The sequence below is a fragment of the Pleurodeles waltl genome, chromosome 4_2, assembly GCF_031143425.1.
Source record: "Pleurodeles waltl isolate 20211129_DDA chromosome 4_2, aPleWal1.hap1.20221129, whole genome shotgun sequence".
Taxonomy (NCBI): Eukaryota; Metazoa; Chordata; class Amphibia; order Caudata; family Salamandridae; genus Pleurodeles; species Pleurodeles waltl.
In genome coordinates, this window is record NC_090443.1 from 772866676 (window position 1) to 772938764 (window position 72089).

A 72089-nucleotide genomic window follows, 5' to 3' on the forward strand; every position below is an offset into this window, starting at 1 on the left:
GACCCCCAGGGTCCACACGTCCTTGGCGATGGCACGCCATATACCCTTCTTTTGAGGGGTGCTGACCTGCAGAGAAAATACAGACAGGGAAAGGTATTAGTCAGACCGTCCTGTCTGTTACACTCATGGCCCACCATGCCCCTTTCCATCCCCATTAGCACAGACATGGCCCAGTAAACATGCTGCATGCTGCCCAGGGCCCATCCACCAACCCCCCCACACGAGGCCTTCACACACAGCACTCCATGCATTCATGCCCATGCATCGTACTCACAGTGTACTCACCTGTTGGTCTGGAGGCCCATACAGCAGTCGGTACTGGGGTAGGACCCCATCCAGTAATCACTCAGACTCCGCCGAGGTGAAGGCAGGGGCCCTTTCCCCAGTCACACACGCCATGGTAGGTTCCAGACACAGGTCACAGCAGCACATACAGTGTAGGTCCTCTCCTGTTGAAGGTCAGATAGCAAGTGAGTGAACAGATAGAAAATGGCGGTCACGTCCACAGCGGTGTGTACCATCATCGCCGGCGTACATCACCATTGGCCACTGTACCCCATAGGGCCCATGATAACCAATGAGGAGTTGCACTGCAGTTCCCAACTGCCTCCCACAATTGTGCACAATGTCAGCGGAATTACCTCATTTCCACCTGTCCCTCCATACTGAACAGGTGGACGCCATTTAAGGGGGGCGGTGGTCATGGATCCTAACTGCGCCACAGTTCACAATTTCACATTCTGGACATATGTCACCAAAATATTGTAACAATCACAATATGCATTGAACTGAAGTGGTTACAATGTATAGATAATGACCAGCTGCTCACTATTTTACCCCACAGATTGCAACCGCTGCAGATGAATAGGATATGGAGACATTCCCCCATGTACAGACACCTGGTGGACTTGGCAACAATGGAGTACAGACACATTATCGTCACCTGCAGTTTTAACAGGGCCACAATCACAGAGCTGTGTGCCCAATTGGAGCCTGACCTAATATCTGCTATCCGTCACCCCACTGGGATCCTCCCTCTTGTGCAAGTTCTAGCAGTGCTCCATTTTTTGGCAACAGGTTCTTTCCAAGTGACAGTGGGCTTGGCAGCAGGAATGTCACAGCCAATGTGGTCAGTAGTGCTGACCAGAGTGTTGTCTGCCCTGATTAAACACATGTGCTGCTACATTGTTTTCCCCCGAGTGGAGGATTTGGCCACAGGGAAGGCTGACTTCTATGCAATGGGACATATCCCCAACATCATTGGTGCGATTGATGGGACACATATTGCATTTCTCTCCCCCCACCCCCCCGGCACGGCAAAATGAACAGGTCTTCAGAAATCATAAAAGTTTTCACTCTATGAATGTGCACATGATGTGTTTGGGGGACCAGTACATCTCCCATGTCAATGCTAAGTATCCTGGGTCGGTCGGTGCATGATGCTTTTATCCTGAAGAATAGCAGCATCCCAAATGTGATGGCCTAACTCCAGAGGCACGGGTGTGGCTAATAGGTGAGCCCTGGTTCCCACCCAGAGGATGTTGGTGTGTGCGTATGGTGTGGGCCAAATGGCATAGTGTGTGGCTAACAGTTGTCCCTCGATAATTGCAGGTGACTCTGATTCCCCCAACCTATCATGGCTACTGACCCCAGTGAGGAATCCCAGGACAAGGGCAGAGGAACATTTCAATGAGGCACATGGGCAAACAAGAAGGATTATTGAATGTACATTCGGCCTTCTGAAGGCCAGGTTTCGGTGCCTCCATCTAACAGGTGGATCCCTGTGCTACTCACCCAAGAAGGTCTGCCAGATCATCGTGGCATGCTGTATGTTGCACAACCTTGCCTTGAGACGCCATGTGCCTTTTCTGCAGGAGGAGGAGGCTGGAGATGGCCGTGTGGCAGCAGTGGACCCTGTGGACAGTGAAGATGAAGAGGCAGAGGATGAGGATGAGGACAACAGAAGTGCAGTCATTCGTCAATACTTCCAATTACACAGGTAAGACAGTGTTATTTCACATTTTATTGACAGTTTGATGTGTGACATTGTACTGGCAGGCTGTGAATTCCTACTACTATGCCCATTCACTGTACCCATTGGAATCTCTTTTTGCAGATGTTGGTGCCCCACTATTGCTCCAGGTGTGTTCACTGCAGGCAACTACAGGTCTTTCCTATGTATACATTACTGTACAATTGAATTGCAATGTTTAAACCTTGTTAAACAAATACATACTTAAAACATTTGACATACTCTATACTTTTTCTAAGTGTGTTTATTGCAGTGCTCTGATGAAAAGGGGGAAGTGCAATGGGCTGGGGTGATGAGGGAGGAAAGTCCAGGGTAGAGTCCAATCTATTTGCAGCACAGGTGCATTGCTCAAGGGGGCATAGAAAGGGGAGCAATGGCAGTTCAAGGTGGACAGGGTGATAGAGTGGGACACAAGGGTGACATTCAGGAGAGTCTCATTTCCTGGCTGGGGTCTTGGCAATAGTCTCTGGCTTCTGCCTGGATTGCAGGGAACGTTTGTGGGGTGGTTCTCCTTCTGCAGGGGGAGGAGTGCTGATGGCCTGCTGGCCCTGTGGCGGGACCTCCTGTCCAATCGCGGCAGTGGAGGTGGAGGGCTGTTTAGTAGTATGGCTAGTGTCAGGGGACCGCTGGTGTGACACTGCCTCCCTCATAATGTTGGCCGTGTCTGCCAGCACCCTTACAATGGAGACCAGTGTGGTGTTAATGGACTTCAAGTCCTCCCTGATCCCCCGGTACTGTCCCTCCGCAGCCGCATGTTCTCCTGCATCTTGTCCAGGATCTGGCCCACCGTCTCCTGGGAATGTTGGTATGCTCCCAGGATCGCAGTGAGTGCCTCCTGGAGAGTGAGTTCCCTGGGCCTGTCTTCCTCCTGGCGCACAGCAGCCCTCCCAGCTTCCCTGTTGTCCTGTGCCTCTGTCCCCTGAACCATGTGCCCACTGCCACTGACCCCAGGTCCCTGTTTGTCCTGTGTTTTTGGTGTGCCCTGGGGTCCCTCTAGTGGTGGACACACTGCTGATTGACGTGTCCTAGGGACAGAGGTATGGGCCCGCTGGGTGGGTGCAGTGGTGGTGTTTCCTGAGGGGGAGGCTCTGTGGTGGTGTGAGACTGTGCCTGGATAACCGAATGTCCAGAGGTCCCAGATGGGCCAGGTTGGTCATCCAGATCCAGGCGACCAGAGCTGCTGTCATCACTGTGGGCCTCTTCTGTGGGGGGACTGGATGTTGCTGGCACCTCTTCTCCGGTGACATTGGCTGGGGTACCTGTGGGCATGTAAATGCAGTGTTATTTCTTCTGTGTGTGACATATTGTGCATTGGTGGGTTGCCCTATGTGGTTGTTGTTACCCTGGCAGCTTTGCCTTGTGTGAGTTGTTATTTGGTGGTCTAGGTGATTGTCTCTAGTGTGCATGCTGTAGTGATGGGTGTCCATGCAGGTCTTTTGAGTGGTGTCCATCCCTTGGTATGGCATGCGGGGCTTGGCATTGGGATGAGTGGCTTGTGATGGTGGGGAGTATGGGAGGTGGTGGAGTGATGGGAGTGATGGTAAGGGAGGGGGTATGTGATGTCATGCAGGTAGGGGGGATAGTAGTATAGAGTTGACTTACGAGAGTCCAGTCCTCCTTCTACTGCTGCCAGGCCCTCAGGATGCATGATTGCCAAGACTTGCTCCTCCCATGTTGTTAGTTGTAGGGGAGGAGGTGGGGGTCCACCGCCAGTCCTCTGTACAGCGAGCTGGTGTCTTGCTGCAACGGAACGTACCTTCCCCCGTAGGTCGTTCCACCTCTTCCTGGTGTCATCCCTTGTTCTTGGGTGCTGTCCCACGGCGTTGACCCTGTCCACGAATCCCCGCCATAGCTCCATCTTCAGGGCTAACCTGACTGCCAACCGAAGACCCATTTCTAACATTGGTGATCAGTGGTTGGGATTGGATTTGTATTTGTACTTGACATACAGTGATTAAGTGTACACTACTAATTTCAGTGCAGACCACTACGTGACCACATACTACTTGTCTTGTGATTTTTGTTTTTTCTCTGTGGGACTCTTTTTTGTTCTACTTCCATATTTTTGCTGAACCCTTGATTGACTTTTCTTGAACTGCATTGGGAACTTGTTTTTCTGCCTTTGGAACTTTGCACTTTGTTGACTTTTCAATATTGTCCCAATCTGGAGATGCATCAGCTGGAGCTGCTTTTGACCTAGGGAAACTAGAGAGTTATACTGTGGCTCAGTTGCAGCAGTTCTGCAAAGATTTTGCCTGTCCCATTAAGGGCTCAGCCAAGAAGGAAGACCTGCAAAAGGCACTGAGAGCCCGGGTGACAGCCAAAGAAGCTGAGGGCCAAACAGAAGAGAAGAAAGAGGATGAGGAGGAGGAGGTGCAATCCATTCTTAATGGTATGGTGGGTGGGCCTGTTATGTCCAGGGAGAGAGTCTCCATGGCAGGTAGCAGTGTGTTATCCAAGGGTCTGACTCCCGAAGAGTTACAGGACAGACAGGCAGAGAGAGAGTACCAATTGGAGATGGAGAAGCTCAAGCTCAAGATGGAGAAGGAGAGGGAGGACAGAAAGATGGCCATTGAGGAAAATAAGATACTGCTGGCTCATGACCTTGGCTTGAGGGAGCTAGATCAGAGGAGCCAGTCCAGTAGAGATGGTGGCAGCAACAGCACGGTGCAGCCTGAGAGAAGGGTACACATTCCAAAAGACCTAGTGAAGGATTACAAGAGGGAGGATGACATATACTTGTGGTTCAAGTGGTATCAATCATTTAGGAATTAGTAAAGTGCACTACTCACCTGTGAGGGTCTCAAGGTGCTGACCAAGAGTCTGCTCTCCACATGAATCTGGTCCCTAAAGCTCAGTGGGGGGGGGCGGTCTGTGGAAGCACTTTGAGGTAGAGGGGAGGGACACATCCTTAGGTGATTCTCAGGGGCTCACTTACTCTATCATGAAGTATGCCCTACTCACAAGATATGGGCTCACCCCTGAGCAGTATAAGGACAAGTTTAGATTCTTTAAGAAGAAGGAAATCCAAACATTGTAGGAGTGTGTTGATCCATTCTGCAGGTCACTGGATGGTTGGGTGAAGGGACGTAAGGTAGCAATGTATGAGGGGCTTTACAATTTGATTGCTTGGGTACATTTGTACAGTTTATGTTTTCCAGAGCTGCACCAGCACCTAATTGAGAGCAAGCTGACTGATCCCAGGAAGCTTGCACAGGAAGCGGACCGCTGGGAGAGCACCAGGGTCCACAAGAGGTATCGGGGAGACCACGCCAAGGGTGGGCAGGGTCCCTCTCAGAAGAAAGGTGGGGGTAAAGGTAAACAGGGGGAATTCTCCAAAGGGCCCCAAACTTATTCCCAGGGTAAAGATTCCTAGCCCCCCAGTGAGAAGAAGCTATGGGTCTCCAAAGGGAAGCCCGTGGCAGGGGGTCCCCCAAGTAAGTCTTATACATGTGACCAAGTGGGTCATGTGAGGGGGGACCCCAAATCCCCCAAGAGTACACTGGCACCCACTGGTGCGCAGTCCCAGGGTTTGGCTAGTGTAGCGCTTGGAGAAGAGTTGGTTCCAGGTGGCTGGGAGCCAGCTGAGATGACACTTGCCTCACTAGGGGACAGTGAGATGGTCCAGAGAACCCTCGTGCCTGAGAACACTAAGAAATACAGGCAGTGGGTGACCATCAATGGACAGAGGGTGGAGGCTCTGAGAGACACAGGAGCCTGTGTGACTACAGTGAGGAGTCACCTGGTGTCTTAAGAGCAGATAGAACCCCATGTTCTTCACCAAGTAGTTGCAGTGGACAACTCAGAGCACCTGTGTGGAGTGGCACAGGTTCCCTTTGAATGGGGGGTCTCAGGTTCCTTGAAGGTAGCTGTGAGTCCAACCATGCCTATAGATTATTTGCTTGGCAATGACCTGAAGGATTCCCCTTGGAAGGATGTGGAGCACAGGTCACACTTGGAGATGTTGGGTCTGCCTGGGTGGGTATGCGTATCCACCAGGTCAATGGCAGCCTGTCAGGGTGGTCAAGAGCCCCTGGAGCCTGAAACAGTGGCCCAGGGGACCACCAAAAAGCAGAACAGCAGGGGGCATGGGAAACCGCCCCCAGAAGTTCCCACTTTCCGGGAGGAGGGGGAGCCTGAGGGTGATGCCCCGGAGCCTACAGGGGAACAGGTGGCTGAACTGGGGGAGGTCCCTGAGCTGTTGCAGTGGCAGCAGGAAGGGGGGTCCACCAGGGAGGCATTCTGTGCAGCACAGAAGACATGCCCTAACCTGGAGGGTTTGCAGCAGCAGTTTGCAGACCAGACATCTGGCAAGGAGTCTAGTTCACACTTGATTTATTGGGATGATGGGCTCCTATATAGCAAGCTTAAGGTTGCTGAGCCTGGGTCAGCCTATGTGCTGGTGGTACCCCAGTGCCTCAGAGCCTTCCTACTGGGTCTGGCTCATGATGTTCCTTTAGCTGGACATTTGGGGCAGAACAACAACTTTGAACAGCTTGTCACCCACTTTTATTGGCACCAAATGCTCAGGCACTCAGATGTGCATTGTAGGTCTTGCCAAACCTGTCAGGCAAGCGACAAGAGTGGGGGAAATGTAATGCACCCCTCCAACCTTTTCCTGTTGTCAGAAACCCCTTTGAAAGGGTTGGTATTGACATTTTGGGGCCTCTGGATTCTAAGACAGCCATGGGCAACAGGTTTATCCTGGTCTTGGTGGGCCATGGCTCCAGGTACCCAGAAGCCATTCCTTTGAGATCAATCACTGCCCCTGTACTGGGACGTGCATTGATGGTGGTTTTTATCTAAATGCGCTTCCCCAAGGAGGTGGTATCTGATAAGGGGAACCAACTTCATATCTACATATTTGAACTCTCTGTGGGAGGAATGTGGGGTAACCTACAAGGTTACCACTCCTTACCACCCTCAAGGAAAGGGTCTGGTTGAGAGATTCAAATGCACCTTGAAGGGCATGATTATGGCCTGTCAGAGCCCTTGAGGCGTAAGTGAAACATCCTCTTGCCATGCCTTCTGTTTGCCTACAGGGAGGTGCCACAAAAGGACTTTGGGTTTAGCCCTTTTGAGTTGTTGTATGACCTCCCTATGAGGGGACCTTTCAGTCTGGTTAGGGAAGGTTTGGAGAACACCTCCAGTAAGCCCCCCCCCCAGTATGTATTCAGTTACATGCTGACGTTTAGGAACCAGACTTCTCGCTTCAGGGAGCTTGCTCAAGAAAGCCTGGAAGCAAGACAGGAAGATATGAAATGGTGGAATGACCAGAATGCCACTCTGGTTGAGTTTCATCCTGGACACAAAGTGTGGGTGATAACCCCAGTGGAGCACCATGCTCCAAGATAAGTAGACTGGGCCTTTTGAGGTGGTGGAGTGGAAGAGTGATGTCACCTATCTGGTTAACTTGCGGACTCCTAGGAATCCTTTGAGGGTCCTACATGTAAACTGCCTCAAGCCTTACTTTGAGAGGACAGAAGTGACTATGCTCTTGGCAACAGATGATGGGGTGGAGGAAGAGAGTGAGCCTCTTCCTGACCTCCTGTCTGCCAAAGAGAATGATAGTTTAGTGGAGGGTGTGAACCTCTCCTCCTCACTGACTCTGGAACAACAGAGGGACTGTCTCCAAGTGTTAGGACAGTTTGCTTCTCTCTTTTCCTTGATCCCAGGGGTCACGCACTTGTGTTTAAATGATGTGGACACTGGTGACAGTCCACCTGTGAAACATGAAATTTACAGGGTGACTAACAAGGTTAGAGCCAGCATTAAGAATGAGATATCCAAAATGTTAGCTCTTGAGGTTATTGAGTTTTCCAGTAGCCCTTGGGCCAGTCCTTGGTCCCAAAAGCTGCTGCTTCTGGTGCCATTCCAGAACTTGGGTTCTGTGTGGATTACCGGGGACTCAATGTGGTCATGAAGACTGACGCTCACCCCATCCCTGAGCTGATGAGCTCATTGATCGGTTAAGAGCTGCCAAATATCTAAGTATTTGTGCTCTGACCTCTGGATATTGGCAGATTGCTTTGACTGAGGGGGCTAAGGAGAGTTCTGCATTTTCTACCACAGATGGGCAGACCAGTTTAGGGTGATACTCTTTGGGATTAAAAATACCCCTGCCACCTTTCAGAGGCTGGTTAACCAGGTTTTGGCTGGACTGGAGGATTTCAGTGCGGCCTACCTGGATGACATTGCTGTGTTCAGCTCAACTTGGGAGGGACACTTGCAGCGCCTCTGTAAAGTGTAAGAGGCCCTGCAGAAAGTAGGCCTCAGTATTAAGGCTAGCAAGTGGCAAATAGTGCAAGGCTCTGTAGTATACTCGGGGCACCAAAACTATTCCTCGAAACAGAAAATCAAAGATCTTTTCCCTTCTCTAGGGCAATTTGGAGAAAAGTTAAAAGAACATCCTTAGAAGGTGACTGTCTGTCTGCTTGCAAATTACATTTTGAAATAAAAACAAATGAAGCACATTCGCTTTTGCGCCTCTGTGAGATGAGGATTAGCAATTGATTGTCTAGACCAGGTTTCTTGAATAAGAGCAGCCGTTCACTCCACATGTTTGTTTTAGTTTTCAGGTGATTTTCATCTCTTTGTGTGATTCCTCTACTTTTTCTATTTTTACAGCTTATTTTTTATGCAGGTCAGAGGTTTTGTGACTTGCTATTTTCCTTGATTATCATTTAAAAAATGGATATAATTCCCCCAATTTTCTTGAGGATTACCACATACGGGCAACATTTTCTTCCTAGGATGTGGGCCTGGCATTCTTCATAGGCCTAGCCTCCCTCACTTCTAGATGCCTCATGCACCCCCTGCCAGTAACTTTAAAGTACTAAGGGAACCGGCCAAAGTAAAAAAAGAAACTTGAGGTGAACCAAAACCTGCTTCTGTTTGTTCAGAGCTTTGTATGGAGTTCTCTGGAGTGTTTAATAATAGTCTGTCTCTCCTCTAGAGAGCATTGTGCTGCCGCAAGGAAACACTCACTCAGTAAGCCACAATCCCATGGAGCCAAGGCAGTTCTAGTACAGTGGATCCGTCTGACCGACCCCCTTGCCTCAGTCAGACATCACTGGCAGCATGGGTTGCAGCTTGTGGTGTCTGCTTCCTCACCCTTAGATGTCTAGCATCCGTCTACTGTCCTCTCTGTGGCATGGGGCAGTGACTTGTGCTACTCTACTCTATGCTTCCTTATGGCAACCACAACTGGGACCTGAATTTTAAAACAAGACACTTTTATCAGAAGGCTTCCTCCTGCCTCCATCGCACATGCGTTCCTCAGGTCATCTTTCTGCCTAGTTTAATTTTGGTAATGATCATCTTTGTTTTTCTTTCCCTCGCATGTGATGTCAGTGGAGTGGAATCAGGTGAGTGGTGAGGTCACGGGGGAGTCCCAACAGGAAAGTCTTGTTCACAGACTCCTACACACATAGATGATTTCTATACAGCTATAATTCAAATAGAACATTCTGCACAAAATAAAGAATGATTGGCACCATTAATAAATTACTTCGAAGAAACAATGATTACCCATCAAAACAGGTCAGGTTGCAGAAGGATTAAAGAAATTCCCAATTGAATGGTAGAACTGCTATCTGAGTGCTTAGTGAGATGTACAAAAAAACTAAAAATCCTGAAGAGGGCTGGCAAAGCTCATTTCCCAGTTCTAATGGCAAAACCAGATCCCAATGACTAGAGTTTCTCTGGAATTTTAAAAAAGGAGCACAGTTTCCAAGAAATGAGAGCAGGACAATCTTTTGCATGTATTGAGCAAAACACAAAATAAATGAATGAGAAACTCCTTTCAAGGGTTCAACAATTTAGTATGTTTGGTGATACAGGCTTTTTAGACAATATTGCCTACATTTTGCTCTACTAAAACCACTAACAACAAACACACAGGAAACAGCAAAACAAATGATTACTTTCCGGCTTGAAACAGGCATAATTTTAATTGAATAATTGTAAAGAATTTTCAAAATTCATCCCCGGGGCAGTCTTTTTACCCAAGCATCAGAAGTATTTTAAAATGATACTATTGTCCACATTAAAAGAACAATCCATTCCACGAACCATAAAAAGAATAAAAAATACATTTAAAAAAATGCAAAATAAAATGTTCTAGGAAAGCAGCAATCCATAATCTAACAAAATACCTTTAGAACCAGAAGAAGATTAAAAATTAAAAATCGCTCCAAATATAAGGGGGTTGGAACATAAGGTGTGCCAAAACACTAGCAAACAGGAAGATAATCACAGGACCTGAGCGCTCACAGTAAATCCACACAGTAACATTTGAATCATAATCTTTGGCACGGTGCTCCTGGCAAGAGGATCTTCCTAGCTCCTCTAATGTTTCCAAGGAAACTAAAAAGTGATAAACCAGATGTCAGGGCACTCATGAATCAATAAAATTGTTTCAGGTCCAAAGTGTAGTATATAGTGCTATTAACAACACAATAAAATTCGCTGTAGGACCGGGATTCATGAAAGAAACAGAACTCCATTTATTCTTGGGATGTAAAGTTCATCACAGCGATAAGAAGCCGTCCTTGAAATCAGTATTCATGTAGCAACAACAGCCGAAACAAATATTCATGTAGCAACAACAGCCAACACGTGTTTCGTCCTATGAGACATCAATCTCAAAGACTTCATCAGGGCTGAAATAAACGAAAAGCAGTGACTACAGTTGTATTACACACTCATCCAACTTTTTAAAGCCAAGAACATGTCATTTTCACCGTGAAGTTTATGTGAACGAAAACCATTTTTTTTTACCATACTAACGTTCATTTTGTTTCACTTACATTTAGGATGCTCTAGATAATATTTCGAGATACTACTTGCTAATAACTTATTTCAGACGCAATAAGGTTAGTCTGGGCCGCCGTATGGCCATACGCTATTATAGTCACTTAGTGGCAATATCTCCTTAGGATATATATTTTCAGTAGTAATTACATTGGGTGCATATTATTATTTTTCCAGAAACTTGAATTGTTTGGAGGACTGAATTGATTAGCTTTAAATTTGTTTCAGGTTTAGGTTGTTATTGCAGGTGCAATATATGGGAATTAAGGTCTTTATATGGTCACTAAGGGTATGTTTATGACTTTTTGGTATTTGTTCACTTTTTGGTTTTATATTTCTTGGATCACTTAGGATGATTTTTAATTGATTGTAAAATGAGGACTTGCACTTTTGTGTTGTGACAACCTTTTGAGCATGAATATGAGTTACATAAGGTTTTTGTTGATGTCTTAATTTTTATAATTAATTATATTTTCTCAATGGTGACCTTCTGTTATGCTCTATAAACTATTTATTACTCTCTTTCTTTCTCATGTCAAATAAGTCACGAATTGCATAGTTTTCGTTCACATAAACTTCACGGTGAAAATGACATGTTCTTGGCTTTAAAAAGTTGGATGAGTGTGTACTACAACTGTAGTCACTGCTTTTCGTTTATTTCAGCCCTGATGAAGTCTTTGAGATTGATGTCTCATAGGACGAAACACGTGTTGGCTGTTGTTGCTACATGAATACTGATTTCAAGGACGGCTTCTTATCGCTGTGATGAACTTTATAACCCAAGAATAAATGGAGTTCTGTTTCTTTCATGAATCCCGGTCCTACAGCGAATTCTATTGTGTTGTTAATAGCACTATATACTACACTTTGGACCCGAAACAATTTTATTTATTCATGAGTGCCCTGACATCTGGTTTATGTAAGTTGTTGTTAAGTATAAATTGTCAGCCAAACATCTCCATACACTCCAAGACAAACTACATAAATGTACAACCATTTCGTGGTGGGAATAGAATATGGTATGGCAAACATGAAAAAACAACAGGCCATTCAGAATTTGGCTTTTCAGGCAAAGTGTAATCTACTGAAGAGGGGGCACACATTTACTTTATAAAGGGAACTACAAATTACTCTGTTTTTACGCATGCATCCATTTTGAGACAGTGACCCTTTCTCACAAAACCTTGTTTAGCTATGCCCCGAAGTAACAAAAGCGATGTTGCACCACACTTTGCCGCACTTGGTGCTCTTGCGTTTCCAGGCAAACACCTGCTGGCTTCTCCAAAAAATATATGGAAAAATAGGAGAAGACATAGCCTTTGTGGCAGAAGCAAATGAATGGCTGAATTTTCACCCCAACGCCCACAACCCATGCACGCAACCTCGGCTTCATACTGGACTCATCGCTCACTATGACCCTGCAAGTCAACACCATCTCATCCTCTTGCTTTAACACCCTTCGCATAATGCGCAAGACCTTCAGATGGAGTACCACTGAAACCAGAAGAACGGTCACCCACGCCCTCGTCAGCAGCAGACTTGACTATGGTAACGCACTCTACGTGGAAACAACTACCTAGCTCCAGAGAAAACTTCAGCGTATCCAGAACACCTCAGCACGACTCATCCTCAACATCCCTCGCCAAAAACACATCTCAGCCCGCCTCAGACACCTCCACTGGCTCCCCATCAACAAAAGGATCACCTTCAAACTTGTGATCCATGCCTACAAAGCTCTCCACAATGCCGGACCCGCCTACCTCAATGAGCGCCTCAACTTCTACACCCCGACACGCCAGCTCCGCTCTGCCAACTTCGCCCTCGCCACTGTTCACTGTTTCCACCGTACCACAGCCGGCAGCAGATCCTTCTCCCACCTTGCCGCCAAGACCTGGAACTCCCTCCCCGTCAACCTAGGTCTGACCCAGGACCTCCTGACCTTCAGGAAGCACCTCAGGACCTGGCTTTTCCAGCATTAGCTCTCCCTCCAGCGCCTTGAGACCCTACCTGGTGAATAGCGTGCTTAACAAATTACTGATTGATTGATTGATTGATTGAAAATGATGCCTAAGTAGCTAGGGACATCAAACAGTTTCTTGCTTTCAGGAAGACCTTAGACACTCTCTAGCTTGATTAATCCTGTTTGGCCATGGATTAATTGTCCTATGTTGGGTTGTATGTGCTATATAAATGGACTGATGAATTGACTGATTGACTGATTGTTTGAAAACAGAGAAAACATCAATAACTATAATAAAACCAGCATTGGCAATGCCAGTAGGTCTGCCTTTAATGTACTGCAACATTCTTGCACACATGCACCTTGCTCACTCTGCGTACAACTAGGCACAATCCTCACCCTGCATGCACAGTGCTCACCCTACACACACACAGGCACAGTGCTCACCCTGCACACACACAAGTACAGTGTTTGCCCTGGATACACAGTGCTCATTCTGCACACACAAAGGCACACTGCTCACCCTGCACATTCAGGCACACACTACAGTAACTCTCCCAAGATGTGTCTTCTACTCACACAGGCAAGGCTCTCACCCTGCAATTTCTACATGTGGAATTTACATAGGCACACCTTGCAGGTAAACCACTCACTCTCCACTCACACGGGCACTCCTTTTACCTTGTATTCACACAGAGACCCCTTTCACCCTGCACTTCCACAGAAACCCCTCTCGCCCTGCACTCATACAGACTCTGCTCATCTATTAGCACCTATTAGCTTGCACTCAGCCACAACTGTCATCCTGCACTTAGACAGAGACCCCTCTCACTCTACGTTCACACAGAGACACCTCCCACCCTTCACTCACAGTGACCTCCTTTTACCCTGCACTCACAGTGACCCTGCTAACTGTCCACTCACAGAGATCCTGTTTACCCTGCACTCACAGAGGCCCACATTCTGGTCTCACACAGAGACCACAATCATCTTGCACTCACAATGAAACCCCACTGACACTCTCTCTCAGAGGCACACCACTGACCTTGCACTCAGAGAAACACCTCAAAGTACACTCACACAGACACACCCCGCGTTAATACAGAAAATCCCCTCACACTTTTACCCTGTACTCACAGAGACACCTCACACCTTGCAATCACAGTCAGAACGTTCATTGTTCACTCACCGACACCCAGCACACACATAGGTACAACTCTCACTGTACACATTCATACCTCTCACACTGCACTCACTGAAACTCCTTAACCTGTACTCAGACACCACGTATTGTGCACTCTTATAAACCCATACCACTTTGTACTCACACACAACTGTAACGCTGCACTCAAACATAACCATCACCCTGCACACAGACACAACTGTCAACCTACACGCACAGACAATCTCCTGATTACGCATTCAGACAGACACACCTCCCAAACTGCATGTGAGGGAAACAACTACCCCTGGTACCAACCATAGCAACAATAGTAAAGCAGAATCCGAACTTGAGAGGGGAAACAATGAAGAAAGTCAGACAATGCTGAACACCACTCTACAGGTCCACAAAGCGCTCTATTGCCTCATCAAGGACAGCAAACGCTACATGAATCCTTTGACCATAACTTGACTACTTGCCACCCTCACCCTGCACTACTTCATAATTGCACAAATGTGCTGTCTACAGAAAAACCACATCACAGCGATGCTGCCCAATGTATCAGCCAATTAGCCATGAATGTTTGTTTTTATCTTACACAGAAAATGGGCTAACCACCATAACATAATGGTTAGAAAGCAATGGTCCCTTGCAAAATAAGCCATTCCCTAGCAGCAACCACAGTATTTTGTGACCACACGACACCGCCATCCCAAGAAGCACTAAAACCTAACCAGAAAAACAGGGTGACAGACATGCAGTAGTAGTAAGAGAGCAAACACTAGCAAACTGTTAACCCATCTGTTAGTGGAAACGTTGTGAAACAAGATGTGATCATTTAAATCAGAAACACCAGTGTCTCATGGAGCAAGGACACAAAGAATAGGGCCAACAATTCTTGCTCTTCTCATGAAGCGCAAGAAGTCCATGTGATATGTTTTCGAAAAAGTGACATGAAGACCTCAACTGTTAGTGCCCTGAGTAAAGAAGGCACTAGGTAAGTGATTCTCTGCTGGTAAACAGTTTTCTGGAACACTTCACAAAAAGTGCAAACCTGACAACATGTTAGAAATGGCCCTCTCTACAGGGTCACCCGCAAACTGCTTTCCCTTTTCCCTCCACTTTTTGCTGAATTCGTTTTTGTTGGCCTTAGGACTCTGTGCACTTTACCACTGCTAACCAGGGCTAAAATGCTTGTGCTCTCTCCTTACAACATGGTTTGATTAGCATATACCCAATTGGCATATTTAATGTACTTATAAGTCCCTATTAATGTGCAGTACGTGTGCCCAGGGCCTATAAATCAATGCTACTAATGGGCATGCAACACTGCTTCTGCACCGACTTAAGTAGCCCTTTAATTATATCTCAAGTATGCCATTGCATAGCCTGCGTGTGCAGTTTAAACTGCTATGTCAACCCGGCATTTAAAACACCTTGCCAAGTCTTAAACTCCCAATCTTACATATAGGTTATCCATAATGTAGACCCTGGGTAGCCAATAGGGCATAGTTCTATCTAATTAAAAGGCAGGACATATACTTTTAAGTTTTACATGTCCAGGTAGTGAAAAACAAGCGTTTTTCACTACTGTGAGGCCTTCCCCTTCTATGGGATAACATTGGGGATTCCTTATTAGATTTTATAAGCTGTAATTCCTGATTGGAAGGGGTAGACCTGTCATGTTTAATACCTATGGAGCTGTAATAATATATATTTTTTTGGCAACGTTTTATTTTTACAATTTTGATAATGCCATGTTTACAAAGTTGCCATTTTCCTGCTCTTAGCCCTAAGTGCCTGCAGCCAGTTTCCAAATACAGATCTGGGGTGAGGTGAAAGCTGGGAATGTGCAATCCCTCTACCCAGCCATACGCAATGGTAGCTTAGGTGTGAATTGATGGGCCCTGTCGGGCCATTAACTGGCTTATTGGGGGGGCGGAGCTAAGCACAGCCCCATTTGCACCTGAATAGGCTGTGCCCTGTCTCCTCCTTATGGGTCTCAAAGCCCTGTATTGTCACTCCAGCCAGCTGGGAGACAGGACAGGGGAGGAAGAGGATTACCTGCATTTCAAAACCACTGTCTAGATGTTTCTCCCACCTTACAGAAACAGGGCACCAAAGGTCAGACTTTTATGCATCAACATTACATATTATGATGGAAATACTGGACCTCAGACACCATCACTTCTGCACATTTCTGACCCGGTGGCTACTTTACCAGGAAGAAGGACAGCTGTGCTGCTACAAGGACTGCTACTCTGCTGGACTGCTGCTCTGGAAGATCTACTGCCTGACTGTGCTGACCTGCTGCCTGCTGCCCTCCTTGCCTGAGTGAGAAGGACTGGGCCCACAACACTTACACCCAGAACCAGAGCACCTCCAAGAGCTTGCTGGCTTGCCTCCTGTTCTTCTGAAGTCTCAGGGAAACTAAAGACTTCCAGCGATCACCTACAACACCTGAACTTAGCCATCTGGGAATCTTGCAAAGCCAAGTGGTGCCAATCCAATTCTGGGCCCTTGGAAGTGGGTATAAAGTGCTGCAACTACCAGAACCTGCACATCCACACAGTTGCACCAATTGGAACTGGTGCATCTCCCTCAACACATCGCCACTGCCGCTAGGACCTTGAACACCACATCACCGGCTGCACAGTGCATCATCTTCAGCCTCCGATGCATCTTCGGCTTTACGTGGCTCAGAGCTGACACATCACCTACAACTGAAGGATCAACGACGATGCATCGCCTCCTCCGCTCCCCACATCTCGGCTTTGACATTGATGTATGCAAGAACCAAGGTACTGTTTCAGCGGGCCAAGACTGGTCCCTGTATCCAACCCACGCTCCATCGTGGTGAGCCTGGCTTTTCAGATTTGACCTGGCTCAGGGCAACCAGATAGCCCGGGTTGGCGCTTTATGCTTTTTAACACCACATTTCAGTTTATTCTTTAAAAATTCATATCTCGTGTTACTTATTACTTATTGGATTTTTGTCATTTTAGTCTTGTTTTGTTCAATTACTTAAGCTCTTTTTGTAACCAGATGCTGCATCTTTTTGTTAGGAGTTTATCTGTTTTACTGCTTGAGGTGTTGCACAAATACTTTGCCTCTTAAGTTAAGGCTGAATTTACTGTGCAAGCTACTGGGATGAGCACAGGTTAATTTAGGGTGTGTTTGCGGCTTACTCTGACTAGGATTGTGGTTTCTACTTGTACTGAGTGCAGACCTCTGCTAACCAGAAACCCAATTTCTAACACAACACAATAGGGAAGACGCAGGGCAATGCATAACAGTCTGTGTGCTCCATCTTTATTTGCATGCAACAAACATATGGTGTGATTTTGTGTGCTCATTCTGGTTGCATTTTGTGTGTTCATGGTGGGAAATACTATGTGCATGCTCACGATGATGAAATGTGCTCCTGATGGTGTTCACAGAGGGGGAATGCTATGTTTGGGGTCATGGTGAGTTTATGTTGTGTGTTGCTATGCTCATGGGGCACTTGATGTCTTGGGTGTTTTTGTGCTTGTGGTGGGAAGCATAGTAAGTAGATTTTGTGCATTCATAATGAGTGCATTTTGACATTGTGTGCTTCTGTGTGTGTGTGTGCATATGACAGAGGACTTGGTGAGGAGGTCTGGTGCTCACTGTTGAAGTGTTCATGAGGGACATAATGAGGGTGTTTATAGGTTCAATGGGGACATGGTCTTTTCATGTTTATTGTGGAATAAATAGTGAGGTTTCTGTGATAATGGTGGGTGCATGTTGAGGGGTGCACTCATGTGAAGGTATGGTGAGGGCATGTGCTCACGGTCAAGAACACAGTGAGTAGGTTTCTGTGCTCAGAGAAACACATGCTGATGGTATGTGTTTGTGGTGAGACTGTTTGTGGGGGGCATGGTGAGGATGTTTGTGCACTCATGGTGGAAGACTTAGTGAAGGGGGTCTGTAAGTGAAAAGCAGATCTCCTCCAGAGTTCTGCATTCAACTTACAGGTTAATGATTTTAGTCCAGCTATACCTTTCAATAAGGAGATAGATAAATGAGCACTGCCCAGGTGCCAGTAAACCAAGTCACTACAGCAGATGCAAACATCCAGATAATTGTTATTATACTACATAGAAATTCATTGTTGAGTACAAGAGACTAAAAAAAAAAAGCTTACAAAAATTAACTTGAATAACTACTAACCACTCAGAAAACATGCCCACTAGCAAACAGATGCAATCACCAGAACTTCTCCCTGCCAAATAATTTTAAATTGTGATTAGGGTTGCCATGTTTCTCAAAGATATATACCGGCCATCTGCTCATGGTTTAACATTCTGCTAAGGCCCACACTTTATTCTTTAGTATAACTATTATTATAACATCCATATTCATTTTTAAGATGGCCTTTTTATCTTTGCTTACTCTAATTATCAGTCAGGATTCATTAGGGCCATAAGGGCAGCTGTAGAACACATTTTAAAGTGAAAGTATTTTCTCCTAACATTTACTGTTTAAAGTATGTACTGTTGAGGGGGAAAATACCTGCTTTAGGTGATTTTTCTAATTATTGCACCAGCTGGTACTTTAAAATGCCGGCCATGCCAGTATAAAACTGGTGAGGTGGCAACCCTACTTGTGATTCAAAAGAGTGCACCTGTAGGCACTGGATAGCTCTGAAAATGTTCTTACTATGATAATCTCTGAATAAAAGATACAGTTTTGTCACTAGACACGGATTAGTCAACATTGGGACCTGCAACATCTCATCACTATAAAAAGTATAGTTTGTAACGTTCAAAATGTGTGCAGCTTTCTGTTAGAATGCATGTGTTGTAAGCAAACATTTGTGGCAAACAAAAGAGTATGCCTTTTGTCACCAGACTCTCATACTAATAAAGTGGTGTACTGTTCATTATCAGGCTTTGTATTACAGCCTCATCAGCACCCACTAAGCAAAGGGTAAGAGGCAGTCATGTTTACTGTGTAAGCTTCACCAAAGGCAAAATAAACTATCAATAAAATTGCCGTAAAGAATCGTTATCAACCCCTAAAAAAGCTACACATTTTTGTGGAAAATGAGCAATATGCATTTTTAACCCCAATTACTGTTAACCACTGTTCTGGATGTACACAAAAAGCAGTCAAGGTGGAGCATGGAACACATTTGCTGGTTCCTTAGAAAGCACTTTGCACACATCCTTACGATTCCCACTTCAGATTGTATATGATGCCCCATGTCAACTGTGGGGCACAATTGCTATGTACCTTGGCATTGCAGTTTCATAGCCAATCAGCCACCCTGGTAAAACGTTAAGAAGAGGTATGCAAACCTTCCCTGTACCGCTTGGGTTGGAGGACAGCACCAAGCCCTCCCAAACTGCTGACTTGCCACCACTTACTCACCATCTGAAGCTGATACTGCGTTGTTCACCCACAGTCAGCTGGCCAACAGAGCTGGAGACAGTATGCTAAAAGAAGTATCATATGGACAAAGAAGCCAACAGATTGGGAGAGGAATATTGAGACACATTGAGTGGGTAAAGGACAGGAATTCCAAGAGCGGGTAAGAGAGGAGTTGCAATCGGAAAGATTAACATTACATTTGAAAGATGGCACAGTAATAGAGAGTTCTGAGTGGAGGTATAGTACATAACAAGAGTGAGGGATGTATGCTGTAATTCCAGACAGTTTTAACAGTCCACCTTAATACTCTCCACAGTGTGCCTCTGCTGGTGGTGAGGGCAGGGAGGGCTCTGTTACGGCCAGAGCTGCCGGTTTTGGCACTGACTCAAAATCCTGTGATTCTGGGCAAATCACTTAATTATCTCCACGAAAAATCAAGCAACATGCACTATATAAAAGCATTTTTTTTTTAAGTTGGCACACAGCTTGGTAATCAAAGTGGGGCAGTGCTGGGAATGATAGGGATTGGTGTTCATACAGTCCTGGTTCACCAACACAGAAGTACTATGATTGATAACCTGAACTGCCCTTTCTGGCATGCAATAGATCCTCTGCTTGATGCCATGACATTACACTTTGAAGTAGTGGCCATGTTAGATGAGGGTAAACCCTCAAGGAGCAAATAGGAATGCTTTATAAGCACTCTTCCTTTGGAAGAACAGTACTCCTGTCCAGTCAAATGCTGTACACACGGCTCCCAGCAAGTGGGCAGAGCCAAAGCCCAATTCCTGAAAATGCTGCACTGTCAATGTTAGACCATTATCACCAGAAACAGGCTATCTACTGTATATCACTAGCTGAGTAACACTACAGAAGAGTTAGATGAAGAAAGCATGTGAATGGCATGGGACTTAGGGATGATGTGAATGATGACTGTACAATTATGGATTGACCCATTCAAGTTATATGTAAATTGTCTGCTCTACATTGCAGCAAATCTATTTCTTTGTATTGATTTATGCACAGGGCATATATATAAATAAATACATTTATTTATTTATATATGTACGTTCTGTTCATAAATTGATACAAGGAAATAGACTTCAATGTATATATCTATGTAAACACACACATCCCAAAATGAAATAATTTCATAAGACTTTTATGAAACCTGAGCCCTCTACATTGATACTATATACATCCACAATTAAACAACATATACCAAAGAAACAATTAGTTACACAACATATACGAAACAATTAAAAGCAAATAGATTTGGGGCTGGCAAGCGTTTTTGAAGATTGCTAATGCTAAAATGGATCAATATTCCAAGCAATATATCAGTACGAACAAATGAATGTCTCCTCATCCAAGTGAACCTACACATCAATACTAAAAATGTTATGTTACTCCACATTATGCAATAAATACTATTCATGTTAAAGATAAATAAATTTGTGGCGTTTGAGGTAAAATGTGCAAGACCTGTATTTTCTGAAGCAGGCCAAGTGGGCCTGCAAGCGAAATTCCCCCAAAAATGTTTTAATTTACTGGTTAACTCATAGGAGATGGGAGACACTTGCCTGTTGTAGGCTTTTTTTTTGTTTGTATTATATGATTAGATCGACTATAAGTGTACTGTGGCACAAAAATAGCATGGGAAAATATTAATATAAAAATATTGATACTATATTGTAAATAATACAAAAATGGACTACAAAGATACCAACAGTAAAAATATGGTATGTGCAAAAAATGGATTACCAAAATATAGCAAACAAAAGTATAGTATTTGTAGAAAAACAAAAGATTTACCCATTCCATTGAAATAAAAAATATAACGTTTACAAGATATTGTTTTAAGTCAAAAATGTCTACTTGAAAATATGAATGTAGTTATTTTATTTTTTAAATGAAATATTAAGTATTTTCTAGGTGTCTGCCATGCAAGCCAGAGACATAATTAATGTTTTAAAGATACAAATTGTAAATAATTAATATTTATGCGTTTTAAAATATTTGTTGAAAATAATATTTTAAAAATTCTAAATATTTTGAAAAGAAAATTTAATTTTGATTGCAATTTAGTTCATATTAGTTTCCAAAAACTACAAACATTTACTTAAAACCTATAAAACATTTTATTATGAAAGTAAAAATATATAGATCAAGGAAAACTAACAATTTGAGATAAATATGTATACATCCAACCATATATAGATTATCAATTACAATTTAAAGAAATCATACATAACATTTCTGTAATTCACTAACATTTAAAATGTTTGGAAATGTATTACAGTGTATGAAACAGCTCAAATCAGTCAAAAACGTGGGAAAAAATGAAAAATGTATTATAATACTCTAAAATTCTAGAAACATTCAAGAAAAAAAACAGTTTGTGGATATTCACATTTCTATTCTAATTCCCAGTCCCACACACATTGCAGAAAAAGCATAAATGAAGGGGTATTGCGCACTAATGTACTTCAACCCTAGAAATATTGTAGAAAGTGTATATGCTGGGAAGAGGTTCCATTTACTATTCAAACTCCAATCTCAGAAACACTGGGTAAAGTGCAAATATTGGGGTGGTCAGATATACAATTCTAACTCCAATTCATCAAATTTTGGGGGAAGTGCAACTATTTAAGGAGGTCATATATGGTAGTCTAACTCAAATCCCACACAAATTGGCACAAGTGGGCAGGGAATGTACTTACCATCCTAACTTAAATCACTTCTACTTTGTGGATCATCCATATATTGTCATAGAATTACAATTGCCACTAACATTGGGTAGACAATGGAGAGTAGAGTATCCATTTTTTTAAATTCATTTTGCATGTATTACTATACATTTTTTTACTTTTTGTACATAATATGTCCACCCGCGCAAAGCTGGTGGTATGAGCATTCCAGCATTATACACATTCTGTTGGTGCAAATCCAGTTTTCCAACACAGCTCAGGCCTAAACGATCACATGAGTGTTTATATGAGAACAAAGAGAAAAGAAAAAAATGTTAGTGTGTCTCAAAAATACATGGTTTTCTAAGAATTCACTGGGTGATGGTTTTCGCAATGACAACATTTGTATACAGCGTGTGAATTAATGCCCTAAATGAAATCATTAGTCACTACTACTTTCTGAAAGATGTAAATGAAAGATGAGTTGCAGGTCTCTGGAAGTAGAATTCAGAAGGTTATGGCGGTAAATTTGTGAAAACAGTACGTTTCAGAAATATGTTTCCATAAATCTTTACAGTAAAGGAGGCACTTGGGGATTTTCGCAAGTCAAAGCTTGTTGGTTCCCCAAGTATTGCTAGATGTCCATGGGTACAGGTGTACCCAGAGCCAAATACCAAAGATATGGTACTGATAAAGGGGAAAGGCAAAGATGTTGTCCAACAGCACTCGACTTGACAACACTTTTCCCCTTACTAATTCCACAACCTAGGTTAGTCACATACTTTACCACATATTTTTTATCAGGATTGCTGGAAGATGGTATGAAATATATTGTTTGCAATAGATTTATATGTGTTTGCGGAGGTAATATGTTCAAAGGAAAATGTAGTGGTATGTTTTTCATTATGTATACAGTACAGATATTTGCGGGATCAAAAAAAACACACACACACCTTTCTGGATTGTCCAGAATGCCTCCTGTCCAAAAAATGTATGATGTTGCAAGGAGTCCTTTACTGCTTAGCTGACATAAGCCCAAAACTGAGAACATTCCATTAATCAGAGTTAAAATATGTGGCATAAATAGGTTTGATGTTGCTACTGTTCTCGAGAACGCTGTGGTCATGTAAATAAATAAACCTCAGGTACCAGTTTTATTGTGGGCTGTAGAAATGCAGAAAGATTTGTTAGTCATTGTTAACAATTGATTTTACCAAGTTTGTACAGGTAGTGTTACAAGTGGATGTTTCAATTTATTTTCCAAATACTGCACCCAATCGTGAGGTTCTCTTGATACTCACAGATTTTGAATGTGTGCTGTTACCTTTTTCAGTACTCACAATTGTCCTTTCTAAAATGTACAGCTTGCCCTGGAAACAAATACTATGGGACTCATTCACAGAGTTTTGGTGCAGGGCAGCCTCGCAAGCCTTTTGCTGCACTGACCGGTGTCAAAACAAAAGGGCAAGAATGCACCATGTCTACAAGATACAGTGCATTCCTGTCCTTGTCCTTTGCACTGGAGCACAAAGTGCTGCCATGCGCCAATGCAGGCACCCTGGCACCATGGTGCAAGGATGCCTGCATTGTGGGGATGATTGTTTTTATGCCAGAAGGGGGACCTTCCTGCACAAAAACAATCACAAGAGGTGTTTTCCTTCCTCTATGTGTGCTGCATGTCCTTGTAGACATGGCCTGGAAGCCTGCACTGCTGATGCGTCAAAAAACGTGGCACGCTGGTGGCACAGGACTCTTGTAAATGAGACCCTATGTTTTATTTATTAGAGAGCAAAATCAAGCATGGTGATATGTAAAGAACTCTTAGGAAAAAGGTATGGATCAGGTGTTTGAGGTGACTAATGTGTGTCCTCAGACATACCATGTCTGCAGCTTCCACAAAGTGCACGCCCTGCCTTAGTAGCAAATATTTTTTTTTTCTAGAGAGCCAACTAAGGCATTGTAATATGCAAGGAACACATAATAAAAGTCATAGATGAGGGGTTGTCAGTGGCTGATGTGGGTTCTCAGATATGCCATATTTAAGAAAGTTCCCCAAATACTGTAAACTACCATCTTTGCTATTTTCCCCTTTGCCCCCGACGTTCCCTCTGTCCTTTTGCTTTTGGGAACTTGTTTAGGCTCTCTATTTCCTATGGAGTATTTGAGCTGCAGATTGGTCACCCTTTTGGTGACTTCTAAGAATGGCGACCCAAAAAATTGACCCCACCCCCCCTTGTAACTCCAAGTGGGTAGCTCTTTTGGTCCCCATTTCCCAAGCCTTGGCTGGTGGTAGCTTACCACTGGTTTTGGAGTGAACTAGGTATGGTGAATTTCAAGATTCAAGCAGTAAAGGCAATGCGGATGCTATTTAATAGACATATAAGGCTCATATACATAGTTTGGAGTAGTGGGACACCATTCTGTGAGTTAGTTTCACAGTTGACTTTAAAATGTCAAATTTCTTCAAAGCACCACCAATTGCCATAGCCTTTCCTTCCACAATCATTAACCTAATCTTTAAATGTACACCTATCATTGAATATGTATTTCCAATCTGATGCCAGAGCCTGCTGGCTCCAGACTCCCCCTGTTTTTCATTGCTGTACTTTTTGGTAGGGAGGGCTATACTTAAAGGCTCTTTTGACTAATTCCTTTCTGCTAGTTTAATGCAATATAATTCAGATTAAATACTTTCCAGCACCCTGAATGTTTTAGCCGTGGAACTAATTTCTCTAAAAGCGCCCCTTTGGTGTACGATGGTATGCGATATGTTGCACAACACACTCTTCATTCCAAATCGAGGAGGGTCCTTTCATCATCTTTGGAATTGGCTTTAAGCATGGAGTGTCTCTCGGACAATAAAGCAGTTCTTCGCCGACAAACTTTGGAAGCTGATTTTGAAGTAGCAGAACACATCAGCTTTTTCTCTCAGCGCACTAAAAATATCTCCTGGCAGGGAGGAACAGCCTTGATTGCATGAGGCGAAGTAGAAGCCCCAGCAGGCACTGCTGCTGAATAAATGGCGCAGAGCCGGGAGCTTCATCAAACGAATAATGGCTGCCACTTGACAATCAGTAAAGTGCCTCTTCTCCCGTGGATTTAGTTTTTAATGATGATTAGAGAGGATGGGCCCCTAAAAATTCTCCAAGGGAAAAATGACCTCCTATTAATTTCTTTTACTTGAAATGCGGAATTTCAAAGCTATTTTACAGCTGCAGACCCAAGGCAATGGCAAAGGAACGATTATCGTTGTAATTGTGGTAACAAGTACTAAATTTGTCATCGATTAGGGCAGACTTTTCAAATTCGAGATCCGGTATTTTTTATTTATGCGGGTTTATTTCGTTGCATTTTAGGGACACAGGTTGTTTATGGCGCCACACTTTTCACCTGCATGCTGCGTGCTTCTGTCTCCCCGATGCCAGTCCTAAATAACACATTCAGTATTGCTCTGCGTGATCGACGGCCCAAGGTGCATTTTCATTGATGGCAAAGATGTAGCAACGAGAGCTTGTTAAAGGAAACTCCAGCAATTTGACTGTTGCTATTCACTATTCAGTGATTCACGTAATTCCAAACTATTTAAGATGAAACAGACCCATACACACGCTTGAATAGTATGAATGGAAAGAACAAATTCTGCAGGCAGACAATAAGAGGGCATTATTTAAAACAATACCTAATTATCTAACAAAACCTCAAAGAGTGAGAGGAAGGATGCTTTTCTTGTCCTTACTTCCACGTGCTTCTTTAGCGTTCATATAGTATGAACATTCCAGCCTCAATCAATGTCACTTACAGAATTTAATGATATAACATTTTGAAAGCTCAAACTATGAGCAATGGAATGCATATAACATGGAACAAACTGGTGACACAGTACTTTCATTTGCAATATGTCTGCATTATGAAGCCTCTTCCTTAAAGTGAATGGGTTACAATTGCAAATTATATGAAAAATCCCCTTTTAAGTGTGATCACCCCCATTGTTAGGTCTAGTGTTAACCAAGACGTTATGATTTATTTCAAGATATATGCGCAATATACTTGCTTAAGGGGGCTTTCAACCAGCTGTGTCCATCCTTTGGTCTGTTTGTGCGTCATTCATATTTTGCTTCCGGCAACTACAGCATGGGGGAGGGGGTCAGCTCACTTCAGCCACAGGATAACTTCACTTTGAGTGACTGCATTTTACGTCTTTACAAGGAACACATCAGCACATAGTTCCCCTGTGTGCCAATGTTTTCGTTTCTATTTTATTACTTTGATTTTCCCCTTGTGCATAGATTCTGAAGTGCAAGCAGGACGCTTTAAACCAATGAGCCAGATAATGGCACAGGCCACATTCCACAACTTATGAGTTCCTGTCTCTGACCCATGCTGTTGTAGATTCATTTTGGCGTGTCCTTTATCTTACTGCTGGCATTACAAAACATAACAGAGTGCATCGATTGAAAACTGTTTTGTATTAAATTGTTGAACGCTTGAATAATACCTATGTGAATTCATAAGCAGACAATTCTTCAGAACAGATTTATTCTGGGCTCATTTTCCCCAGTGTTTTTAAAATAAACTTTGCCCACGAAGAAAACCAGTGTTTATTGTGTTTAATTAGCAGCATGTGTAACAGTATTTCATTTCTTTCTTTCTTACTATTTCTTTCTTTCTTTCTTTCTTCCTTTCCTTCTTTCTTTCTTTCTTCATTTTTTTAGTTTTTCTTTCCTTCTTTCTTTCCTTTTTTCATTCATCCCTTCTTTCATTCCATTTGTTTTTCATTCTTTTATGTGGTCTTTCCTCATTTCATTTTCTTTCATTCCTTCTTTTCTTCTTTCTTGCTTTCCATTTTTCTTTTATGCGCTCTGGCTTTCTTTTTTATTTCATTCCTTCTTTCTTGCTTTCTTTTTCTCTTGCCTTCCTTCTTTCACTCCTCCCGTCTTTCTTGATTTCATTTCTTTTTTTATTATTCCTTGCTTTCATTGCTTCTTTTTTCTATTCTTGCTTTCATTCCTTCTTTCTTTCTTTCATTTCTTTTTCTTTCCTTGCTTTCATTCCTTCTTTCTTGCTTGCCTTCCTTCTTTCTGTTTGTTTTTCTTGCTTTTTGTCTTTCTATCCTCTCTTTTTCCCTTCCTTCTATCTGTCTATCTATCTATCTTTCATTCTTTCCTTCTTGCCTTCTTTCTTTTGTATTAGTCTTCCTGCTCTCTTACCTTCTTTCTTACCCTCCTTCTTGCTTTCCTTCTTTCTTGCTGTCATAAGGTTTCCGACAAGCAACACCTACCCGTGGCCCCCTGGGGACGTTGGAGGGTCAGCGTACCGGAACGAAAGACTACTTCTGTTTAAATCCTGGCCAAAGGGTGAAACAAGCTGGGCAGGAGGGGGCCTGTGCCTGGGATGACTTTGGAGCAGTGTGGACGGGAAAGAAGACGCAGAACCCGTGGAGGTCGGAAGTTGGCAGAGAGAAGATGCAGGACCCGGGGAGGTCGAGAGTCAGTGGATAGAAGATGCGTGACCGGTGGACGTCACAAGCAGGAAGAAAGAAGGCACGAGACCTGAGAGAGTGACTCAGGGGAGCCATGGATCCCAGGAGCAGACGGAATGTATGCCGGCAACGACCCAGAAGGGTCATAACGTCACAAGGTAAGGTCATTCTGTAAGATGACCAGGGCCACAAAAGAGGGTGGCTTGTGAGGGTGATTTGGAGCAGGGTGACAGGCATGAAGGGCCAGGAAGTGACCGGGGTTCACTTGTAATGCACTGTGTGAGCATTAGCTGGATACATCACCTACACATCCCCTCACAAGCAGCTTCCTTGACCCCCCTGCTACCCCAACCTGTGCGCTTACCTGATCTTGGGTCATCTCCATATTTCTTAGAGGTTGAAGTGGCGGGCGAAGCGAGAGGCCGAAGCATGTTCACACCTGCCAAAAGAAATAAACAAAGAAGAATTTTAGAGGCCTTGAGGAGCAAATACAATTAAAAGAAAATATACAGAGGAGACCGAGAGGACCAGTATACGTAATCGAGCCAATAGATATAAACACTATAACCCTAATTAGCCTGACGTCTAGTTGTTTCAGGAGGCTACCCATGACACTTGCCTTCCTTATTTCTTTCTTGCCATTTTTCTTTCCTTCTTTCTTGCCTTCTTTTCCTTCTTTCTTACCTTCCTTTTTGTTTGCTGTCTTTCTTTCCTGCTTTCTTTCCTTCTCTTTTGCCTTCCTTCTTTCCTTCATTCCCTTTTCTTTCTTTCCCCTTTTCCTGAACTTTTTCTCTATTTCTTACCTTCTTTCTTTCTTAAAGGCATGAGGCTAGCAACCAATGGCACAGCAATTGGCTTTTGTAGGTTTGTGTAAGCCAAGCCCTTTTGATTTCACTAAAATTTGGTGTATGGCTTAGTAAATTATAGGCGTTTTCAGTCACACTCATCCATGTGTCTGTGGTTGTGACAATCAAATTTTTCTCCAAACCACTCAAGCTTGGGTCAAGGGGCAACATGTCAATCAACTTCAGCAACTGAATGACTTCACTATGAGTTCCAGCATGCTGCTCTTTTACAAGAGCACATTCAACCACAAAGCAGTTCCTTGGGTGATGACATTGACAAATGCATTGACATAGTCCCCTCCCAGGTTAGTTTTGTTGATGAGAATGGTTCCTCATGTGTAAAGGTACTAGCTGAGGTTGAGCTTGGGCAGTACTGTCACAGTCATGTTGAACTAGGTATTTAAATTTGACCTCATGAAAGTCCAATACTTTCTTGACTGTTGTTTAGGTTGGCTGTGGAATGTAGTGTGGAATGTGAATCTGACTGCTCCAAAGACCAACACTTTTCGTATTGTTGCTCATGTTGGAATTTGACCCCCCCAAAGTCAAACACTTTCCCTACTGTTGCAAAGGTTGAAGGGAGAATAGTAAATTTGACCCCCTCAAAGGGCAACACTTTCCCTACTGTCACTGTGATTGAGTGGAAATAGTACATTGGACCCCTCCAAGGTGCAACACTTTCCCTTCTGTTGCTTAAATGCTTGTGCATTTAGTAGATCTAACCTTTCCAGAGTCCAACACTTTCCCTAGTGTTGTTTAAGTTGGAGTGGAAATAGTACATTTGACTACTCCAAAGTAAAAATACTATCCACATAGTTACTTAGGTATGAATTTGAATAGATATTTTTCATTTATGTTTTCTGTACTTTTTCAAACTTAAGCTGCTTTATGTGTGCTTAAACTGAAGAAAGCAGGTAAGCAACTAGATCAAAGTAGTGTATAGAAATGAATCCAGCAAAGTGCATGTGAGTTATTCTTTGTGAACTTCAGACAAGTGTTAGCTATAGACAAGGGAATTCATTTACTGCAAGACACATCTTGTATGAAGACACTATGAAGTGGTTGACACTTTTTTTAGAACAGCTGAAACCTTAGTCTTATGACCCGATGAATGTGATAAGTGAGGAGCCAAAGTTTTGTGTGCAAAGTCAATAACCTGGTTATAAAAGTGACTGAAGCTGAGAGGAGTATATGGGATTGATATTGTAATTTTAATGGACAAAAATGCGTAAGTCAAACTGATAGATGCTATTTTCTCCCTCAATCAGGATACACCCAGTAATTGTTTAGGCATGATTTGTATAGATGCCTGATAGAACATTTTAAATCTCTATTCAGCAGCCACGCTTTAAGTCCACATTTATTATTCTGACGAACCGTTTGATACTCTGGTGTACACAGGCCAGAGTACCAATACGTACTCTCTTATTAATTAAAGGACACAGTCCGCATTTTCTGTTTTGTAGCAGCGATTCCTACAAAAATTACAAGTTATAAGTCACTCACGCTGAAGGCAACAAATGTGTTATTTGTCAATATCATGTTTCTAAATCTGTATTTCTTAAGCTGTTACACTAGAAAACCTAAACGTTCAGCTAGCTCTGTGGCTCCCTTGACCTTTTCTGAATGCATAAATTAAAGTTAAATATATGCTGATCACGATTCTATGAAATCCCTTTTCACTTTGCATGCTGTGCCTGACTCTATGAGGGTTGCTTTAGATTGCTTAGGCAGCAAAATAATCTTCTGAGCGACAATGGCATGTCTTGTGGCTGTCTTGCAGGGATACGAATCCACAAAACTTCAACTGTTGTGTTCTTTGGACAGTATTTGGGAATACTGTGTGGTTACACCTAATGGATAAATAACTTTTAAAAACCTACCATCCATTTGAAGACCTGACTAAAGAGAAGTGTCTGCACTGATCAGAGAACATGCAGCATTGCTGATCTGCTCTTTTTACCATCTCTAGGCTAGATTGTTTGTAGAACATTGAAAACCTCTTCGGTCAAACCAGTAGCAAGCTGTGTCTGAGGCCTGGCCCTGACAATAACGTCCAAAGATTCTCTAAAATCTCCACAAAAGAGAACTGATAGACCATGGTGTCAGTCATGGGGTCATCAGCCATCTATGAACATCTCCTGCCCTCTGGAGTTTTTTCAACTTTGGTTTCCTTCTTAAACAGTTCTTGAGGAGACCTTGCTGGAAAAAGCTTAAGGGTTTCAAATCACACCTACCGTATCCAATTATGGACCCTTGCAAAATGTATCGCCTTTCACCAACACCCTTCTGAAAAACCAACAGAGACACCAAGAATTAGTTTCACTATTTGTGTCTTCTTATATGTTCTCATTGATTTCCATAGACACCTATGCAGTTGCTTCTGTTGCCTTATATTAAAATGGTTAAAGCACTTTTTTCTCCACTTTCCCTTTGTTGTTTTTCTTTAAATGATTTCTTTAAATGATTTGTTATTAGTAACCTTTATTGATATGAAATTGGTTTAAATCTTACAATCAATCAATCAAGGAATTTGTAAAGTGCACTACTCACCTGTCGCTACCATCCACCACAGCTTCAACACCGGCCCACCGCCAGATCCCCCCCCGACGTCTCCAACCGCGACTGCCGCCTCACCGCCTGGACCCACGTGGACGACGCAGAAACCATGGCAACCATGAACACCATCCACTCAGGCTCCCCCACGGACCCATGCCCTCATCATGTTTTCAACACAGCCAACGCCACCATCGCCCCCAAACTCCGCAAGATCATCAACCTCTCCTTCACTTCCGCCACCTTCCCGGACTGCTGGAAACACGCTGAAATCCAACCCCTCCTCAAGAAACCCAAGGCCGACCCCAACGATCTCAAAAACTTCCGCCCGACCTCTCTCCTCCCTTTTCCAGCAAAAGTCATCGAGAAGATCGTCAACACACAACTCACCCACTTCCTCGAAGACAACTCCATCCTGGACCCCTCACAATCCGGATTCAGACGAAACCACAGCACGGAGACTGCTCTCCTCGCCGCCACAGATGACATCAGACATCAAATGGACAACAGCGAAACCTCGGCCCTCATCCTCCTCGACCTATCAGCCGCTTTTGACACAGTCTGCCACCGCACCCTACTGACCCGCCTCCAGGAAGCCGGCATCCAAGACAAAGCCCTTCACTGGATCTCATCCTTTCTCTCCGACAGAACTCAGAGAGTCCGACTCTCCCCCTTTCGCTCCAAAGCCACCAACCTCATCTGCGGCGTCCCCCAAGGATCCTCCCTCAGCCCTACTTTGTTCAACGTCTACATGGCCCCCCTTGCAAAACTGGCCCGCCAGCATCACCTCAGCATCATCTCCTACGCCGACGACACTCAGCTCGTCCTCTCCCTGACCAAAGACCCACTCACCGCCAAAACAAACCTCCACGAAGGACTAAAATCCATCGCCGAATGGATGAACAACAGTCGCCTGAAACTCAACTCCGACAAGACGGAAGTCCTCATCCTCGGGCGCTCTCCTTCGGCCTGGAATGACTCATGGTGGCCCGCCGACCTCGGACCCCCACCCACCCCTGCCAGCCACACAAGAAACCTCGGCTTCATCCTGGACTCTGCACTCACCATGTCCAAACAGGTCAGCACCGTCTCCTCCTCCTGTTTCAACACCCTCCGCATGCTCCGCAGAATCTTCAAGTGGATTCCAACAGAGACCAGAAAGATGGTGACCCAAGCCCTCGTCAGCAGCAGACTTGACTACGGCAACGCACTCTACACAGGCATCCCAACCAAAGACATCAAACGACTCCAGCGTATCCAAAATGCCTCCGCCCGACTGATCCTCGACATACCCCGCCGATGTCACATCTCCCCTCACCTGAGGGATCTCCACTGGCTCCCGGTGGAGAAGAGGATCACCTTTAAACTTCTCACCCACGCTCACAAGGCACTTCACAACGCCGGACCCTCCTACCTCAACTCCAGACTCAATTTCTACGCTCCCACACGTCAACTTCGATCCGCCAACCTCACCCTCGCTGTCGTCCCCCGAATCCAGCGCAAGACCTGCGGCGGCAGATCCTTCTCCTTCCTCGCCGCCAAGTCCTGGAACTCTCTCCCCACATTTCTACGCCAGACCCAGGACCTCCTCGCCTTCAGGAGACTCCTCAAAACCTGGCTCTTCGACCGCTAACTGCAGCACACCTCCACCCCGCCCACCCCCCCCTTCCCCCCAGCGCCTCGAAACCCTGACGGGTACATAGCGCGCTTTATAAATATCGTGATTGATTGATTGATTGATTGAGAGTCTCAAGGCACTGAGGTGGGGGGGAGGTGCTGCTACTGCTTGAACAGCCAGATCTTGAGAAGTCTCCTGAAGGCAAGGAGGTCTTTGGTCTGATGCACTTGGATGGGGAGAGTGTTCCACGTCTTGGCAGCGAGGTGCGAGAATGATCTGCCACCGGTCATAGTTCTGCAGATGCGTTGGATGGTTGCGAGGGCAAGGTCGGCGGACATTACAAATAATTTGCTTTTTGTTTTGTTATATCCTTCTACCCTCAACAGTTAATGATGCAAATTCTTGATATAGGCTATGATGCTAAAAGGTGGGACAAGAATACTTTAAAAGAAACTTGGGTTTCTGGTGGGTCACTGAAACTAAGTGGTTGTGGGAGTTAGCACAAAAATGCCTTCCCCCACTCTTTACCTGTTGCCTGCTTTTTACAATTTTCTTAATTTTGCTCATTCCTCTGCTTATTTGTTGAATAGCATGCTCTTTGGTACCTGAGTTTAGTACCATCTTAAGTGCTCTTTGCTTTAATATATTATTCCATACTCTTTCAGATATAACTTTCTCATTGCTCTTCTGTACTTTAGCTTGATTGTAGATCTAAAATATCACACTAGGCTTTTGGCCACATCAATGAATGCTCCAGGGATTACACATACGGAGTGCATACATCCAACTGTCATCTTGGAATTCTGAAGTACATCTCTCATGAAATGAGCTATTACCAAGATTCCAAGTGTGCTAGTACTCTTGCCTGTAAACCCCCTATTATTAGGTGCTAATCTGAAACGTTTTCTGGTAAATCTCCAGCAGGAGCAGCCTGGTATATGGCTCACAGTATGATATTGCAAATAGATTGTCAGGTGAAGTGTGGTCCAACAGGTGTATCACTCCTAAATAGAGAAATGTATGCAATGTAAAATTTTACATGCTGAATGCACTCAGATTAGGAAAATACCTCACACAACATTGTACCTAAATTAGGAATTTTCATTCTGATGGTGTAAGCTTGTGAAATTTTCAGCATCTAACCTGGTCACGTATTTAATGACCGTTCAGGAACACAAGAACAACACAAACAACCAGAATGCAAGATCATGCTGCTGATCACAGCACTTGTGTTTTTTTGCACTGCAGCTTTAGCGTGAAATGTGTCCTTGCATCCAAAATGGATACAAGGATGCATTTCATACTAAAATATAGTACTAAATGCCAGATTTCCACTTAGCGTAATTATGTATAATTCCACATAATTTTTCAAAAATTCAATTTAATTATGCAAAAGGGAATAATATGGATATAGTACACTCCAAAAGAAATGTAATTAATCCTTGCTTGTAGGAAATCTGTCTTTTTTGCATGAACACCCTAGGCATTTTTGCCTTATTCTTCATCCTATTTTTGCTATCAGGGTTCTATGGTGTGACACTGCCAATCATTGCCATAATGCATGTACAAAGCCCTGAAAATGGTTAATTTGATGTGTTTACCTTTCTGATAAAGCTGTTATAAGTTGGTGCCCAAAAAGCATGTGTAATGAAAAGTTACATGTTGTTTGCATTGCAGTGTGTATATACACCACCCATAAATATGCCAAAAATATATGGCTGCCAAGAGCACCATTTTGCTCTGGCGTGGCTGCTGTTTAAAAACACTGCAGTGATACATGGAAAAGGAAAGTGCCTTTACTATGCATGAATACCCATTATTACAAGTTAACATGTTACCCCTAAAGTATGCCTTGTAAGGCACGGTGCTGAATTCTTAATACATAAAAAGTGGTAAACCACATATAAGGATAAGGGCATTAATACCCAAAGGCTGTTTTCACTGTGCAGGTTAGGCTAGGCTCTGAAGCTTGCCTAGGGATGCTGCACACTAGATTGGCAAGAAAACTGTGTTCATCCTCCTCATGTTTTTTTGCTGTGCAGAAGATAGGTCCAGTTGGACCTCACAGTAAAGGTACCTGGTCCTATTGAGCACTGTCCAGCTGCAACTTCCAGCATTGCCTGCTGGAGGATTTTGTGAAGCAAAGAAGAAACTAAGGGCCTGGTATAGAGTTTAGTAGATCAGCCCTCTGTCACAAACATGATGCATATCCCATCTGCCTTATGACAAGTGCATTAGGATATGGTGCACTTGTACTGTGGTGGACAAGTAATTTGTGTGCCAAACGCTAAAACAGGCCCTAAGTCAAAAGGTAAAACCTTGGACTAGGGTGAAGAAGCAAATTTATCCCAGTAGCTCTGAGGTGAAGCATAGGCAAGTATGAAATCCAGCTTTGTCCCACTCAGTCCTATTGGTGCCAAAATCAACAGCTTCCGCTAAAGCTTCATGATGACATCACAGGTTTCAAGAGATCCTCGACAACTTCAGACTTGAAACTTCCCCCACAGGCAGAGCTTGAGCTAAAAAAAAGTGACAGTACCTCAATGAAAAAAGTTTGACCAGGATGACTCTTAGCTACACAAAATCATAGTCAGTTTGCCTTGGCCCCAGTCAACCATAAACTGATACTTTTCAATTGTAATTTCCTTTTTGCTTCAGAACGTTTAAAAATCAGTTACATTATTTTGATAATTTTAGTGTTTTTGATTATTACGGTTTTCTCTAGTTTTCTAAATTTGTTATTAGAATTTTACTTTCTTTTATAATTGCTAGTAGAGCTCGAATTGAACATATATTTCTGTGGGAATCTGTGTGCAGCTTGTGATACAGCTACTATGGGTTGGCCAGGGTTTCAAAGAGACATATGCTGAGACCTAAAAGGTGTGGGTTTAATAAGCTAGTACGGGTTGCCCCTTGGCAAGTTAACAACACTCTCTAACGTTTGCTTACAGTGAGAGACACATCTGTATTCTTAGCCAGTGATGAGGTGCAGCTGACACATGCTTCAATTGGGTCAGCCAGGCTCACACAAAGCAAATGTTGCAAGTCGAATGTTGGCATTTCATGCTTGCAAAAACTTCCTGAAAGCATTTCTAATACAGGGTTCAGCGCACATTTGACTTCAGCTCACCAGGACAGATAATGAACTAGCACCATAAAATATCAGATCTGTGTTGCCAAAATTAGGAATGGGCCGAAACAATCTAAATCTACTATCTGCCCAACCCTTCCTGGGCAAGCACTTTTCATTAGTAGTGCCCCCTTACACTATTACTATTCTCTCAATCTCACCATCAAGACCAGGCCACCAAACTCATATCTGATTTTCATTTTATTGATGTTTATTCTTAGATGATAGAGATGCAGTTTCCAAATTTGTATTCTAAAGCACAAAGGTGGAACCAATTTATCACCTCCAACCAAACTCCTTCCTTCAAGGATAGTTCATCAACCACTTTCCAGCATGGCTGAACGTCCACTTTCAATGTCTTTCTCGTTTAGCTAATGTCCTGCTACATAAGTAATTGCTTCCTTCAAATAGACATCCTTCTTGACTTCACTGAATGTAGGAAAGTACCATATTGCCTGGCATGTTACCCCCATTGTTCACCTGTATGTAAGTTGGTTGTTGCCTGTATCTCTGGAATCCTGCTAGCCAGGACCCCAGTGCTCATAGTTTGTGGCCTGAATGTGTGTATCTGTGTAGTGAGTAACTGTGTCACGAGGCTCTGCTAACCAGAACCTCAGTGCTCATGCTCTCTCTGCCTTTAAAATTGTCTCTATAGGCTAGTGACCATTTTCACCAATTCTAATTGGCACACTGGAACACCCTTATAATTCCCTAGCATATGGTACCTAGGTACCCAGGGTATTGGAGTTCCAGGAGATACCTATGGGCTGCAGAATTTCTTTTGCCACCCATAGGGAGCTCAGACAAAGCTTACACAGGACTGCCACTGCAGCCTGAGTGAAATAACGCACACGTTATTTCACAGCTATTTTTCACTGCACTTAAGTAACTTATAAGTCACCTATATGTCTAACCCTCACTTACTGAAGGTAAGGTGCAAAGTTAATAAGTGTGAGTGCACCCTGGCACTAGCCAAGATGCCCCCACATAGTTCAGGGCAATTTCCCCAGACTTTGTGAGTGCGGGGACAAAATTACACGTGTGCACTACACATAGGTCAATACCTATATTTAGCTTCACAATTGTAACTTTGAATATGCCCATGTAACATGTCTAAGATCATGGAATTGTCCCCCCATGCCGAATCTGGCATTGTGGTGCCAATACCATGCATCCCCGGGGCTCCACTATGGACCCCGGGTACTGCCAAACCAGCTCTCAGTGGTTTTCTCTGCAGCTACCACTGCTGCCAACCCACAGACAGGGTTCTGCCCTCCTGGGGTCTGGGCAGCCCAGTTCCAGGAAGGCAGAACAAAGAATTTCCTCTGAGAGAGGGTGTTACACCCTCTCCCTTTGGAAATAGGTGATAAGGGCTGGGGAGAAGTAGCCTCCCCTAGCCTCTGGAAATGCTTTGAAGGGCACAGATGGTGCCCTCCTTGCATAAGCCAGTCTACCCCGGTTCAGGGAACCCCCAGTCCCTGCTCTGGTGTGAAACTGAACAAAGGAAAGGGGAGTGACCACTCCCCTGTCCATCACCACCCCAGGGGTGGTGCGCAGAGCTCCTCCAGTGTGTCCCAGACCTCTGCCATCTTGAATCTAGAGGTGTGAGGGCACAGTGGAGGCCTATGAGTGGCCAGTGCCAGCAGGTGACATCAGAGACCCCTCCTGATAGGTGCTTACCTGACTAGGTGGCCAATCCTCCTCTGAGGGCTATTTACGGTCTCTCCAGTGGGCTTTTCCTCAGATAACGACGTGCAAGAATTCACCAGAGTTCCTCTCCATCTCTCTCTTCGACTTCTGCCAAGGATCGACCGCTGACTGCTCCAGGACACCTGCAAAACTGCAACAAAGTAGCAAGAAGACTACCAGCGACATTGTAGCGCCTCAACCTGCCGGCTTTCTCAATTGTTTCCTGGTGGTGCATGCTCTGGGGGCTGTCTGCCTTCACCCTGCACTGGAAGCCAAGAAGAAATCTCCCGTGGGTCAACTGAATCTTCCCCCTGCTCCAGCAAGCACCAAACTTCAGCGTCACCAGTACTCTGGGACCCCTCTCACCCTGACGAGCCTGGCCCCTGGAACATAGGTGGTGGACCCAGGTGACCCAGACTGTCCAGTGGTCCAACTGTCCAAATTTGAAGGAGATAAGTCCTTGCCTCCCCTATCCAGACAGTAATCCTGTGTACCGCGTGAACTGCAGCTACTAGGGCTTCTGTGCACTTTTGCAAGGAATCCTTAGAGCACAGCCTTGCCCAGGTCCCCAGCACTCCGTCCTGCATTGCTCAACTCGCTGAGTTGACCACCAGCTTTGTGGGACCCTCTTTTGTAGTGTTGAGATGACCGCCTTGCTCAGTTTTCTTGAACCCATGTTCAAGTACTTCTGTGGGTGCCGCCATCTTGTGCGTGGGCTCTCTGTGTTGCTGAGGGTCCCCTCTGTCTCCTCTTCCAAGTGGTGACCTCCTGGTCCTAGGCAGCCCCCTTTTTCTTCAACCGCGACCTTCACAGCTAGCAAGGCTTCTTTGCGGTCTTTCTCCACAGAAACAGCTCTGCATCCTCCAGCACTCCGTGGGACATCTTCTGCACAAAGGAAAAGTTTCTGGCATATTTCGTTGTTGCAGAATCTTCAGTTTCTTCCATCCGAAGGCAGCCATTTTGCACCTTCACCCGGGGTTTAGTGGGCTCCTGCCCCCCCTGGACACTTTTGTGACTCTTGGACTTGGTCCCCTTCCTTTACAGGTCCTCAGGTCCAGGAATCCGTCTTCATTGCTTTGCAGTCTGTTGTGGTCTTTGCAGAATCTCCTATAATGAGTTTATTGTGTTTCTGGAAAGAAGTATCACTTTACTCCACCTTTTCAGGGTCTTGGGGTGGGGTATCTTGGACACCCTTAGTGTTTTCCTACACTCCCAGTGACCCTCTACACACTACACAAGGTCAGGGGTCCCTAAGTGGTTCGCATTCCACTTTCTTGGTATATGGTTTGTGTTGCCCCTAGGCCTATTGCATCCTATTGTATTCTACAGTGTTTGCACTACTTTTCAGTTTATTTACCTGATTTTGGTTTGTGTGTATATTTTGTGTATATTACTTACCTCCTAAGGGAGTATATCCTCTGAGATATTTTTGCCACATTGTCACTAAAATGAAGTACCTTTATTTTTAGTAACTCTGAGTATTGTGATTCTTATAATATAGTGCTATATGATATAAGTGGTATAGTAGGAGCTTTGCAGGTCTCCTAGTTCAGCCTAAGCTGCTCTGCTATAGCTACCTCTATCAGCCTAAGCTGCTAGAACACTAATAATCTACTAATAAGGGATAACTGGGCCTGGCACAAGGTGTAAGTACCCACTATAAGCCAGGCCAGCCTCCTACACTGCACCACACACTATTGTTACTAGAAGCCACTGACGTATTCACAGGGCATCTGTACATTCTCCAATTTCATCTTCCCATCTTGATCCATGATCCTCCTTTGCCTCCAGAGGTACGCACAGGTGTTCTTTCCATGAGGTATTCAATTTACCTTGAAACTATATGCTAACAATTTAGTTGACAATCTATCTAAACAGGCAGTTGATTTTTCTATTTTTATTTTTGTCAGCATATCAACCAGTGGACAGTGGGCCATTTTCAGAACACAGAGTTTATCTAACAAATATGCTTTACAATTCCCAACATCCAAAAACAGGGAAGCATTTATTTTTCCATCAGAGTATCTTTACAATTGTTGGACCTGGCCCTTTTTGCAGGGTCATCCTCAAACTTTTTGCCTCCTTCCTCCTTTTTTTCTGCCCTGTTTTTATTGGCTTTAGGACTCTGGGCACTTTACCATTTCTAACCAGTGCTAAAGTGCTCTCTGTCCACATTGTATTGGTGATTGGTTATCCATGATTGGCATATTTGATTTACTGGTAAGTCCCTAGTAAAATGCACCAGAGGTTCCCAAGTCCCATAAATAAAATGTTACTAGTGGGCCTTCGGCACTGATTGTGCCACCCATAGGAGTAGCCCTGTAAACATGTCTCAGACCTGCCAATGCAGTGTCCGCGCGTGCACTTTTGCACTGCCAATTCGACCTGGCAAGTGTACCCACTTGCCAGGCCCAAACCTTCCCTTTTACTACATGTAAGTCACCCCTAAGGTAGGCCCTAGGTAGCCTCATGGGCAGGGTGCAGTGTATTGAAAAGGTAGGACATTTACTAGTGTGTTTTACATGTCCTGATAATGAAATACTGCTAAATGTGTTTTTCACTATTGCAAGGCCTATCTCTCCCACAGGTTAACATGGGGATTTCCTTTAAATCTCTTTTAAGTGCAGTTTCTCATTGAGAACAAATGGCGATATGGAGTTTAGGGTCTCTGAGCTCAAAGTTGTTTTTTAGATTGTTTGAAAATGCCTCTTTTAGAAAGTGGGCATTTTCTTGCTTAACCATTCTGTGCCTCTGCTTGGCTCCCGAATCCATGTCTGGGTCAGACTGACAGATGGGCATTTTGTGAATTCCCTCTAGACAGTGACCCAAAGGAAGCTGAGGTATGTCCTGCATTTCCTGATGAGTCTTCGTGGGCTAGAGTGGGAGGGAGGAGCTGATACCTGCAGTTGAAAGGGCTGTGCCTGTCCTCTCACAATATTGTCTCCAACCTCCTAGAGTGTGTCTGGGGCAGGGCAAAGAAGAGGCAGGATCTTGTTCACAACAAAGATTTCCCTTTGAAGTTTGCCTACTTCAAAGACCAAAAGTATTGGACTCCTGGCCCCACAACTTTAGATTACTTCTGGATCAAGAAATACCTCTGCCAAGGAGAAGAGCTTGAGGACGACCTGCCACTCTGCCTGTTGCTTTGCTGCGCTGGCCTGCTGCTTCTGCCTCAAGAGGGAAACGACTGAACTTTGCTTTCTGAAATCCTGCTTGTGAAGTTTCTCCAAGGGCTTGGACTGAGCTTGACCTCAGTTCTGAAGTCTACAGGCCATCAAAGACTTAATCTGCCAGCACCTGGGCTCTCGTGCTGAGACCCCTACCCTGTCAAGTAGTGCCACATCAGTCCCTGGCCCTTGAAAGGAGAAGTTAGTGAACCCAAGGTGAAAATCCATGCATCGGAGCAGAGGAGCTGAAAAAGCGACACAGCGCCTACACTATGGCTGAAAAATGGTTGCAGCACCAGTGAAATTGGTGCATCGCCAGTTCAGTTTGGATTCATCACTGCTATGAGTCCAGATTTTCCATGCATCGTTCCTGGGCATCAAAATCTTCAACATCACCGCACAGACCGAGTCTGTTTGTCTGGATATCGACGCATGCGTTTCCTGCAAAAATGAATCGACGCATCACTTACCCAGCGGAGTAAGGAATCGACGCATCACTTGCTTTTCCGATGCACGCTCGCCTGTCAGGCTTTATTTTTTACGCATACCGGGTACTGTGTGGTAAAACAATGCATCCTTTGTTTTCTATGGATAAAGACTCTTTTTACTTTACAAATTCATATCTTTGCTTGTGTATGTTCTATTTTTGTCATTTTGGTCTTGTTTGATTTAGATAAATATTGGCTATTTGTTTCTAATCTGATGTGGAGTCCTTATGTGGTGTTTTCACTGTGTTACTGTGTGTTTTTGGTACAAATACTTTACACATGCCTCTGAGATAAGCCTGACTGCTTGTGCCAAACTACCAAGGGGGTGAGCAGAGTTTATCTGAGCTGTATATCTCCCTTACCCTGACTAGAGTGAAGATGTAAACTGACTGCCAACTAGAGACCCAGTTCCTCACAGTAATACAGAATAAACTGTTATGGGAAGAAATCTCACAAACACTTCATTTTCATCATCCGTTGGAGTCAGGACCACTCTCAAGCCATAAGAACTTGCACCATAGGCCATGCATTCCTCAAAAGAATTCTGGAGTGCAGGAGCTGTAAAAATACCTTTTTTGATTTGATTGAAACAAGATTCACATTGCTCAGACAAGTAGAATTCAGAATCTTTTTAGAGCGCTAATCTAAAACATTCAGTGACATCATCAAAACATTTGAAACAGTTCACATAAAATTCACACAAGCAAAGTCTGGAAAGTTCCTTTTTCCTATTAATTGGCACAGCAGACTTAGCAATACCTCTTCCGGACCTGGTTTTGGTTTCACACCTTCACCCATCAACACATCCCCCAGACAATACATTTCTTTTGTCATAAATATACATTCATCTTTCCTCAACATGAAGCCTTTATTCTCTAACACAGTCAATACTTGTTCACTAGCCTGATCATGCTTTGATTCAGTTTGGAAGGCAATGATTGATGAATTACTTTTAAACAAATTCAACATTGTTCTCTGGGACTTGTAGTCTCAGAAGCCAGACCAAAAGACATTCTGTGAAATTCATAGGTACCACTAAGTGTGATGAAAGTTTAATATTCAGCTCAGCCTGATGGTATGCTGCCTTTATATGGAGCTCAGCAAACAACTTAGTTTGTCCCACTTCTGTTATTAAATGATTCATCTTTGGCACAGGAAGGATTTCCACCATTTACCGAGGTTCACAAAAAAACACACTGATTTGACGTTTCCCGTGGTAGCATGATAGGTGAAAACCATGATCTTTCATCATTGGTTCTATAATTTGTTGTGAGGACATTTCTGGTAAAATAGTGCACTGCTCATTTCTCACTTTGCAAGGCATATTGCCCATATGTGTGTCACTGGGACACAATTCTGTTTGACCTTGATACTATTTGTGGGACATTTGAAATTGCCGAACTTGTCCTTGAAAAGGGCCCTATTGTTTCCAAAATAATGTCACACTTAATGACAACCAATGATACTGAACTCTTGTCACACTTGTCTTCCATGAAAGATACCAGGTTATTTTCTCCTGGCCCAATGATTATTTCAAATTCTGCCCGGCACTATCATACATTTATGGATATATTTGCTACATGCACATTTCCTTTAAATTTCAAATTTATAACTCTCAGGTCAGCCACAAAGTTATCGATAAGAGCAATTGTAATACATTAAAATGTGTGGGTGGTGACATCTGGACAAAATAGAAGTTTATCAGTTTAAAACCCTTTATACTTGGTGATTGAAACAATTATGAGCCTAGCTTCTTGTTAGAAATTGGGTCTCTAGTTGGCAGAGGTATCTGCCACAAACCTCGTCAGGGTAAGTCACAACACAACCTAAATTATCCTGTACTCGCCCTCTGGCAGCTTGGCACAAAGCAAAGCGATGCGCAATTTTCTGAACACACAGACTTGGTTTCTTACTGTGGTGCGGGGTTGATGCCAAATTGACACACGGACGATGCATGGAAAATTCAGATGCGCTATGATGATGGAACTGTGGTGAAATAGACACTTTGTTGATCCTGCAGCCGCTGCATTGATTATTCAGCCGCGGGGCACAGACATTGCGTAAAAGTTTTCACCACAGTGCATTGAGGTGTGGATTTTCTCCTTTAGGTGAAGTCTATGATGACCCTGAAACATCTTAACAGGAGGCAAGCTGAAAAGCATTTAGAGATCAGATGTGGTGGGAATTTTCTGATTTTAGGGGGTCACAGACCCAGTATACATGCCCATATGTGTGTTTTAAGTGAAAGAAATTTCAAACAGTGGTTTTGAAGTGCACCACTTCCCCTTTCAACCCAGTCCTGTCTTCCAGGACATCAGTGGGGGTTTATCAGTCCTTTGTGTGAGGTCAGGCCACTAGCCTTTGAAGTGTGAGTGAGAGCCCCCTCACCCTTTCTGCCCTGGAAGACCTATCAGTATGCAGATGAATGCAGATGTAGCTGAGTGTCCTGTGTTTATGGCTGTCTCTGTAACATGCACAAGGGAAGCTGTCAACCAGCACAGACCAGATCTGGATTGGAGACTGACTGTAGGGCTCAGAGAGCAGTAAGTGCAGAAAAATGCCTACTTTCTAAAAGTGGCATTTCTAAAATAGTAATGTTAAATCCAGCTTCACCAGTAAGTAGGATTTCTCACTTCCATTCCAACCATACCAAACATGACAATGCCACTCATTTCAGATCAGGAATTTCCACTTAACCAGTTGTGTGCCTTGGACGGGGTCACCTCGTCCAAGGCAGCGGTTCCCGTGTGCCTTGGACCAGGTCACCTCGTCCAAGGCACAGGAACTGGGGGGAGCGCTAGCGTTCCCCCCCTGTGCACCCCACCCACCCCCCCAGGGCGAGGATGGAAGGGGAAGCCCTTCCACCCCCGACCCCCCCCGGCAATCTGATGACATCAGCGCGCGCACTGCGCGCCGACGTCATCAAGTGTTGCCGGGACGCGCTGGAAGCCATTTGCTTGCAGCGCGTCGAGGGAAGAGGACTTGTATGGGTAAGTCCTTCCCTTTTTGGGGGTTTTGGGGGGGGGAAACAGACACGGGGGAAAGGAAAGGGTCTTTCCTCCCCCCGTGCCTGTTTTCACCAGATTTCTGCTCCACTAGACACCAGGGATATTTTGGGGTATGTTTATTTTCGGCCGATCTGCCCCCGGGGGGGGGGCGAAATCCACTAGACACCAGGGATTCATTTATTTATAAGTTTATTTTGGGGGCGACCCCTTGGGCAAGGGTCGTCCCCGCTGGGGGGCTATTTTATTTTGTATTTCACCCCCCCCCCCCCGGGGCAGATTGCCGATTTTACGGCCGATCTGCCCCCGGGGGGGGCGAAATCCACTAGACACCAGGGATTTACTTTTATATGTTTATTTTGGGGGCGACCCCTTGGGGGGGCTTTTTTTTTCTGTTTCGCCCCCCCCCCCCGAGGGCAGATCAGCCATGTTTTTGGACCATCTGGCCCCCGGGGGGGTTGAAGCACACTAGGCGCCAGGGATTGTGTGATGTGTGTGTGTGTGTGGTGTGTGTTTGGGGGCACCCCTTGGGCAAGGGTCGCCCCCCCAAAGTGGGGAAAGTTCGTATTGGCCATCTCTGCCCCCTTTGGGGGCAGATGGGCCTATTTTTGTAGGCCTATCTGTCCCCAAGGAGGGCAGAAACCACCAATACGCCTGGGACTTTTTTTTTTCCCTTTTTTTTGTTTTGTGCTGGGGGTGCCCCCTTTGGGAAGGGTAGCCCCCTAAAGGGGGCACAGAGCTGTTGCCCATTTCTGCCCCCCTTGGGGGCAGATTGGGCATTTTTTTTTACGCCCATCTGCCCCCAAGGTGGGCAGAATCCACTTAGGTACCGGGGACAATTTCTAAGTTCTTGGTGGTGGGGTGTTTGTCAACTGGCGAAGTATTTGTATTTGTGATTATAACAATTTCTTTCTTCTTTTTCTTCTAGTTCAACGCTTTTGCTTCCTTTGCTGTGGATCCTTGCGATTTTGGCAGTAGTTGTCCTGCGGTTTGCATAGTTGCATGTTTTAGGTAAGTGAAAGCAATTTACTCCAAAGGAGTATTGTTGACATGCATGAATGACATGTTTGTAGGTGGTGTACTAAATGCAGTATTGTGTGTGAAATTGTCCTTAGATTTGAGCACTATGATATTTGTGTTGTCATATGTCTAATTTGCTTTTTTCTTTTTTCTTTTTAGTGGGATATCATTGGTGATTGCTGTGTCTGTGCATAGTAGTTGCTTGGTGAGTAGCTTTTTCAGGCAAGTGAGTGGTATAGTTTTTTAGTACATAACTCTTTGTGATAAAGCTACACTTTGTTTATTACTTATTTTAGTGCTAGTTGTTGTTGGCAATCCATTTGTTGTTAGTGAGGATCATGGCTAGCCGCAGAGTGACCGCTCAGCAGGTTGTTGGCATGCTCTTTGAGTCGTCTTCAGACCATGATTACAAGACTGACTCTGCATCTGAGGCAGAGGAGGAAGTGGGAGATTCTGGAAGTGAGTTTTCTGTCCGAGAGTATTCTTCTGATGAGGAAGCTACTCTCAGTGCAGATGAAGGGCCTGTTGTAGAGGAGGACATTGATGTGCCTAGAGTGCAGCAGCCTGGGGCTCAAGGGTTTCCCATTAGAAGACCTGACACCTGGATTGCCCCAAACATGGAGCAGCCACAGTTACCTGCATTTACTGGTCTCCCATGGTGTAGAGTCAATACGGAAAACTTTTTGCCTGTCCATTTCTTTCACTTGTTTATGGACGATGTATTTTTGGAAGAGATTGTGGAGCAGACTAATTTGTATGCAGAGCAATATTTGAGGGACAACGCTGCCAGACTTAAGCCTCAGTCTAGAGCTACTCAGTGGGTTCCCACATATCTGGAAGAGATGAAAAAGTTTTTAGGTTTGACTTTTTTGATGGGGTTGATCAGGAAGCCATCACTGGCTTCTTATTGGTCTACTAGTCCCTTGATGGCAACGGCTATATTTCCTGTAACTATGACACGTAATCGGTATTTGCTTCTTCTTCGTATGCTGCATTTTGTAGACAGTGCTTTAGCCTTGCCACGAGATCACCCTGATTGTGACCGTCTTTTTAAGATTAGGCCTGTCCTTGATCATTTTGTAGATCAGTTTTCAGAGGTCTATGTTCCAGGCAAAGAGATAAGTGTGGACGAGTCTTTGGTCCTTTTCAAGGGGCGTTTAGTTTTTAAGCAGTACATTCCTAGTAAGAGGGCACGGTATGGGATTAAATTGTATATGCTGTAAGAAAGCAGTACAGGATATGTGTATAATTTCCGGGTCTACACTGGTAGGGATTCCAGTATTGACCTTCCTGGTTGTCCGGCCACTTTTGGAGTTAGCGAAAAAATTGTGTGGGAACTTGGTAGACGGCTGTTTAACAAAGGTCATCATTTGTACATAGATAATTTCTACACTGGAGTGCAGTTGTTCAAGGAGTTGTTTAGAGTGGACACTGTTGCTTGTGGCACAATCCGTTCTAACCGGAAAGGCTATCCAAGGGAACTTGTCTGTAAAAAACTTGAGAGGGGACAGTGCAGTGCCTTGTGGAATAATGAGCTGCTAGCTCTGAAATTTTCAGACAGGAGGGATGTGTACATGCTGTCAACCATCCATGATGAGAGTACTTCCCCTGTGACTGTTTGGGGTCAGGTTGCGGAACATGGCACATGGGTGGTGTTGATAGAGTAGATCAGAGGTTGGAACCTTACACTGCTCTTCGTAAGTCTTACGTGTAGTGTAAAAAGTTGGCCCTACATTTATTTCATTTGGCAACTTTTAATGCTTTTATTGTATTCAAGGATTGTTCACCTGAGTTAAGGATGACATTTGTTAAATTTCAGGAGTCGGTGATAGAAAGCCTTATTGTGGTGGAACAGGCAAGAGTTCCTAGAGTAGAAGTGGTGGAGGATGTGGCTAGATTGAAAGATCTGCACTTTCCAGATCACATTCCTCCCACTCCCAAAAAAGACTTGCCCACAAAGAAATGTAGAGTATGTGCCCGGAGATTAATCCGGAGGGAGAGCCGGATGTACTGCCCCGAATGCCCTTCATAGCCTGGGCTGTGTGTGCCCAGCTGTTTTAGAAGTTACCACACAAGGAAAAACTTTTGGGAAATACCGTGAGCGTAAACTGTCTGTTTTATATTTTCATATGTTGAGTTTCACGGTTGGCATCACTGTCATGTATTTAGTTAGAGCTTTTGTGTTTGTAGTTTTGTACTTATTTTATAATTAGTTAGTGGTTTCTTTGTTGTTTATAAACAAAAAAAAGTGATGGCGTGTGCGTGGAGTGGCGCTTGGCTGGTGGTGTGCGTGGGGTGACGCTTGGCTGGCGGTGTGCGTTGGGGGCGCTTGGCTGGCGGTGTGCGTGGGGTGGCGCTTGGCTGGCGATGTGGGTGGGGTGGTGCTTGGCTGGACGGTGTGCGTGGGGTGGCGCTTGGCTGGCGGTGTGCATGGGTTGGCGCTTGGCTGGCGGTGTGCGTGGGGTGGGGCTTGGCTGGCGGTGTGGATGGGGTAGCGATTGGCTGGTGGTGTGCGTGAGGTGGCGCTTGGCTGGCGGTGTCCGTGGGGTGGGGCTTGGCTGGCGCTGTGGGTGGGGTGGCGCTTGGCTGACGGTGCCAGCCAAACGCCAGTCCACATACTCATCAGCTGGTGTGATTACTGTATCAGATATGTGGGCGTATGAATGTGATGGGCCCTTGACTGGCGCTGTCTGTCGATGTGAGTCTTGTAATGTGATGGGCCCGTGGCTGGCCGTGTGAATGGTCTTGTGCATGTCATGTATGAAAGGTGTGTGAATGGACTGTAAAGCGGTTGGTGCCTTGTCATGGCTTTACAGCTCACGAGCTGTGAGTCATTGGTTCAGTTTTTTGGCCTTTCAGTTATTACCAGTGCATTTCACTTTTGTGAAATCTCTTGTTAATAAATTTGATCTACTGAACCATCACTCACACTCGTGCCAAATCCAACCAGTATGTGTGGTACAAATGACAAAACCTGCTCCGCTGTAATCAGGCGTCGCAGCACACTTGAGACACGCTAGGTGTCTCAGGTGGGACCCCGATAATGAAGTATGCCAACAACTTGGTTGGTGGGTGAGGGGTCTTTTTCACATAACCAAAGTGCGTTTCTTTTCACAATTTTAGTGTTTGGCACATCACAGACGTATGTGGACACATCAAAATGATATATTACAAAACTACCTGTGTTTGGGGGGGAGGGGCCACCTATGTTTTTGGTCCTGGGTGCGGCCTTTATCTGGGGAAACCTACCAAACCCAGACATTTTTTAAAACTAGACACCCCAAGGAGTGCAGGGAGATGTGGCTTGCGTGGATCCCCCAACATTTTCTTACCCAGACGCCTCTGCAAACCGCAAAATTTGCTTAAAAAAGCATATTTTCCTGACTTTTGTTTGTACAATCACCGCTCCAGCACAAAATTCCTACTCCCCAGCGTTCCCCTCTGTCTCCCAAGTAAAATGACACCTCACTTGTGTGGGTCCCCAAAGCAGAGTCAGCCTAAAGATATATAAAAGAAGAATATGTCCTTTTCAACTTGCTGTGCTATCCCCTCTATCTCTACAAGTTTTTGGCCTTATTCTGTTGCAGGCACCAGGCCCACCCACACAAGTGAGGTATCATTTTTATTGGGAGACTTGGGGAACGCTGGGTAGAAGGAACTTTGTGGCTCCTCTCTGATTCCAGAACTTTCTGTCACCAAAATGTGAGGAAAATGTGTTTTTTTAGCCACATTTTGAGGTTTGCAAAGGATTCTGGGTAACAGAACCTGGTCAGAGCCCCACAAGTCACCCCATCTGGGATTCCGCTAGGTCTCTAGTTTTCAAAAATGCACAGGTTTGGTAGGTTTCCCTGGGTGCCAGCTGAGCTAGAGGCCAAAATCTACAGGTAGGCACTTTGCAAAAAACACCTCTGTTTTCTTTCAAAAAATGTGATGTGTCTACGTTGCGTTTTGGGGCATTTGCTGTCGCAGGCGCTAGGCCTACCCACACAAGTGAAGTATAATTTTTATCGGGAGACTTGGAGGAACGCTGGGTGGAAGGAAATTTGTGGCTCCTCTCTGATTCCGGAACTTTCTGTCACTAAAATTTGAGGAAAATGTGTTTTTTTAGCTAAATTGTGAGGTTTGCAAAGGATTCTGGGTAACAGAACCTGGTCAGAGCCCCACAAGTCACCCCATCTTGGATTCCCCTAGGTCTCTAGTTTTAGAAAATGCACAGGTTTGGTAGGTTTCCCTAGGTGCCGGCTGAGCTAGAGGCCAAAATCTACAGGTAGGCACTTTACAAAAAACACCTCTGTTTTCTTTCAAAAAATGTGATGTGTCCACGTTGCGTTTTGGGCCATTTCCTGTTGCGGGTGCTAGGCCCACCCACACAAGTGAGGTATCATTTTTATTGGGAGACTTGGGGGTATGCTGGGTGGAAGGAAATTTGTGGCTCCTCTCTGATTCCAGAACTTTCTGTCACCAAAATGTGAGGATAATTTGTTTTTTTAGCCAAATTTTGAGGTTTGCAAAGGATTCTGGGTAACAGAACTTGGTCAGAGCCCCAGAAGTCACCCCATCTTGGATTCCCCTAGGTATCTAGTTTTAAAAAATGCACAGGTTTGCTAGGTTTCCCTAGGTGCCGGCTGAGCTAGAGGCCAAAATCGACAGGTAGGCACTTTGCAAAAAACACCTCTGTTTTCTTTCAAAAAATGTGATGTGTCCACATTGCGTTTTGGGGCAGTTCCTGTCGCGGGCGCTAGGCCTACCCACACAAGTGAGGTATCATTTTTATCGAGAGACTTGGGGGAACGCTGGGTGGAAGGAAATTTGTGGCTCCTCTCTGATTCCGGAACTTTCTGTCACCAAAATGTGAGGAAAACTTGTTTTTTTAGCCAAATTTTGAGGTTTGCAAAGGATTCTGGGTAACAGAACCTGGTCAGAGCCCCACAAGTCACCCCATCTTGGATTCCCCTAGGTCTCTAGTTTTAAAAAATGCACAGGTTTGGTAGGTTTCCCTAGGTGCCGGCTGAGCTAGAGGCCAAAATCTACAGGTAGGCACTTTGCAAAAAACACCTCTGTTTTCTTTCAAAAAAATGTGATGTGTCCACGTTGCGTTTTGGGGCATTTCCTGTTGCGGGCGCTAGGCCTACCCACACAAGTGAGGTATAATTATTATCAGGAGACTTGGGGGAACGCTGGGTGGAAGGAAATTTGTGGCTCCTTTCTTATTCCAGAACGTTCTGTCACCAAAATTTGAGGAAAATGTGTTTTTTTAGCCAAATTGTGAGGTTTGCATAAGGATTCTGGGTAACAGAACCTGGTCAGAGCCCCACAAGTCACCCCATCTTGGATTCCCCTAGGTCTCTAGTTTTAAAAAATGCACAGGTTTGGTAGGTTTCCCTAGGTGCCGGCTGAGCTAGAGGCCAAAATCTACAGGTAGGCACTTTGCAAAAAACATCTCTGTTTTCTTTAAAAAAATGTGATGTGTCCACGTTGCGTTTTAGGGCGTTTCCTGTCACGGGTGCTAGGCCTACCCACACAAGTGAGGTATCATTTTTATCGGGAGACTTGGGGGAACATAGATTAGCAAAACAAGTGTTATTGCCCCTTGTCTTTCTCTACATTTTTTCCTTCCAAATATTAGAGAGTGTGTAAAAAAGACATCTATTTGAGAAATGCCCTGTAATTCACATGCTAGTATGGTCACCCCGGAATTCAGAGATGTGCAAATAAACACTGCTCCTCAACACCTTATCCTGTGCCCATTTTGGAAATGCAAAGGTTTTCTTGATAGCTATTTTTCACTCTTTATATTTCAGCAAATGAATTGCTGTATACCCGGTATAGAATGAAAATGCACTGCAGGGTGCAGCTCATTTATTGGCTCTGGGTACCTAGGGTTCTTGATGAACCTACAAGCCCTATATATCCCCGCAACCAGAGAAGTCAGCAGATGTAACGGTATATTGCTTTTGAAAATCTGACATTGCAGGAAAAAGTTACAGAGTAAAACGTAGAGAAAAATTGATTTTTTTTTACCTCAATTTCAATATTTTTCTTTTTCAGTTGTTATTTTCTGTAGGAAACCCTTGTAGGATCTACACAAATGACCCCTTGCTGAATTCAAACTTTTGTCTACTTTTCAGAAATGTTTAGGTTTCTGGGTTCCAGCATTGGTTTCACGCCCATTTCTGTCACTGACTGGAAGGAGGCTGAAAGCGCAAAAAATAGTAAAAATGGGGTATGTCCCAGTAAAATGCCAAAATTGTGTTGAAAAATTGGGTTTTCTGATTCAAGTCTGCCTGTTCCTGAAAGCTGAGAAGATGGTGGTTTTAGCACCGGAAACCCTTTGTTGATGCCATTTTCAGGGGAAAAACCACAAGCCGCCTTCTGCATTTTTGCTGTATTTTGGCTAATTTCTTGGTCTCCTTCAGGGGAACCCACAAAGTCTGGGTACCTCTAGAATTCCTAGGATGTTGGGAAAAAAAGACGCAAATTTGGCTTGGCTAGCTTATGTGGACAAAAAGTTATGAGGGCCTAAGCGCGAACTGCCCCAAATGGCCAAAAAAAGGCCTGGCACAGGAGGGGTAAAAGGCCTGGCAGCGAAGGGGTTAAAATAATATAAGGGAGTTTCCTATGCTGACCTATAAAAGGGAAAGGCTTAGTGAACAATTGGCTTTGGGAGTTTTTCGTTACTAGGACATGTAAATCTTACAAATACATGCCCTGCTTTTACTTACATGGCACACTGCCCTATGGGCTACACAGGCCCTGCCTTAGGGAGACATATGCTATAGAAGTGGAGTTTAAAGCTTGACAAGTAGTTTTAAATGCTAATTCGAAGCAGCAGTGAAACTAGACACACAGGCCTTGCAATTGCAGTCCTGGGACATGGTTAAGGTGCGTCTTATGTAGGTTGCACATGCCCATTAGTAGCATTTAATTTACTGGCGTGAGCACATATAGTGCACTTTACTAGGGACTTATAGGAAGATTAAATATACCAATGGGGTAGGAGCCAAATTTACCATGTTTAGGGGAGAGAGCACAAGCATTTTGGCACTGGTCAGCAGTGTTAAAGTGTGCAGAGTCCTAACATCAACAAAAATGAGATCAGAAAAATGGAGGGACGGCGGCAAAAAGTTGGGATGGTTGCCTTCAGGAATCAGCAGACTCTAAGTCGGTGATAATGTTTAAATAAAGAAAACAAGCGGTAGTCTCTTTAACAAAAATACAGTATATTTTCCTTAAACGAAAAAGGATTGTGTTTACAATAAAAAAGTTTTCTTTTCTTTTTTTAAGTTTCATTGAGAGTTGGCAGTGGTTCTGCAGACCATGGCAAACTTTCACTGAAGCATTGTTAGCAACATTCACAAGGGGGAACAAGTTTAAATGTCACCCCTTTTATCTTTGTGAATTACATACCAAAACATTTGAGGTCAGTATTTGATCAATTCAATTAGGTCACAAAACACTGATACATTCCTCTTTGAATTTAGAGGGGGGTTGACACTTTCATGCCCCCTCCTGTTTACGAATTCGAAAGGGTCACAAAAGCCCTTTTGAAAGAAATAACTTTCTGACCCCTGAAAGGGTATTTGTTTACAAAGTATGGTCCTGATTTATACTTTTTGGTGCAAAACTGCTCTAATGCAGTTTTGCACCGAAACGTTTAGCACCGGCTTGCACCATTTCTGTGCACCAGCCGGGCACCATATTTATCGAATGGTGCAAGCCGGTGCAAAGGGTAGGCTAGCGTCAGTAAAAATGACGTTAGTCGGTTGGAGCTAGCGGTATGGAAGAAGGGGATTTTGCACCAAAAAATTATGTTAGGCAAGTTAGATTTTTAAAAAATGACTCTAACCAGATTAGCGTCATTTTATGGTGCTACACCTAACATGAAATATGTTTAGAAAAGGCAGGAGTCATGCCCACCACCCCAATGGCCAGCACAAGGGGCAAGGCTCCCCTGGGCATGGCCAATGCACCCTGTGTCATGTATGGGGGCCCATTTCAGGGCCCCCTAGGGCACTTTCAAAAATAAAATTAAATACCTGCCTGTACTTACCTGGGATGGGGTCCCCCATCCTCTGCAGACCCTCTGGTGTGGGTGGGGGTGTCCCTGGGGTCTGGGGAGGGCACCTGTGGCCTTATTCCATGGTGTTCAACCATGGAAATAGGCCCACAGGTCCCCTAAAGACTGCCCTGACCCAGGTGTTAAAAAACTTGCTTTGCCCCATTTTTGACCCCTCCTCCCTCCCATGCACCATTTTTGTACAGGAGTACAAATATGGTGTTAAGGCCATAGAGTCATTTTTTGCACGGGAACGCCTACCTTGCATCTCATTAAGGCAAGGTAGGTTTCCACGTACAAAAAATGACTTTAACTCCATAAACTTGGAGCTAGATATTTCTTAACATATGGTTCACAAAATATTTCATTTCACTGGTTTGCACTAAATCCATTATCGTCACTATACGCTGTTTGATATTTGTACTTGGCAACTGCTTAAAAGTATGGAATTTCCTCCTTACATTTAAGACATTAATTCTGGTGTGATGAGCTTACTGGGTCCTTTATGGCTTCTTAATATGCCTTGACACCATCGTAACCTATTCACTTTCTAAAAGTATGCCCCTCACACACTTGTTGCATATTAATGTTTTGTTAAAATGTCTTTCACATTACTTCTAGTAAGTTCACTTTCTGCGTGTATGTTCGATTTCCAGTCAAAGACAAGGCATAGCCTGGCTTACTGTGCAGTGAGACACACATCCATAGCAACTGCTGGACATGTTTTATTTTGATTCTGCCTCCTTGCTGTTCCTTCGCAGCAGCCTCTCCAATGATCAGCAGATGCTACTGCACCATGACTAGTAAATACTGAAGGACTAATGTCAGTCTACTCTATATGTGGGGAAGGGTGAGGCACAACCCACCAATTCCAGGCCAAATCATAATCTGTTCCCCAACTGCACCCCCTAAAAATCTTACATCATTCTCATTGAGCACATCACATCTTAACAACTTCTGTCACATATCTGCCAATCTAGCACACTGTCATGACACGCCTAATATTCACATTCACACCGTCATAATGAAATGTAAAATTGTGTTGAGGCAATACTATGTAATGCTGGCTCCATTTGAAACTACCCCTGAAACACATTCGTGCTGCAACTACATATTGGTTTTATTTATTTCAGCCTTTTGCATTTTTTTTCTTTGTCATGTTGTTTTTGCGTATAGAGGACCATCCATGACTCGACCTACCCTCTCCACTGCTGTCCCTCCCTCTTAGCTTCCCAGTGGTACTTTTGTTAACTCTCACGATCACTACCTCCAATTTAGACTGTTCTTGAGGCACTGGGCCTCCTATGTGCGCCCTGACTTACCCCTGCTTTCCAGCGTCGTCAACAGCAAAAACAATTGTAAGCATTGTGTTCCCGACGTCTATCAGATTTCTGACAAAAAAAAAAGATTTCTGACCGAAACACTGACAACGCGACATTTCTGTTGCCAGTATACCTTTGCAATATTCCTTGATGACGACTGCATGCACTCCCAGAATTCCTTCTGTTCTATTTCCAGTGAGACTCGGGCTGTGGGTGAGACAAACATGCTATGATTTCCTTAAAACGAAAAAACAAGGGAAACGATTTTCTATGCTTTTTTGTCTACATTATAGCTTTAATATCCCAACGTTGGATTTGTTACATTTTGAAGTATGAATCATATGTAATTGCAAACATGGTACTTGTGGCCACTTTCTGTTTACATTGTGCATACCTCTAAAGTGGATCCATCCAAGAAATGCTAAGGCCAGCGCAGTGTTTATTGTTTCAATTTAGTGAGGATGGCTTGTTTCCAATGCAAAGCCAAAGGCTAGAAGTGGATTACAGTCTGCAGGCTTAAGACGCACACCGGCTTCCCTTGTGAATATTGTACTGTTTGATCCCAGTTTGAATAAAATAATCAAAACACGTTGTCGGAATTATGAGCTTTACAAGTGTATTATCCAAGCAGTGCAGTCCAGATTATATGAATGAGACTGAAGTTTGCAAAATGGACTGTACAATATAAAATAAGCATTAGAAATCACAACAGCATTAGAAACCAGTCAATTGTAATTTTTCTTCGCTTTGAATTGACTTTATATGTAATAATTTAAAACAATCAAAGTCATGAGGTTTTTTACTTAGCTAAAGCAAAATCAAATGTATGTTATAGGGTTTACCTCAAAAGGATCTCTCAGTCATCTGTGTTGGGAATCCAATGTAGGATGAATACTTGCAAATATTCCCGCGAGAACATTCAACGTTCAAGGGTAAATTTGTCAGCGCCTTCATGATATAAGCTTCTTTATTTTTATAAAAGGGTGTTTAGGGCTGCTAAAGCATTTTAACCAGTTTGCAGCACTATAAATAACAAATATTACCATTAGTGATATTCATTTTATTGAAAAATAGGAGGCTGAGTCTGCTCCCTCTGGCCTGGAACCTGTGATCTGCGGGTTAAACAAAGATCTCAGCAGCAAGCGCTAAACTCTATAAGCCATAATATTAACGAATTGTGACAATAGCAATATTAACATTTGATGTAAAACATTTGACCTCTTACTGACAACTTTCGTTTTGTCATAAATATCCCTTTTAAGAGTATCATTTGAAACAACTCTGGACATGCCTTTGCAAGAAATACGGTACTTTGTGGTTTTCTTTTTTTATATATTCGTTAATTTTTTTTCCGAACCACTTATTGACAGGTTCGTTTGCAGAATATTCTGTTGGTATCCAAGAGCCACATCTGTTCGTTCATCGTAAATGGATTTGCCAAACATATAAATATATTCCCGTGCTTTGCATTCTTTTCGCATATGGGTTGTGATGTCACATTTAAACTGCCCCATTGCAGTGAAACATCACTTGTGGTCTGTAATCAATTACAGACCTACAGTAGTGAAATCATATTCCCCCTCCTCGTCTTCCTGGCACTCTAACCATATTTCAGCTGCCGCCCAAAAGATCAAACGTGTTACAAGACCTCCCTGCGTTAGTTGACATTTAGAAATGTTCAGCGATCACCAAGGAAATATATTGTAATGTCTGGTTGAAGGGATTAGCTCTCCCAGGCCAATTATAGAAATGCAATATGGAGTGGGCTGTTTAAACAGTCAAGTATTTTAGGAAGTCTGATCTCATGTAATTACAACTCAACATTGCAAAAATATGACTTTGTGTACAAAATAGCCTATATAATCCATATTGAGCTGCAGTGCGGTAAAACCATGGAATTATTTAAGGTACACAGCGGTCAACTAATTATGTTAGTTCATTATTAATTATTTTATTTCCGTGTACCGTTTGCTTGTTTCCCTCCTTCATGCCTGCGTAAATCGTTTTTGGAATTGACAAAACATTCTGTCGTAAATGGATTTGCTTTAGGATTTACTCACTTGACGATTGTCATGTGAGTAAATCCACTCTGCCAAGAGGGAATGGATGCTCCGGGATTGTGAATACTCGTGAGGCTATTCACATCCAACAGAGGTACATGTGTATGTGTGCATGTGTACATGTGTATGTCTCTTCAGCCTCTTTTCACACTGAAAAGACTGGAAATGTATCCCTGACCAGGACAGGTGCAGATCTAATTCCAAGATAGGAAACGGAAGGAAACACTCCCAAAAAGTTGGGATTGTAACGGAAGGGGTGTCTCTTTGGGGAAAAGCTTTCCCAGGGAGAAAGAAGACATAATGTTAACAAGCAAGTGCAAATGTTTTTGCTTGTCAGATTTTGGCAAGAGCAAACATACTTAAAAATGGAATTCCTAAAAAAAATCCAGGAGTGAAACTGTTAGAGGTTTCCAGGTGTTACTTGACAAACGTTTGTGCTTAAAAAATGAGCAAATCTACACACATGCAAGTTTATATATCTCTGGGTGTATATTTCTTGTTTTAATCTGCGCTTCGACCTTATATCTATTATTTATCCTTTCCTGCCAAACCCCTTTCACATGTTGAGTTATGTTGATCATTATTATCAGAAGACATTAGCCAACTAATACACTGTTGCCTGTAGCTAGTAACATTAATATTATGCACGAGAGCTTCTGCCAGCCAGATACCAAATATAGGGCCTCATCTTGGTAAATAGAAGATAGAGATTTTTGTTTTTAACTTTAGCCCCTTTTCTGTGGCGGATGAACTTGTTCATGTCCATCGCACTGGCACCACAATCCAGTGGATGTGAAAGGGTCGCCCAATGTGGGGACCATGGGAAAACCTATGCTCTGATAATTTAAATATTTATGGCGGCCAAATTGGAATCAGCCCTGCCCGCTGCCACTCGCAAATGTGTCCTGACATCACTAGCCCGCTGGATGACCCACACAAACGTCTGGTGGGATTTCGCCCCTCTGAACGCCTGCAAAAACATGGGTATGCATTGCTGGAAAGACAAGAGATTCTACTTTCCTGTGACTTCGCTCCCAAAAGCATTGCTGCTTGTGAATCACAGCCACATGGCACTATAAAAGCAGGAATACTCAGTAGGCCACCAAGGAGATTTGTTTTGGGGGTGCTGACCCGTCCTCCAGGCACAACATATTGGCTGCTTTCTCTTCCCAAGGGGACCTGATGGGCCCCCCAGAAGGGTGCAATCACCTCCTCAATTTATGAAAAATGACAGCATAATTCTGTTTGTGGTTGTTCCTGCCTGAGGGCTTTCTACCACTCCGGCCAGGAAACGTGGCATATGGTGTAGCACTGGAAAGGGAAAAGCCTTCATTTTCCAGTGTTGGCCTTCTGTCATGGATTGTAGCTCATTGATCATGACAAGGACTGCAGTCCCTGACCTGGGAGCCAACTAGGTCACAAGGGACGTTTTTGGAGGTACAATCGACCCACAACAGTGCAGGGATGCCCCCCTCCGGGAGATAGTTTATTTTTGTCCCACTACAGCATAAGCAATGGTTCAGCCCACTTCAGGTATTGGCTAACGTAACTGTGAGTGATGGCATTATATATTATAGAGACTTACAGGCAGCCCTTTTTATCCATATGTCAATTGTTGTGTCACTGACATTTGTCTTTGGCCAACTTCAGCCATACACCATGGGACAATAGGTCTGTCCCCCCTCACTGATTACTTACCATCACTGTAAGTGATAGCATTTTGCGAATTCACAATGAGCACGGCCTATCACAAAATAGGCCCCTCCAGTTCCATAGTCTACCATGAAAACATGTATATATGTTTGCTTTAAGCCAATGTTTTTTAGACTGAGGAGGTCTCAGCAGCATTCCGAAAAATAATGTTTTGCCTAAATCAGGATTTTATTTTGAGGGTGAGTGTTCTGTGCACTAGGGGGGTATAATTAATTTTCTGCTTTTTGCCATGGCCTCCCCCAGGAAATTGGAAATGTAAAATTGTAATTGCACTTTAGTTTACCGTACTGTGTTGCAAGTTACAGTCATTTTTTTTGTCTGTGTTAGGTTTTGTTCTACTTTGTACAGTACAGTTTTACTAGTCTACTCATACAGTTTGGGCATCACCCATCTTCCCATCGGTCACTACCAGAGATCATGAGATGTGATTATTCCTCATAATATCAAAGAAAAGTAAATAATCAGGACTTATATGCACTGGACACACTTTCAGGCAAGGTGGAGGTGGTGACGGGTGCACTACCATTAGCCCTGGCCATGATCTACTTTGCTATCCTTAAAAGAGAAAAGACAAAGAAGACACTGATTAGTACTATGTAGCGAAATAAGCACTCTTGAAAATGAACAGGTAAACTGTTAGACTTTCCATCCTTGGTGTGGTCTCCCTTAACTTTTTTCCTCTGTTTCCCAGGTTGCTAATGTGTGCTGGACTCTGTTTTTGCTGTTTTTGTTACTCTGGGCACTTTACCGCTGCTAACCAGTGCTAAAGTGCAAGTGCTCCTTTACAAAATGTGTATGTAATTGGCTTATCCATGATTGGCATATTTGGTTTACTAGTAAGTCCCTAGTACAGTGCACTAAAGGTTCACAGGGCCTGTAAATCAAATGCTACTAGTGGGCCTGCAGCACTGGTTGTGCCACCCACATGAGTAGCTCTGTAATCATGTCTCAGACTTGCCACTGCAGTGTCTGTGTTTGCAGTTTTAACTGTAAATTCGACTTGGAAAGTGTACCCACTTGCAGGCCCAAACCTTCCCTTTTCTTACATGTAAGGCACCCCTAAGGTAGGCCCCAGGGGCAGGGTGCAGTGTATGGTTAAGGTAGGACATATAGTAATGTGTTTTATATGTCCTGACAGTGAAATATTGCTAAATACGTTTTTCACTGTTGCAAGGCCTGTCCCTCTCATAGGTTAACATGGGGGGTACCTTTAAATCTGATTAAAGTGTAGATTCCCTTTGGGAGCAGACGGACATGTGGAGTTTGGGGTCTCTGAGCTCACAATTTAAAAATACATCTTTTAGTAAAGTTGATTTTAGGATTGTGTGTTTGAAAATGCCACTTTTAGAAAGTGAGCATTATTTTGCTTATACCATTTCTGTGACTCTGCCTGTTTGTGGATTCTCATTCTGGGTCAGTTTGACAGTTGGGCTGGTTGCACCTCACACTAGACAGAGACAGGAGCTGGGGTGTAGTCTGCATTCCCTGATGAGCCATCTGTGCTAGGAGGGAGAGGAGGAGTGGTCACTTACACCTGAAAGGGCCGTGCATGTCCTCACACAATGCAGTCTCCGACCCCCTGGTGAGTGTCTGGGGCCTGACCTGGGCAAGGCAGGATTTCACATTCAAAAGAGACTTTACTTTGAAGTAGGCCTACTTCAAAGGAGAAATTGGGTATGAGAAGGGCACCCAAAACCACAGACAGTAGATCACTTCTGGACATCAAGAGGAACCTCTGCCTGGAGAAGAGCTGAAGAGCTGAGGAGAAGTGCTGCCCTGCCTGTGACTGTGCTTTGTGGAGCTATCCTGCAGTTGCTGCTTCTGCCAGAGTAAGAGGGCAAAGACTGGACTTTGTGTGCCTTCCATCTTGTGAAGAAATCTCCAAGGGCTTGATTTAGAGCTTGCCTCCTGTTGTTTGAAGTCTCAGGGACAGCAAAGACTTCTCTCTGCCAGCACCTGGAGTCTCTGGAGAGACTCCTGTTCTGACAAGTGGTGCCCTATCCAGTCCCTGGGCCCTTGAAAGGACAGCTGGTGGAAATACAAGGAAATCGACTTCGGACGACCTCGGACCGACCCCGCTGCTGAATCCGGTGACGCCGCCTGCGACCGACTCCTTGAGTTTTGCTGGAACGCGACGACCTTCGCTGGCCCGACGCCACTGCAGCCCAGCTGAAGTTCACGACTCCGTGGAAGTTGCCGCATCATGTCGTGACCGACGCCGCTCAAAGTGCACGGATTCAACATTTTGCACAGACGGCGCGATCCCCTACTTCACGCATCGACTTGTTTTCACTCTTCACCAAAGGTACTGTACTTGGGGGTCTACGCGACTCCGTGTCCGGCGCCCTGGTGTAGGCTTGTTGGGAACAACTCCGTCACAACGCCGTGTTAACACCTCATCGAAGCAGTTTGTGTTTCTAAGCGCTATTTTTGAGTTTAATCTTTAAAAATTCATAACTTTACTTGTGTATGTCGGATTTGTGTCGTTTTGGTCTTGTTTTGTTTAGATAAATATTTCCTATTTATCTAAACTGGTGTTGTGTTATTTTGTAGTGATTTCATTAAGTTACTGTGTGTGTTGGTACAAATACTTTACACCTATCACTCTGAAGTTAAGCCTACTGCTCAGCCAAGCTACCAAGGGGGTAAGCAGGGGTTAGCTGAGGGTGATTCTCTTTTACCCTCACTAGAGTGAGGGTCCTTTCTTGAACAGGGGGTAACCTGACTGTCAACCAAAGACCCCCTTTCTTACAAAAACAAATATAATGCTTTAGTAAGCAAGCCTGTCCCCCCTTTAACTTTCATCCATCAAACGAAACAACTCCTCTTCTACCGCCACTAGGTAGTTATGGTTAGGATCGTGATTCCATAAGGAAAACACTTTTTTGTTTGCCTATTATTTTGGTGCCATTTGATGAATCCCTCCAAACAATGTTCTTCCTCCTCAGCTCCTAATTGGAATGTTTTAGGGTGATCCTTCAAGCAGGGGCTGAGAAAAAGAGCGGGGGTCTCAAATATGTATTACTCATTCCTTTTCCCATAGGAAAATTAGACACAGACCAAAGGCTGAACGGATTTACACCAGATTTAGAAGAAAGCTAAACCTTGCTCCAGAAAGCATGCTTTTTGTGATTTTGTGTAAATACATTAATTCATTTTTGAGAAATTAAGGCTAAAAATGTATTGGTAATTCATGCCGACAGATCTCAAGATGGTATCTAGTTGACTGCCACAATAGCAACAACAATATAGTAGCAGCCATCTTAGGACTTGGGTCTCAGTCCCAAGCCTTGGAATCAAGGTAAAAAAGAGATATAATCGGCAGTCCTGAGTCTGAAAACATTTTTTAAAAAACAACATAAGGGAGCAACGTAGGGATACCCTGACCCCCTAGGCCTGGTGGGGGGACCCAGAGGTACCCAACCTGATATCAAAAAGGATTAAACAAATTGTACCATGAATTGTAGATCTGTAAATCCACAGAATATTATGATTTATGCACCACCTTCAAATTATGATTTGTGTGCCTCCGTACACAGTGTTGTCAACTCACTAGCCATAGTACATTAACTATAACTTGCATCTTTATGATACATTGCTTATCCCCTTTCATATTATATCACATATACTATATGAAATAATAGCATTTATAACAACACTGAGATCTGAAATTACATCATTCGTGGAAACACTATGCATGGTGAAGTGGAGAGTTATGATTAATGTACTATGTACTGTGTAAGGAAGTGTGCAGGCTATAGTAATTTGAAGATGGTGCATATATTATACATTTAAGGTAGAACTATGACTTTATAATTTCTAATGTTTCTGTATTTTAAGTTTGGATTTATAGAAAGAAGCGGCCTATAGTGGAGTGGCATAGAGTAAAGTGGCATCCAGTGAAGTGGCATAGAATGGAGTGGAATAGAGTGGTGTGTCATAGAGTGGAGTGGCACGTTGTACAGTGGTGTGACTTATCATAGAGTAGACTTGCATGGAGTGTGATACAATGAGGTGGGCCATTGTACAGTGGAGTGGAGTGTTATATAGTTGAGTGTAGGTTGAAGAGACCTATGGAGAAAATTCCTCAATGGATGAAGGTCAAATTTTGCAGGAATATATTATGGCATGTAGAGGGTCCTTTTAGTAGTAGATCTAAATTGGTTCAGGAGTGTTATAGTTATAAGACAGAAAAACTTTTTCAATATTGGGCTGCAGTATACCTGGGTAACTTCAGACGATACTGCAGTACATCACACTGAGTGGACAGTATATGATTGGGTAATGAAAGCCCTTATAAAAATTAAAATGTAGCCATATTGTTTAGACTAAACTAACTCTGCCTACTGAGTGTAAAGTGGACATACAGTGTACTACTGTATTATAGGTTGATAGGAAGGAATGACGTAGTTTGGGTAAGTATGTAAAGGTTAGGAAAAGCAGCCCATTACCTGATATATTTAAAAACAGTATATAGAGTACCAACTAGCACTTAGAAACTACTGCGATAGTTACAGAAAAATTAAATATATAAAAAAAACCTCTTTTTTATTTTTAAGTATTGAGGAACTTTCTAAGTAGTACCACAGTAGTCCATAAACTTTTAAAAAAATATGAATAAAAAAAGTAATAAAACTACTTTTCCCTACCTTTACTTATTTACCGAAAGAGCCTCAGTCATTTCTACACAGTCATAAGCTACTATCATACCATATTTTAACTTATAATCCACAACACAGACTAAGGACCTCATTATGAGTTTGGCAGTCGGACCACCAGACCACCATGTTGGCAGTCCCAGAAAGACCGCCATGTTGGTGTTCTTTCAGACTGCCCTATTATGAGTTACACAGGCAGGATCGCTCACCATCAAGCAAAAATGGCAGACCGACAGCGGTGCAGCAGCCTGGAAATAGGCGGTCCAACCTCTGCTGCGACAGCGCCTCGACCAACCACCAAGCTTATTACAAGCACACATTCACCATGGCAGTCAGCCAATTGTGGTCTGAACCACGGCAGTTTGTGGTCAGCAAAGCAATACACAACTGCACATTTGATGAATTTGAAATCAACACAGCTGTCATACAGTGGCACTGTGGACACACCTGCAAAGGACACTATAAAACACACCCCTTCACAGACCACAATCCTTTGCATTTCAGCTGCCGTCCAAGAAGACTGGCGGTGGCCCTCCCAGTGCCCCATTATATGTCTTTCCCTGGAAGGAGAAGGTCTTGCCCATACCACATCCTGTGGGCTTGACAGGAATACCTGGGGAAGTGGAGTCTGGTAAGTCACAACACTAAAAATGTCATGAAAATGCCATGTCATGCATGCTCATAGCTCACCTTTTGCCACTGTCTTGTTCAAGTACCGCACGAACATTCAATACCCATGGTATCTGTGTCTAAACACCGTCAATCTGTATTGTTGGACCCAACAGCACAGCTACCAAGGTCCATCACATGCCATTGGTCCAAATTGGGCCTGTAAGTCTTACAATATCAATAAATCATCCCAGGACTCATGGTGTGTCTCAACAGGTAAATATATGCCCAAACCTAACTGCAGTCTGCATACAGATATGTAATACACAACATTTGTATAGGTTTTACAGTACACAGAGTTACCTGACTGCAACTCCCAGAAGGCACTGTTTCTATTACTCCAAACACCAGGCCAGTGGTCACTTGTCTAAAGACCCCTGTTCCCCAACTCTCAATTGAAGTGTACTCACCTGGAGGATACCATTTGTATAGTGTGTGTTGTAGAGGAAGTGATCTGACTGCAACTCCCAAGAGGTACTTTTTCACTAACCCCGAGCACCAGCACAGTGGTCACTTCTACAAATACCCCTGTTTGTGAACTCTCAAATGAAGTTTACTCACCGGTGGGGAGGTCAAGTGTGTGCAGTAGAGAGAGTGGCCTGAATGCAACTCCTAGGAGGCTCTGTTTCAGTAACTTCAGACACCAGCACAGTCGTCACATGTCCAAATACCCCTGTTTGGGATCTCTAAATTGAAGTATACACATGGGGGGATACCATTTGTATTGTGTGTGTAGTAGAGAGAGTTACCTGACTGCAACTCCCAGGAGGCACTGTTTCACTAACTCTAAACACCAGACCAGGGTATACTTTCCCAAAGAATCCTGTTTGGTAACTTTAAATTGAAGTGTACTCATCTTGGAGGATACAATGTGTGTAGTGTGTGTAGTAGAGGGACTCACCTGACTGTAATTCCCAGGAGGCACTGTTCCTGTAACTACAAACACTAGCACAGTGGTTGCTTGCCAAAATACACCTGTTTGGTAACTCTCAAATGAAGTGGACTCACCCAGGGGGATAACATTATATATATTGTGTAGAGACTAAAATGACTGCTAAGGCCAGAAGGCCTTGTATCTGTAATTCTATACACCAGACCAGTGTTCACTTGCCACAGTACATCTGTAAGTGAACTCACAAATGAAGTTTACTGACCTGGGGGGAGAACATTTGTCAAGTGTGTGTAGTAGAGATAGTGACCTGACTGCAAATCCCAGCAGACCCTATTTCTGTAACTCCAAACACCAGACCAATGATCACTTGCCCTAATACATCTGCAAATGAACTTACAAAGGAAGTTTACTCACCTGGGGAGACAACATTTGTTAAGTGTGTGACGTAGTGGGAGTGACCTGACGGCAAAGCCCAATAGGCCCTGTTTCTCCAACTCCAACCATCAGCCCAGTGTTTACTTGCCCCAATGCATCTGTAAGTGAACTCACAAATGAAGTTTACTCATATGGGAGGAGAACATTTGTCAAGTGTGTAGTAGAGAGAATGACCTGACTGCAAATCCCAGCAGACCCCGGTTCTCTAACTCCAAACACCAGACCAGTGTTCACAAATGAAGTTTACTCACCTGGTGTGAGAACATTTGTCAATTGTGTGAGATAGAGAGAGTAACCTGTATGCAAAGCCCAATAGGCCTTGTTTCTCCAACTCCAAACACCAGCCATGTGTCCACCTGCCTAAATACATCTATATGTGAACTCTCAAACCAAGTTCACTCACCTAGGAGATTAACATTTGTCAAGTGTTGCAATGCAGAGGGAGTGACCTGAATGCACCTCACAGGAGGCCCTGGTTCACTATCTCCAAACCACCAGCACAGTGGTCACTTGCCTAAATGCATCTGTAGTCAACTCTCAAATGAAGTGTACTCACCTGGGACTGATCAAGCACAGAGTATGCCCAAAACACAGCTGTATCTGTCAAAATACATTCATCTTGACTTGCTAACACCAGGTGAAAGTTTGAGGACAAAAATGACACCTTACCCAGTGTGCAAAGCGATGATCCCTAAGGCCTCAAGATGCATAGCCAGAATGCTATTGGTAGCATTCATATTCACACTACACTGACCACATGGTGACTCCAGTCACATATACAATAAACGCCTGAGTCTGCCTGCATCACAATCAACCAGGCCTCAAAATGGCCAAAGACATATCTTGCCTAGCCACTGTACTGCCTGCACTAGTGGCAATATGTCATTCTCATGCCATCCTCCCAAGTGCTATTGATCTGCACATTTCAGCAGCTACTTGAGTCAAAATGAATTGGCATGCTTCACACATGGCATGTCAAATCACCAACTACCATGGTTACTTGCCACAAATGGATTAACTGCAACTTAACTTTGTACAACATCTCTACTTACTGTAACACTAAACTGTTGGAGTTAGATGTCACAATACAACCAGTAACATTGTACATTTTACATCAAAAGGTCGAGCTGCAACTGGGCACACAGAGGCCACAGAAGAGACTGCCTCTACAACCCTGGATGAAGCCCTCAGTGAAGAAGACACTCCTGAACGTCTGGACACGGAAGAGAGTTCTGGCTCATCAAGGTAACCTGGTTAGATGGCAACAGGGAGTCTCACTGTGGCACATCAACACATCCCAGCCAGGTTGCCTCAACATGACAGGCAACTATTTGCCCCCCATCCTGTGTACCGAGCACAGTATCAAACATCTCGTATCCCCCCCCAGTCCTGGATCTGGGGTTGTAGAGGAATACTTCAGTCAATGAGGGTCCAGGAACAAGTTAGAGAGGGCACACTGTGGCAAAGGCACTGGCCTGTGGGGGTAGGGTGCATGGGAGGGATACTGTGGGCCAATGGAGTAAGGCCACTGTGGCTGCTGTCGGCCAGGACACAATCAGCCATGGCTTTGGGGCTTACCAAGAGTCCCAAGGGATGATGTGCCAGTTCTTGACTGAACTCTGGGAAATCATGCAGCTGTGGAGGGACATACACAGGGACATGTGTCAACAAATGGAGGTCCTCAATTCCAACATGACCTCTCTAACAGGGGTGATGAGGGACATACAAACCACCCTGAGCAAGGCTTTCCAACAACAGTCTACCCCGCCTTTGGCTCATCAACTCCAGGGACAGCTACATTGCTGGAAGCAACAGGAAGGGGGGCCTTGCCAGAGGAAGAACCCACCCCAGACACCCCTGTCTTTGTCGCAGCAGAGCCCCTCTATACAAGCCAGAACATTCAGCGAAGAATCCAGGAGGTGCGGAGGGCAAGACACCACTGCCAGCAAGGGAATTCTTCCTAAAAAACCTCCTTTGTGTGCCACACATTCACTCTCTTGACTGATCCTCAATCACCTACCAGTTCCAATGGGAGGAGTACTCTGGACTTTGTACTCGCAATGGTGTGGCATCTACTCTAACGATTTAATTCACCATGACTGCCCTCTTTACTTTACATCCTTTGTTTATTTCTGTCCAACATGTATTTACATAATTAGTATTGTAATAAATTCCCCATCACAAACTCATTGTCTGCTTGTTTAATTTTCAACTTTTTTTGCTATGTTGAGGCATGAGACCATATGATTACGTCACAAGCTACTTGTGCAGGGAGGGATACGTTACAGGTACACAGTGTACATCTCAGGATCACAACCATTACACAAAAAAAACATTAATACAAGTGTCTGGTCAAACCAAAAATTTCATTCCAGTGTACAGCTTATAGAATGTCAATATGTCAGGACTTTTAGAAACAAGATTGTGTGACTTATACTGAGTCAAAGTACATATTTCAAGGTACAGACCCCAGGCCACCAAAGGAAGGGATATGTCAGACATTGTCCTGTAGACTAGGCAAACAAACATGTGGTTGATGTCATCATCTTGAGCCTTATCACATACCACACCAAAGTAATCCAACATTACATAATTCAAGATACAGCTGATGGCATTACAACAGTACCTGATTAAAGGCCCATAATAATCCAATTTCCATGCATCTGGTGGTATGACAGAAACATATGTCAGTGTTGTGGCACAGGCATTGTGGCGTACAATGATGAAACACATCAACAACTAGATACAGGTCAGAGAAAAAAACATGTTTATCCAATGTGATTGTAAAATGACTTGGTCAAAAGGTAGGTGTTAGAAATGGGGTCTCTAGTTGGCAGAGGTATACACCCTTGTCCAAATAGGGACCACAATCCTAGTCAGGTTCAATCACACACAATCCAAATTATCCTGTGCCCATCCTCTGGTAGCTTGGCACTGAGCAGTCAGGCTTAACTTAGAAGGCAATGTGTATAGTATTTGTGCAAAAACTCATACAGTAACACAGTGAAGACACCACAAAATTACACCACACAGGTCTAGAAAAATATAAGATATTTATCTGGTTAAATTAAGGTCAAAATGATAAAGATTCAATAAGTACAAGTTAAAATGTGAGTTTGTAGAATAGTTTCTTTTCAAGAAAAATAAACAGATAATGCTTGATTTCACAAAGCACCTGGTGTGTGTCAAAAATTACACACACAAGGATCACAGAGGAGGAGATGTGTGAAAAAGATAGATTGCGCATCGGTTTTTCCAGTGCGACATGGGCGTTTCGTCGTTTCTTTTCCTACAACACAGGGTTTGTGTTGATTTTCGGCATGCAGTCCAAGTTCCTCACTGCGGCGTCCTTCTTTGACGCCCAGGGAAGATGCAGGGAAATCCTTGATGTGCTGGAGAAGGCACAGGGGCTTGCGTCCATCCGGTGAGGAGATGCGTCAAATTTTCTGTCATGAGGCAGGCGCTGGGTTGATGTTCCAATTGGGGAATCAGACTGCGTCATTCCGGCTCGGCTGTGCGTTATTCTGGTAAGACCATTCGTTGAATCTTCGGTCGCAAAGCAGGTGCTGTGTCGGACCTCCACTCGGGGGACTGGGCTGCATCATTCCTGGTTGGCTGTGCAGCGATTTCTCAGTCGCAAAGCATGCTGTGTGGCTTTTCTGGCAGGCTGTGCGTCGATCTTTGGTACATAAGTAGTTTCTGTAGTTCTTGAAGTCTTTTTGACCCTTAGACTTCAGGAAACAGGAGGCAAGCTCAATCCAAGCCCTTGGAGAGCACTTCTCGGCAGAGGTCAGCAAGGAAGCAGGGCAATGGCAGGGCAGCAGTACGTCACAGAAGAGCAGGCCAGGTGAGTCCTTTGCGGAAGCAAGGCAGTACCTCAGGTCCAGGTTCAGGGTCAGTTCCAGGAAGTGTCTGAGTTGGTGGGGTCAGAGACCCAGTTGGTGTACCTAAAGATGCCTTTGAAGTAGGGGAGACTTCAAAGAGTGGTTTTGAAGTGCACAAGTTCCCCTTGCAGTACAATCCTATCTGCCAGGGTCCCAGTAGGGAGTTTGGCAGTCCATTGTGTGAGGGCAGGCCACTAGCCTTTGAAATGTAAGTGTCAGGCCCCTCCACCCTTCCAGCCCAGGAAGACCCATTCAGTTTTCAGATGAGTGCAGGTGTGACTGAGTATCCTGTGTTTGTGGTTGTCTGGGTGAAATGCAAAAGGGAGTTGTCAACCAGCTCAGCCCAGACATAGACTGGAGACAGGTTGAAAGGCACAGAGAAATGCCCACTTTCTAAAAGTGGCATTTCTAGAATAGTACTGTAAAATCCAACTTCACCAATAAACTGGATTTTCTATTACCATTCTGGCCATACTAAGTATGACCTGTTTACCACTTTCTGATTAGGATCTAACACTCAGACAGTATATGAGAGTAGCCCTAATGCTAGCCTATGAATGGAGCAGGCCTCACAGTAGTGAAAATGAATTTAGGAGTTTTCTACTACCAGGACATATAAAACACACAGGTGCATGTCCTGCCTTTTGTCTACATAGCAGCCTGCCCTATGGGTTCCTAGGGCCTACCTTAGGGATGACTCATATGTAGAAAAAAGGGGAGTTTAAGGCTTGGCAAGTACTTTTAAATGCCAAGGCGAATAGGCAATGAAACTGCACACCTGGGACATGATTAAGGGGCAACTTGTGTAGGTGGCACAATCAGTGCTGTAGGCCCACTAGTAGTATTTCATTTACAGGCCATGGGCACATGTAGTGCACTTTACTAGGGACTTATAGGTAAATTAAATATGCCAATTGAGTATGAGCCAATGGTACCATGTTTCAGGGAGAGAGCATATGCACTTTAGCACTGGTTAGCAATGGTAATGTGCTCAGAGCCCTAAAGCTAGCAAAAATAGTGTCCGAAAAGTGGAGGGAGGCAGGCAAAAAGTTGGAGGATGACTACCCTAAGGCTGTCAGGTCTAACAGTAGGACTACATATTTTCTGACCACATGATGACACAAATGATACATACATCAGGCCCACCACAAGACACAAAACATGTCCAATATGCACTTCTGTACCTTTACTCAAGCAGTGTGCAAACTCCATTTGTACAGGTCCTGCATTACCTGGAACTATCCATGACCACTTTGTATTTCAGAACTTCACCAGATACCTGCCGATGTCACAACTCTGAAATGCCATGGTAAAGGTACCTGTACAAAGAATAAAACAAGAAGTACAGGCTAGAAACCACACCTAAGACAAAAGTCACATAGCATGCAACTGAAAAACAAAGTACATTGCAAGGAAACTGACACAAACAAAGCGACATCATCAAGATGGGAATGTGTCAAAAGCTATCTTATCAAGCAGCCTTTGGCACAATACTGAAGAGTATCAGCTCCCTAGCTGTTTCTAAAACACTCAACTCCACTCATTTTCACAACTGCAGTTCATTGTACAGTCATTACATCACATGACATACTCACACTCATGTAAAGTAGCTGTTCATGAGATGTTCCCGCAAGCCAGCACCTTCCTCATCATCACTGTCATCCTCACTTGGCATTTCAGGATTCTCACCCGGCGGCACTGCATTCTCCCTTCACCTGGGATGTACGGGATATTCCTCCGCAGGGTGATGCTGTGGAGCAGGCAGCCTGCAACAGTGATCTGACACACTTTCCAGGGTGACTAGAGGAGGACTCCACCAGTCCAGTCCAGACACCGAAATCTGGCCTTCAGAAGCCCAAAAGCCTGCTCCATTGCCGCTGTGTTCTTCTATAGGCTTCATTGAGGTGGATGTCCCATGGCATAGTTGGATTCCTTAGTGGTTTCAATAACCAATGACAAATTAGATATGCAGAGTCTCCTGTCAAGGAATGGGACATAAGTGCAAAAATTAGTCACTCACTTCATGATTGTAACACCTGACATTGCACACACACAATCAGGCCAGATGTGACTTACCAACCAGCCAAGCCCTTCCTGGGTGCAGTTGTGATATCAGCTGGGGTATGGTACTGTTCCGTATTATGAAGGAATCATGGGTAGAACCCAGAGAACGGGTACAGAAATGTGAGATGTAGAGATCTGCCAAACAGACAACTTGCACATTGATGAAATGGAAGTTCTTTCTGCTGTGATAGACTTGCTCAGTGGCCTGCAATGGCACCAAGCCAACATGTGTGCCAAAATAGCCCCCACCACATGAGGTGGCCTAAACTATAAAAGTCAGCCTTCACATATGGGGATCCTGATATAGCTGTCAATGTGTTTCAACATGCTTAGAGGAATTCCTTCAACACCAGAATGAACATGGATTGGGACATACTAGCAGATTGAGCCACTGTATGTTGGCCAGGAAGTGCAATGCTGACATGACTCCTTGTGACTTCTACAATGGGTGGTAGGCTGTTTGGTTTACTAATGGCTGGCATCAGCTCTGACTCCAACTGACAGTATAAGTCCACTATTATTTACCTATTCAGAAAGTAGTACATCATGCTATGTCTTTCTTCCATGGTCTGAAAGTCTGGTAGTGGATGGTAGACAATAGGTTGTCACATCCTCCATCTCCCAGAATACCTATGTGTGACAAGACATGAGTTGTGACATTAGTCAGTATGTCCAAAGCAACATACATGAAGCCTACAGACGTGACCACCATGTAGTGCAGATTCACTCACTTGACTCCTGACACTGCTGCCAGCAACACCTCCATGACCTGAGCTGCTGTATGCTGCCTCTGGGAGCAATCTTGCCACATCCAGCAGGTGATAGGACCCATGCCTTCTCTCCAGAGGAGCTGGAGAGGCTTGTTAATGAGGTCCTACCCTTGTATGACCAGCTCTATGGCTCACCAGAGGAGCAGGTGAGTAACTCATGTGCACAAGTTTCTCCGTACTTCACCATCTTTTCCCTCTTCAATGGCTAGAAGGTGCCCCAGTGTATAAGTTAGACTTCTTGTGTGCCTGTTGTTGCAGTCTGTGTGGCCTCAATGGGATGTACCATGTGCAGGTATTGAAGGCCAGTACTATATGTTAAGTTAATTCACATTGTGTTGTGTGAGGTTTTTGGGGTCCTGGATCCTCCTTGTGTTGGATGCACATAACTAGGTAAGGCGACTTTTCTGCCATCCTATGACATCTCTGTCTCAATGGTTGTTGTATATGTTGGACAACATATATGTGCATGACAGCATGAGCTGAGTATGCACCTTGTATGAGTCATTTGAGAATG